General features: G+C 36.9%; 3 protein-coding genes across 6 annotated transcripts; 1 reads left to right on the top strand and 2 right to left on the bottom strand.

Annotated features, from left to right (window-relative positions):
* Nucleotides 1–153: 153 nt before the first annotated feature.
* LOC113350814 lies at nucleotides 154–1627 on the bottom strand. The gene is made up of 3 exons (XM_026594929.1): nucleotides 1051–1627; nucleotides 833–952; nucleotides 154–662 (listed from the first exon to the last, which is right to left on the bottom strand). The coding sequence occupies exons 1-3, from the start codon at nucleotides 1625–1627 to the stop codon at nucleotides 154–156; spliced, it is 1206 nt and encodes a 401-aa protein (XP_026450714.1).
* Nucleotides 1628–26091: 24464 nt separating this feature from the next.
* On the top strand, nucleotides 26092–32879 carry LOC113300726 (ribosomal RNA small subunit methyltransferase F-like). Of its 3 annotated transcripts, none has more exons than XR_003335911.1 (11): nucleotides 26092–26271; nucleotides 26390–26537; nucleotides 26664–26754; nucleotides 27581–27783; nucleotides 27879–28124; nucleotides 28201–28395; nucleotides 30336–30474; nucleotides 30980–31047; nucleotides 31173–31234; nucleotides 31495–31624; nucleotides 32267–32879. XR_003335911.1 is itself a non-coding variant. In XM_026549861.1 (11 exons), exons 1-10 carry the CDS (start codon nucleotides 26147–26149, stop codon nucleotides 31618–31620), a joined length of 1386 nt encoding a protein of 461 aa, XP_026405646.1. In that variant the 5' UTR covers nucleotides 26092–26146; the 3' UTR covers nucleotides 31621–31624; nucleotides 32267–32879. The 3 variants fall into 3 exon arrangements, 1 of the variants encoding a protein (XP_026405646.1); XR_003335909.1 differs by having other exon boundaries at nucleotides 31487–31624; XM_026549861.1 differs by having other exon boundaries at nucleotides 27581–27756; nucleotides 30336–30476; nucleotides 31487–31624.
* A 9982-nt stretch (nucleotides 32880–42861) lies between these two features.
* Nucleotides 42862–45604, bottom strand: LOC113300700 (glycerol-3-phosphate acyltransferase 1-like). 2 transcript variants are annotated; one of them, XM_026549860.1, is made up of 3 exons: nucleotides 45359–45496; nucleotides 44883–45236; nucleotides 42862–44067 (listed from the first exon to the last, which is right to left on the bottom strand). In XM_026549860.1, the coding sequence occupies exons 2-3, from the start codon at nucleotides 45102–45104 to the stop codon at nucleotides 43150–43152; spliced, it is 1140 nt and encodes a 379-aa protein (XP_026405645.1). In that variant the 5' UTR covers nucleotides 45105–45236; nucleotides 45359–45496; the 3' UTR covers nucleotides 42862–43149. The 2 variants fall into 2 exon arrangements, with proteins under 2 accessions (XP_026405645.1, XP_026405644.1); XM_026549859.1 differs by having other exon boundaries at nucleotides 44883–45604.
* Between the last annotated feature and the right edge of the window lie 26485 nt (nucleotides 45605–72089).

Below are 72089 nucleotides of genomic sequence, written 5' to 3'. Positions count from 1 at the left end.
GCATCCACTGAAGTAGTAGAAGTAGATGGGAAAGCTAGATGGGGAGGTAAATAACCATAGAGGGCTTGAAATGGGGACATTTTGAGACCCCTGTGGAAACTGGTGTTGTACCACCACTCTGCAAGGGACAACCAATTGCTCCAGCTTCTTGGTTTATGACCTGCTACTTAAATAGTTTTCCGTACAAGCATTCACCCTCTCAGTCTGACCATCAGTTTGAGGGTGATAAGCAGAGCTTAAATTCAAACATGTGCCCAAAGCCTTGAATAAGTCAGTCCAAAACTTGCTTGTAAAGACCTTGTCTCTATCTGACACAATTGAGGCAGGCAAACCATGCATCTTGAAAATTTGATTGAAAAAAACTTGTGCCACAGAGGAAGTAGTGTATGGGTGTTGCAGGGCAATAAAATGAGCATATTTAGTAAGCCTGTCAACCACAAATAGGATGACATTCTTCTTGTTGCTTGGTGGCAGACCATCAATGAAGTCCATTGTTATATGTTGCCAAGCATAATCTGGTACAGGGAGAGGTTGGAGAAGGCCAGCAGAATTTGTGGTGTCACTTTTGTTTCTTTGACATGTATCACAATGAGACACAAATAGTAAGACATCCTTTTGAGGCCTTGCCAGTAAAAATGTGCTTTTGCTCTGGCATATGTATCCTGTATACCAGAATGTCCTCCCACAACAGAATTATGTAGAGAATCTAATAGTGCTTGCCTTATGTTGCCACTAGTACCAATATATAGTTTGTTGTTGTACCTTAGTATGCATTCTGTGTAGGTAAAGTGTTCAATACTAGAAGGATTGAGCAGTAGTTTAGAAATGATACCTTGAGCCATCTCATCATCAGTATAGCTGGAAAGTACTTCATGAGCCCATGCTGGTGTAGAGGCAGCCAATAAATTACACTGAGCTGAATCAGGAGATCTTCTGGAAAGGGAATCTGCCACTACACTGCCATGACAATGGCTAGAAACTCCTTTTCATATGTGGATAATGCACTAGCTCTTGGACCTAGTGGTTTTCTAAAGTAAGAAATGGGCTTGCCTTCTTGGAGTAATACAACTCCAATACATGAAGCACTAGCATCACTTTCAACCACAAAAGTTTTAGTAGAGTCTGGTAATGCCAATACTGGAGTTGTTGACATGGCTATCTTAAGTTGCTCAAAAGCTGATGTTGTTGTTGAGGTCCAGAGAAAAGAGTTATTCTTTAGAAGATCAGTAAGTGGTTTACTGATTGCTCCATAATTCCTGACAAACTTCCTATAGTAGCCTGTAAGCTCAAGGAATCCCCTTAATTCTTTGAGAGTGGAGGGTGTTGTCCAAGTTTGCATACAAGCAATTTTACTTGGATCAACACAAACACCTGCAACTGTAATAATATGTCCCAAGTATTCCAATGAAGGCTGGCCAAAACAGCATATAGAGAGCTTATCATACAGTTGATGTTGTCTTAACAGGGAGAATGTAAACCTGAGATGCTCCAAGTGCTCAGTCATGCTCTTGCTGTAGATGAGAATATCATCAAAAAATACCAGTATGAATTTCCTTATTGCAGGTTGAAAGATCTCATTCATTAATGCTTGAAAAGTGGCTGGTGCATTAGTGAGGCCAAATGACATCACTTTAAATTCATATCGCCCTTGATGTGTTCTGAATGCAGTTTTAAAAATGTCTGAGAGATGCACTCTGATTTGATGATATCCAGCTCTTAAGTCAATTATGGTGAAGATAATGGCTCCATTCAATTCATCCAATAATTCTTCAATAATTGGAATGGGAAACTTGTTGTTAGAGCATAGCTCGGTCAACCTCGCATGCGTTGCTATCTCAAGAATGTTTGTCAATGTTAGTGATCAAAACTACAAGTCTTGATTTCTAGCCTACATAGTTAAGTCTCGGACTAGGATAGAAAAGTGTAGTTGAGCTCAAGGACTTCATGGCGATTCATCATACAACGACGAAGATATATACAAGGAACCGTGGAACTTCATCAACAAAAAGGTATGTGGAGACTTGAACTTATCTATCACTCAAAAGTCTATCTCTTCTATCTCCTACTTTTTATGAGACAAAAGTCGTATGCTATATAGACTAGGTCATACACATTTGACATTTCGAGCTGAGCATTCGTTGCTTATCTTTTATCTCGAAATCGTGTATTGGTAAAGCGTTTCGCTTTGATCAAGTTTATCTTCACCTAGTGACGAAAGTCATGAAAAGTTTCAATCACTTTGAGAATTGCTCTGACGTGAATCGGTCTGTGAATAACGGCTACATGGCGTCCTCTGAGAATGTCTCAATGATTGAAATAAGAGTTTAGATTACATAACCATGTATTCCTTTAACCGAACTTTTCGAACTTTGTTGATCAAGAGAAATCGGGAGGATTGTGGAATTGGCTTGCCAAGTCTGCGAACCCAGTCCGCAGACTCAGTCCGCGAACTGCCGGAAGTTCTCGACCGAGAATTTCTGCTGGATTTTCCAAAACTCGTTTGTATGCTAAGTCCGCGAACTGGCGGAAGTTCTTTCCGAGAATTTCTGCTGAGTTTGGAAAACTCAACCGATTAACTTAAGTCCGCGAACTTGTTTGTGAACTTAAGAGGTTATGATCTAAAGATGTGCTTAGAACATGAAACATTAAATTACTAAGGAATGCTTTATGCAAACCGTGGCTATAATGTTCATGAGTCGATTCAACCGAATCGAATCATCTTTGTTTCAATTGTGTATTTTGTAGTTACATAAGATCTCATAGCAATTGAACAACTCTTTAACTAATTCATTTGAGTCAATTGAACTAGTTATGGTAAAGAAGAACAAGGTTAATATGAAATGCTCATATGTTAACCTTTTGGGTTACTATGTTGAACCAACATACACGTACACGTTTGGGCATGGTTTTCACGAACCCAGTAAACGTCTACCCAAGTGTTTGTGACAAGCTAAGTTTTCGATCTAACGGTTGAGAAATATTAGCTTGAATCTAAATCAAGTTTTCATCTAACGGTGAACAAGGATTGCTTTGTACCTAAGGAGAAACCCTGATTTGAAGGCTATATAAAGGAGACATCTAGCATTGTGCAAAAATAATCCCCACACGTATGTGTGCTACTAGTGCGCCCGCTAGAGTCGATCTCCATTAACCTTTGATTTTCTTCTCTAAAATCAGGTTAACGACTTAAAGACTTCATTGGGATTTTGAAGCCAGACCGATACTACTTTATCGTAGTTGTGTGATCTGATCTTGCATCTTCTATCGTACGAGTATAATCGATTGATTGGCTTGAGATCGTGAGAGTTCTCCGATAGGCAAGATAAAGAAATCACAAACATCTTCGTCTCACTGTTTGTGATTCCTCGACAATCCGCTTGTGTAATCAGGAAGGATTGTAGAGAGGTGATTGATTAATCTAGGCTATTCTTCGGGAATATAAGACCGTATTATCAATTGGTTCCTATTCACCTTGATTTTATATCAAAAGACGGAACAAAACCTAGGGTTTATCTGTGGGAGACAGATTTATCCTTTGATAGACTTTTCTATGTGAGACAGATCTGTTTATTATCAAGTCTGTGATTTTGGGTTGCAGCAACTTTTGGTTGTGGGTGAGATCAGCTAAGGGAATCAAGTGCGCAGTATCCTTCTGGGATCAAAGGCGTAGGAGTACAACTGTACCTTGGATCGGTGGGAGACTGATTGGGATTCAACTATAGTCCAGTCCGAAGTTAGTTTGCAGTAGGCTAGTGTCTGTAGCGGCTTAATACAGTGTGTATTCAATATGGACTAGGTCCCAAGGTTTTTCTGGATTTGCGGTTTTCTCGTTAACAAAATTTCTGGTGTCTGTGTTATTTTTTTTCCGCATTATATTTTATATAATTGAAATAATACAGGTTGTGCATTCGTGATCATCAATTGGAAATCCAACCTTTGGTTGTTGATTGATATTGATTGATCCTTGGACATTGGTCTTTGGTACCGTCCAAGTATTCCTTGTATTTGATAAAGACTCGTTATTGTTTTTAGCTTGAGTAAAAATCAAATCAAGAGAGAGATATTAACTCCTTGATATACTTTTATCTAGATTGAGTCTGACTGTCTAGTTGATTCTCTAGCAAAGTATTTCGGAGTTAGTCTATACATATTGCTAAGTGAAATATTGGGTGGTGTTGTTAGACCCCCGCTTTTTCAATTGGTATCAGAGCAGGCAAACACGTTCAAGACCTAACACGTATGTGTTTGTAGCGATCTGACTCTATGGACAGAGGTGCTATCTCTATTAACGTACCACCGGTCCTCGATGGTTCCAATTACTTATGGTGGAAAATTTATATGCGAGCTTTTCTTCAATCGCGTGATTTTCAATCATGGGTATATGTGGTGAATAGTTATGATGCGCCCGTTGTTGCAGCTGGAGACGGAACTGTTCCCAAGAATATTGGTGAATATAATGCTGCCGAGATTCTTGCTGCAAAACAGAATTCTGAATGGTTAAATGCTATCATACATGCCATTGCCCCAAGTCTTCAACACCATGTGTCTAATTGCACTAGGTCTAAAGATGCTTGGGATATCTTAGAAACCGTATTTGAAGGAAACTCCGGTGAAAAGGAAGCTAGGCTTCAAAACCTTAATTCCGATTGTGAAGAAACATTTGATGAGTTTAATCACAAAGCGTATGAAATTGTTAATGCCTCTTTTGCATTGGGTAAGACTATTCCTGAAAAGGACATTGTGATGAAAATTCTCAGATCGCTGCCATCTAGATACGAGTCTAAGAATCATGCCATCGTTGAGGGGAATAACCTTAATAATCTTTCCAGAAACACCTTGGTTGGGAAGCTAAATATCTTTGACCATGAGCATACATCCAAAGTCGGTAAGGATGTTGCCTTTAAAGAACAGAAGAGCACTAAATTACTTGCCAAAGGTAAAAGTGTTCATGTCTCTGAGGATGATCAGTCTGAGAATGATTTTTCAGATGAAGACCTTGACAAGTCGGTCTCCTTGATCACAAGACAGTTTAGGGATCTTCTGTTGAAGAGAAGTAAACGATTTTAAGAGACAAACCTAGGTCATCAGACAAACCTCACGGTCGCGTACCTCCTAAAAACAGGGATGCTGACAAGGCTGATGACGAGGACATGCCTCAGTGCTTTAAGTGTAAGGGTTTTGTCCATTTTGCTAACGAATGCCCAAATCGTAGAAAATACACTGGGAACAAAGGTCCAGCTGTAACACTTGATGAAATGTCTGAAACCTATGATTCCGATGAAGATAGGAAATCAAGTGTAGGTCTCCTTGGTGAAAACATCGATTTTGATACTTGTAGCAATACATATATCAACCTCAATGGGTTCGGAGAAGAAGGAAACCCAATCAAGCTGGAAGATTCTCTAACTGGAAACCCTGTCAGTAATGTTTCACGATCTACTGTATGTCTAGCTGCTTGCAAATCTCAGATGCCTGAATACTATCCAAGTTTGACGTGGTCGTTTTTTTCGATGAAGGGACACGAACTATCAAGGTGTTACAAGTACAAGCACCAAATAAGGCACGCCAGCAAACTTCAACGAAGAGCAGATCGATTAGCAAGGAAGCTGAAACTTGTTGAGAAGACCGCCGAGGTATGTAGGATCTTATCTTCGTCTAAGAAGTTGGTTTCCAGGGATAGAGTAAGACCATTTGAAAAGAAAGTATGGTCGAATCTTTTTGATAGACAGAAGTCTGAAGATTCCTCCCTTGAGGAAAAAGATGGACAAATCGTTGTTCATCGCAACACAACTTGATTGTGTTGTTGGGAAAATCTTGTCTCATGTGCCTGATCGAAAATAGACAATATTGAGTGCTGATTCAGGCTTCAGTAAAGTTTTTCCTTCTTTTCTTAGATTTGTTATTTTCTGTCTATCAAATAAAATAAAGGATTATTATCGACAATTCTACTCTTTATAGGGTTTTAGAGTTGGGCGTATACGAACCTGTCAATAGGTTTCGAACCCTACATTCATTTTTCCTTTTTGACATCCTATATAAGATTGCTTGTTGAGTTAGGTGATTCAATCACACAAATCCAGTTGTTTATAACTGTTCTCAAAGCACCATGTCAGATGGAAAGGATGTCAACATGAAAAATCTCCTGTTTCTAAGTCCTTTAAAAGAAAAAGAAGGAATACAAGAAATACCAGGGTTGTGCCTTCTAACTCTCAGAAGTTTTCCTATGTTCTTGATGAGTTGAAGGAAGTAAGAAAGGAGATTCGTGAAATAAAGGCTTTTGTGTCAAAGTCCTTAGAAATTCAGAGAGACTTGGTACGACATAATCAGCCAAGACAGTTCGTTGATATAAACTCCTATCTTCTTGAACCGTATGTTCCAATGGATGTTGACAACAAGGAGTTCGGGAATGATTCTGAATTTCTCAAAGGTATTGTCCCCTAGGATGTCTTCTTTTTGGATTAGCTGGAAGAATAACTAGTGCTTTGAATAGCGATGATTGTGACTACACATAGTTATTTTTGTTTTCATCTTCTTATGTTATTTTTTAGGTTTATTGGTATTAAATTCTAAAAATATTTGGAGGATGATGTTTATTGCAGTATTGATCTTTATGATTTTGTGATATTGCAATTTGTTTATGGGATATGTATTGTTTACATCCGTGAACTTGAAGGTCCCATATTGCAGTCAAAAGTAAAGTTGTTCATGAATCGGTATCGTATTGATGAAAGGACGAATGGACTTTTGACATATACAAAAGTTATGCCTATGTAGTCATGTATTTGATGGAAAATAGGATAAAATATTTTGTTCAACAAGGATAAAGTCTATTATGTTGTTATGATGGAAAATATAATATATCCTTGTATGTTATCCACGATATTGATCTTCATTGATCCATTTTATTATGTTTTACCGTGAAGGCTCCATTGTGTGTCTTATGTTGAGAACCTTACAACTAAGTCGATTTACCTTGGCTTTGTTGGTTGTTCCATAAGATGCTATATGTCGAGCATTAGGAACTAAATTAATCAACTAGTTTGGTTATTTAGTTAGTACTCCATAAGTTTTCTTTCTTATGTTGAGTACATGTACGGTTAAGGTTGTCATATTCTATGATGAACTTAGTCGGGGTTCCATAAGTTCTTTTATGTTGAGCCCAAAATAATTAAATTGATTACTACGGTTTGGTTATTTGTATTCCAATTAGATTAATTATAGGTTCTCATGTAATTAATCTATTTGAGTTTTCATATATTCCACAAGTTCTTGTGTTGAGTATATGAAAGACTACACTATCATGTTCTTTAGTTAATGTAGTCATATATTCCGTAAGGTTTTCCTTATGTTGAGTATTTAAACGGTTAAGTTAGTCATCTCCGTATGATTACATTAGTCGTAGCTCCGTGAGTTTACTTATGTTGAGCACTTTCAATTAAATTGATCACTTTTGGGGTTTGATTTAGTTGCGTATTCCAATTAAATTAATCATGGGTTTACTTGTGGTTAATTTGGTTGAGCTTTGGATATATAAAATCATTCCTATGGTTTTTGGTGTCCAATAAAAAATCCTTCTTTTCTTTCGAAATTAAGGTCGCTCTTGTTGTTCTCTCGGGAATGACATCAAATGGGGGAGAGTTCTTTTGAACTTGTGCTTAATGGTAATATCTTGTGGGGAGTGCATCTGTGGAATTTATAGGGGTTATCTTGTATCTTAAAACTCCTTGATGAATGTTGTAAGCTTCGGCTATTAGATTGCATCTAAATTAAGTTGGTATGTATTTTTCTTTTGGTCATGAAATGTCTCTTGTGAAAATTTCATTATGATCCCATTCTTGTACCTTTGCCGATTTTATTGACAAAAAGGGGGAGAAATATTGTAGTTCACACTACAAATACATATGGTTTTCGGATCATTGTGTAAGGGGGAGTGGTTTCCATGATCGAGATGGAGTATTGACTAAGGGAGATTGATACATATCACCGTAGTATTATTGTTAAATTCGTGATAAAATTGGACTTTGATGTTATATGAAAATACTATGACACTGTATAATAATGATCGAGAATCTCGATTTCTCTCATTGTTATAGCAACGGATCTTCAACAACGATGGTGCTAAACTTACAACCCTTGGGATCATTGGAGTACTTGGAAGGACGAAGATTTCAAGGAACGTTGAAGATTAGACTATGAAATAGGAGCCACTAAAGTTTATCTTTTTTGTATTCCATATGTATTAATAGTTTTGTCACTAAAATTGACAAAGGGTAGATTGTTAGAGCATAGCTCAGTCAACCTCGCATGCATTGCTATCTCAAGCATGTTTGTCAATGTTAGTGATCAAAACTATAAGTCTTGATTTCTAGCCTACATAGCTAAGTCTCAGACTAGGATAGAAAAGTGTAGTTGAGCTCAAGGACTTCATGGCGATTCATCATACAACGATGAAGATCTATACAAGGAACCGTGGAACTTCATCAACAAAAAGGTATGTGGAGACTTGAATTTATCTATCACTCAAAAGTCTATCTCCTACTTCTTATGAGACAAATGTCGGATGCTATATAGACTAGATCATACTCATTTGACATTTCGAGCTGAGCATTCATTGCTTATCTTTTATCTCGAAATCGTGTGTTGGTAAAGCGTTTCGCTTTGATCAAGTTTATCTTCACCTAGTGACGAAAGTCATGAAAAGTTTCAATCACTTTGAGAATCGCTCTGACGTGAAACGGTCTATGAATAACGGCTATATAGCGTTCTATGAGAATGTGTCAATGATTGAAATAAGAGTTTAGATTACATAACCATGTATAACCGAAGTTTTCGAACTTTGTTGATCAAGAGAAATCGGGAGGATTGTGGAATTGGCTTGCCAAGTCCGCGAACCCAGTCCGCAGACTCAGTCCGTGAACTGTCGGAAGTTCTCGACCGAGAATTTCTGCTGGATTTTCCAAAACTCGTTTGCGTGCTAAGTCCGCGACCTCAGTCCGCGAACTGGCAGAAGTTCTCTTTCCGAGAATTTCTGCTGGTTTTGGAAAACTCAACTGATTAACTTAAGTCCGCGAACTTGTTTGTGAACTTAAGAGGTTATGATCTAAAGATGTGCTCTGAACATGAAACATTAAATTACTAAGAAATGCTTTATGCAAATCGTGGCTATAATGTTCATGAGCCGATTCAATCGAATCATCTTTGTTTCAATTGTGTCTTGTGTAGTTACATAAGATCTCATAACAATTGAAAAACTCTTTAACTAGTTCATTTGAGTCAATTGAACTAGTTACGGTGAAGAATAACAAGGTTAATATGAAATCCTCATATGGTTAACCTTTTGGGTTACTATATTGAACCAACATATACATACACGTTTAGGCATGGTTTTCACGAACCCAGTAAACGTCTACCCAAGTGTGTGTGACAAGCTAAGTTTTCGATCTAACGGTTGAGAAATATTAGCTTGAATCTAAATCAGGTTTTCATCTAACGGTGAATAAGGATTGTTTTGTACCTAAGGCAAAACTCTGATTTGAAGGCTATATAAAGGAGACATCTAGCGCCCGCTAGAGTCGATCTCCATTAACCTTTGATTTTCTTCTCTAAAATCAGGTTAACGACTTAAAGACTTCATTGGGATTGTGAATCCAGACCGATACTACTTTATCGTAGTTGTGTGATCTGATCTTTCATCTGTTATCATACGAGTACAATCGATTGATTGGCTTGAGATTGTGAGAGTTCTCCGATAGGCAAGATAAAGAAGTCACAAACATCTTCGTTTCACTGTTTGTGATTCCTCGACAATCCGCTTGTGTAGTCAGGAAGGATTGTAGAGAGGTGATTGATTAACCTAGGTTGTTCTTCGGGAATATAAGACCGGATTATCAATTGTTCCTGTTCACCTTGATTTTATATCAAAAGACGGAACAAAACCTAGGGTTTATCTGTGGGAGACAGATTTATCCTTTGATAGACTTTCTATGTGAGATAGATCTGTTTATTATCAAGTCTGTGATTTTGGGTTGCAGCAACTCTTGGTTGTGGGTGAGATCAGCTAAGGGAATCAAGTGTGCAATATCCTGCTGGGATCAAAGGCGTAGGAGTACAACTGTACCTTGGATCGGTGGGAGACTGATTGGGGTTCAACTATAGTCCAGTCCGAAGTTAGTTTGCAGTAGGCTAGTGTCTGTAGCGGCTTAATACAGTGTGTATTCAATCTGGACTAGGTCTCGGGGTTTTTCTGCATTTGCGGTTTCCTCGTTAACAAAATTTCTGGTGTCTGTGTTATTTCTTTTCCGCATTATATTTTATATAATTGAAATAATACAGGTTGTGCATTCGTGATCATCAATTGGAAATCCAACCTTTGGTTGTTGATTGATATTGATTGATCCTTGGACATTGGTCTTTGGTACCGTCCAAGTATTCCTTGTATTTGATAAAGACTCGCTATTATTTTTAGCTTGAGTAAAAATCAAATCAAGAGAGACATATTAATTCCTTGAGATAATTTTATCTAGATTGAGTCTGAATGTCTAGTTGATTCTCTAGCAAAGTATTTAGGAGTTAGTCCACACAGATTGCTAAGCGAAATATTGGGTGGTTTGTTAGACGCCCCGCTTTTTCACTTGTCCTTGACTGTAATGTTGTTAAGTTTTCGATAGTCAACACAAAATCTCCATGTGTTGTCTTTCTTCTTAACTAGAAGAATAGATGATGCAAAGGACTATTGCTTCGATGGATTATGCCAGACTGTAACATCTCCTGAACCAGTTGTTCCACCACACCTTTCTGAATGTAGGGGCACTTGTAAGCTCTAAGGTTTATAGGTGTTGAATTGGGTTGCAATGGAATTTTATGGTCCAAGTTTCTTTGTGGAGGTAATTGAGTTGGCTCTTGGAAAATGTCATCAAATTCATGTAATAAGGGTAAGAGAATATCAGGAGTTGTAGGTGGTGAAGTGGGTGTAGAAATAGAAAACAAGTGCCCTACTAAGCCATGAGAAGAGCTAGAAATAAATTTCTTGATAGGTTCACCACTCATCTGAAGTAAAGAAGTTTGTTGTCCCACACCCTGTAAGGTGATTTTCTTACCTTTATACTTGAATGAAATGCTTAATTTTGAAAAATTAAAGAGAACATCACCTAATGTCTTGAGCCAGTCTGCACCTAAGACAATATCACAGCCTCCCAATGGTAAAAGTCTTAGATTCTCAACAAAATTATGTCCCTGCATGCTCCATTGTAGTTGTGAACAAATTCCATTGCTGAGTGTGTGCTCTCCATTTGCAACAGTGACCTTCATTGGAGTAGTGGGATCATTGCTACACTGGAGGGAAGCAGCTAATGCACTATCAATAAAACTTGTGGTGCTGCCTGAATCAATGAGTATGGAGACCTTGTAATTATGAAGTACACCAGAGATTCTAATAGTATCATCAGTGGCATGGCCAGTCAAAGCATGTAATGAAATTTCCATATCAGGCTGAACTGGTGAATCTAAAGCTTCTTCAAAGATGTCTTCTTCCTCCTCAGTATCTTGTGATTCAGAATTGTCAACCTGAAGCATAAAAATCTTCTGCTTGCCTTTACAAAAATGACCCTGCCTGTACACCTCATCACAATTGTAACATAAACCTTGAGCTCTTCTTTTATTCATCTCTTCCTGTGTCAGTTTCTTTATTGCTGGGGTGGTGGGTGATTGTTAAAGGAAGATTTAGGGGTCATAGGGGCAGACTTAGGAGAAGTAGGAGCTGTCCTAGGAGAGAAATTGTTAAATTGGTATGGTTTGGCTGAGCTGAAAGGTGAATTAAAAGGTTTAGTATAAGATTTAGGGAGGTGGGTGACTGAACTGAGTTTTTGCTCTTGTAATCTGGCTAAGGAAAAAGCAGCAGCTAATGTTTGTGGGTGAAACATAGAAACAGACTTCCCTATCTCTTCCTTTAGGCCACTGAGAAAACTCATTACAAAATAAGTTTATGTAAGTGTAGGATTCATATCTAGCATTAAGGCTTTAAGTGATTCAAATTCCTCATAGTATTCATCAACTGTGGTGGTTCGAACCAATTTATTGAAACTTCCTACAAAGTTTTCTTCTATGGGGTTCTCAAATCGAGCACACAAGTGTCTAGCTAATTCATCCCATGTAATACGTGGTCGATTCACCTGAAAATTGAGAAACCATTTTTATGCCTTTCCCTCTAAATAAATTGCAGCAATATCAACCTTCTTATGTTCCTCAATATCATTCAATTGAAAATATCTTTCACTCTTTTGTAACCAACCTCTAGGATTAACACCATCAAAATGTGGAAAATCAAGCTTAGGAAGACGATGAGTATTACCTGAATGAAATCGAAAATGATTAGGATGGTTTGAACCTTCAGGATCTTGCGTATGAGGATCACCTAAATCTTCTGAGCGATGACTATTCGGAGGTCGAGCTAATAAGGTGATAAGATTTCGATTGTTTTCTTGTAAAGCCTCCTTGAAGCTGGATTTCAATGTATCGATCTGAGAAGTAAGATATGTGGAAAGGGATTGGAACTCCGAGCGGAGTTGATTGATAGCAGCGGTATTAACATTCGTTTTATCAGAAACCTCCTTGAGAGTCATTGGAAAAAAAATTGGGTGGATTGAACGGCTCTAATGCCAGTTGTTGTATCCCTACAATAATTTGAACAAACAGAAGATAGAATTTGGTGATAAACACCTCCTAAATTAACATATTCAGGACAAAATCTGTGTCAGAGGCGCAGCAAAATAACATTTCATAAAAACAATATTCAGGTAATGAATAGAGATAACTCTTCTTACACATTTAAGCAACAAATAAATGAACCCTAAACAGACTCAATCGGTGACAGACGCGTGGCAAGCCATCAACGGTCCACAATTCACCCAATTACATCCTGTCTGAATTATTAAGGCACACATTGAATATTAAGGGCAGACCACAGAGTGGTTTATTCAAGAGGGATGCAGCAGAAAGACTCTCAAAATTAGGAGAGTCTTGAAAAAGGAAAATAGCTTTGTGTAGCTTCCAAGTTATTGTTCACTATAAATAAAGAGTTCATGAGTGCTACACGTTTTCATCCCCTTTGAAAAATTTGTGTAAGTTTCATAAGGATGTTTTCCATGTCTTTTGTTCTTCGTGAACAAGAGTGAGATAAAAGTCTTTGTATTGGGGATCACAAAGCCGAGTTGGATTTAATCTTCGTGATTGATTATACAACTTGTAATCTAGGTTTTTCACCTCTTGTCTATTCTAAGGTTTCTCTTCTGATATAAAACCATTCAATAGTTGTTGATCATAAACCATACGTTTTGATATTTTTCAGTTTCGATCGTATACCACCAACACTTGTTAGTCGAAATCGGAAGCTAGAAAGAAAACTTTGATTAAGGTATCTCGTAAAAATCCTTAAGAAGTTTTAAACAAGATATCTCTAGATTTATTCTATTTGTTATTGTTGTAGAATTATTAGGGTTTTCTTAACTTGGAAATTGATCTTTGGAATCGCCCAAGTTCACTTACGAAAATCAGGTTCACGGACTCCTTGTGTGTACGCATACTGATTGTAAGTTAAAACCTTAATCTACAAGTTTGTTTTGATATTACTTTTCCCTAGTAATTATTTTTCTCAAAACAAACACAAGATTTCCAAAACCTTGATTTACATCTAAAAGGAAATCGATTCGGTATTTTGTGAAAACAAAAGATTGAAAAATATCAACTGTGTTGTTGTATCTTTTAAACAGAGCCTTGGGTTCTTCTAGAAGATTTACGAGAAGAATTCCTAAGGAGAATCGGTGTTCTGCTAGGAGTTCTATATATGCTTGAATACAGCTGAAGGAGGTATTACATCTAGTCCAAATAGGTAGTAGGAAATTGGTGTAACAACTTATAATCAGTGTGTATTTATTCTGGACTAGGTCCCGGGGTTAATCTGCGTTTGCGGTTTCCTCGTTAACAAAAACTTCTGGTGTCTGTGTTATTTCTTTTCCGCATTATATTTGTTTATATAATTAAAATATCACAGGTTGTACGTAAGTTCAATCAATTGTGAATCCGACCTTTGGGTTGTTGATTAAATTGATTGGCACTTGGATGTTGGTTTTTTATACCGTCCAAGTTATTTCTTATATTCAATTGGACTCGCAAATTCCTATTTGTTTGATTGCGGATTGAATTGAGAAATTGAGATATAACTTTTTGATATACTTTTCTTAAGATTGAGTTTGACTGTCTAATTGATTCTCTTGAAAGTATATTGGTGTTATTCTATACAGATTGCCAAACGAATTATTGGGTCTGGTTGTTAGACCCCCGCTTTTTCAATTGGTATCAGAGCAGGAAAACACGCTAAGACCTCATAAGTCTGTGTTTGTAGCAATCTGATTCTATGGACAGAAGAGCTATCTCTATACACGTACCGCCAGCCTTCGATGGCACGGACTATTTATGGTGGAAAATTGCCATGCGTGCTTTTATTCAAGCGCGAGATTTTGAATCATGGGTTCGTATTGTTAATGGTTATAATCCTCCATTAGTTATAGTATACGGTGTAACTGTTGCAAAGGATATTGGTGATTACGATGATCTTGAGATTCTTGATGCAAAGCAAAATTCTGATGGATTAAATGATATCATCCATGCCATTACCCCAGATCTTCAGCACCACGTGAGTACGTGTAATAAGTCTAAATATGCTTGGGATATCTTAGAAACCGTATTCGAAGGGAATGCCGCAGAGAAAGAAGCAAGGCTTCAAAATCTAACTTCTGACTGGGAAAACCTTCGCATGTCTGATGATGAAACCTTTGATGAGTTTAACCAAAGACTTTCTCAAATAGTTAACTCCTCATATTCATTAGGAAGAACTATTTCGGAGAAAGTTATTGCGTGCAAAATTTTCAGGTCTCTACCATCAAGATACGAGTCTACGAAACATGCCATTGAAGAAGCAAACGATCTTTCTACACTCTCCATAAATTCTCTTGTTGGAAAGTTAAAGATCTTTGATAATGAACACCGGTCTGGAAAAGAAGTGATTTCTTTTAAAGCTGCAAACAATTCTGAATCCTCTAAGGATAAATATGGTTCGCCAGATGCTAAAGATGTTACTCCACGACAATTTAGAAAAATATTGAGAGACAGGAAAAAGAGTTTTTCTAAAGGTGCAACATCTCCTAATGATGATGTACAATGCTTTAACTGTCGTGGTTTCGGGCACCTTTCTTCAGTATGTCCTAGCTGGAGTCGTAGACAATCGGCATACGCAGCAACTTTGCCTACTCTTGGTGATGGACCTGAATATTATGATCACTAAGAGTACGCAGGCGAGGTTGTATTAGCTTTTGAAAAAATTCTTTCGGATAGAGATTATCTCAACGAAATACGAAATCTTAAAGAAGAAATTGCCGAAAGTCGAGATCGGAAAATTATTCTTCAAGTAAAACTAAATAACTTGGAGAACATTGAGATGAACTTGTTATTTGATTCGGAACGAGAAGATCTCAAAGTTCAATGTGAATCATCCAAGAATGATCTAATTATTGCGCTTGAAAAGGTCAACAGGTTGGAAGAAGAAAACTCGAGCTTAAAAGAGAGTTTGTCCAGAAATAGCAGCTCAGATAAATTAACCTCAATATTGGGAGCATGTAGAATTCATCGTGATACACGAGGATTGGGCTATAAAGGATTAGACGCCCCTGGTATTTGCAAAGATGTAAAATTTGTCAGAGCTAAATATTCTTCTCAACCAAAACCTTCCACGGTTAACAAAAATGAAGTATCTCTACCAACTCCCGAAAAGAGGAAATTTTGTCAAGCTCCAAAGCAAGCACATATACATTCAGGTAATACTAAGCATAACTTTTTCCATTCTACAAAACATTGCTTTTATTGTGGAAAACCAGGTCACTTGCAAAGGAATTTCAAATATCTTAAACGAGATAAAACCATATCTGATTCTGTTAAGATGACAAGATCTGATGTTCCAAATTTGAGAAAAACTGAGTCTCATAATTTCAGTTCTTCTAGTATTCCCTCAAAGAGGTTTCATAATTATATTGGGGATAAAAAGAAATGCGTTGCTCCAAAAGCTACTCAGAAATGGGTACCAAAGAAGATCAATAAAGCAACGAGTACTATTAAGAAGGATCTCCCAGACAAGAGTTCGACAAGGGATAACATCTTAAAAAGGTATGGAACAGTTATTCAAAGTTTCAAGGAAGTTGTTAAATTCCTAGATTCCATGCATGACTTTGTTTCGAATACCTGTGGTGATCAAGATTTTGTTCACCTCAACACAACCTGATTGTGTTGGAAGTGCATCCTCACCAAGAAGCCCTTGTAAATGTGGTGAGGATTGCAAAAGAATTGGGGCACACATATTACGTTGGGTAATTTTTGAATATGTGGAACAATTTATTGTTTCGAGCTGAGTTTATCTCGCTTATCTATTTCTCGAAATATGTGTTGGTAAGCTTTCGCTTTGGCCAAGTTCATCTTTACTAGTGACGAAAGTCATATTAGTTTCAATCACTTGAAAATCGCTTTGACGAAAAATAGTTTGTGAACAACAACTATATAACGTCCTCTAAGAATGTTTCAATGATTGAAATGAAAGTTTAGAATATAACCTTGAACGGATATAAACATTGTGTGATAACTCATACGTGTGTAAGTCCTTATTCCTTGAACCAAAGTATGCGTACTTTGCTGCTCAGGAAAACCGGAACTGAAGTCCGCGTACTGTCGGAAGTTCACATCCCGTGAATTTTTGCCGGAGTTTGTGAAATGAAAACAAACTTATTCCGGGTACTTAAGTCCGCGTACCAGTATGCGTACTTAAGTAGGTTATTTTCTAAAAAACAGTTTAATTCGTGAACTAAGAAATTTATATTTTAAGAAATGCAATCTTTGCAAATCGTGGCTATAATATTCATGAATTGATTCGAGTGAATCAAAACTGTTTTTGTTTCGATTGTATCTTGTATACTTATATAAGATCTAAGCAATTGAAAAACTCTGTAACTAGTTTCATTTGAGTCATTTGAACTAGTTATGGTTAAGATGAATACGGCTAAATACCACACGTATGATTCTTAATTACCTAACTTGATTTGTGATTAAAATTCTTAAGCATAACAGGTTAGAAGCAATAATCAAAATCATTGGATGTTGGTTTTTATTGTAAAAAAATCTTTTTCATACTCTTATGGTAACCATTCTTGGTGTAAATCCTTATGAAAAAGGATATTCTTCCTTCTAAGCATATCAATTCTTGTTTATACAAGTTTGTATCTTAGAAAAGATGATCACAATACTTGATCTTCATGATTACATATTGTGTATCGTTACCGTGAGATAGTTCTATTTTTAGTAACACGATCTCATGAGAAACTTTTGATGATTGGACCTTAGCTCGTATCTCCTTTTAGGATTTCTAAAATCCAATTTATAAATCCTTCTCCCTGGAGAAAGGTCACTCTTGTTGTTCTTTCGGGAATGACTTTTTATGGGGGAGAGTTCTTAATTGAACTTGTGCTTAATTTCCAAATCTTTGTGGGGAGAAGCGGTTGTGGAACATATAGGGGTTAACTTGTATCTTAAAAAACTCTTTGATGAAGTCACTAAGTTTCGACTCTGTGATATCATCTAAAGTAAAGTTGATATGTTCTCATTTGGTCATGAAGTACCTCTATGAAAATTTCACTAGGATCCCACTAGTTTTCGTACCTTTGCCAATTTTATTGACAAAAAGGGGGAGAATTAATGTGTAGTTCACACTACAAATACATATGGTTTACGGATCATTATGTAAGGGGGAGTGGTTTTCATTGTGAGATGAAGTATTGACTAAGGGGGAGTGATACATATCATCGTAGTATTATTGTCAAAGTTGTGAACTTTGATGCTGCGTGATAATACTATTGTGGATCTTCAACAAGTATATGATGAACACACGCATAGTTGAAGAACCAAGGAAATTAAGCATGTCGGATTTTGGAGATGTAATGTTTTTAACAAGTACAATCCATATGTAAAATGGTTTTGTCACTAAAATTGACAAAGGGGGAGATTGTTAGAGCATTGCTCGGTTGAACCCACTTGCTTTGGTATGTCAAGTTAGTTATCAATTTTAGTTGCCAAAAAGCATTCTTGATTTAGTATACTAAAGATAGTTTCAGACTAGATTAAGTCTAAGAAGTAGAATCGAAGCTATCCTTGATGGATGAAGTTTGAAGACTACAAGAAGACATCAACAAGGACTTCATCAACAAAGGTATGTGGTAATTGATTTAATTTGGATTCTTGTTCATTTCTACCTTTCTAAATCTATCGAAACAAATGTTCACTCTATGGAACAATTCCTACGACGGTAAATGTACATTTATGTATATATACTCGAGGTTATTTGATCCACGACTTTTGTGACAATAACCTTTATCCCTGGAAAGGTTCTCATGTTATAGTGAATGATATAGTGAATGAGCTTACGAATTCAACGATCCAAGAATCACTCAATTCCGAGTTATAACGATGAAGTTATGAGTGATTATTAAAGTAACAATTATAAGTGTGATGTAATTGTTACAGTTCGTTAGTAGGAAAAAATCCATGAACTGTTTGTAACGGTTCACGGACTTGAGCCCAATTACGTGACTAGAATCCATTTTTGGTCATGTAATTGATGTTTCCTTATCTAGTCAAGATAGCTATTACTCCAAACATATTTGATTACCATATTAAAGTGTTTGTGATTCCTTCCTAAGTTAATGTGATTATTCACATAAATACAATATTTGTTAATTAATTATTTATTTAATTATTTTGGCAAGAGTTGTAACTTAGGAAAGACTCCCGAAATTAGGAGAATCTTGAAAAAGAAAAATAGCTTTCCGTAGCTTCCAAGTTATTGTTCACTATAAATAAAGAGTTCATGAGTGCTACACGTTTTCATCCCCTTTGGAAAATTTGTGTAAGCTTCATAAGGTTGTTTTCCATGTCTTATGTTCTTCGTGAACAAGAGTGAGATAAAAGTCTTTGTATTGGGGATCACAAAGCCGAGTTGGATTTAATCTTCGTGATTGATTATACAACTTGTAATCTAGGTTTTTCACCTCTTGTCTATTCTAAGGTTTTCTCTTCTGATATAAAATCATTCAAGAGTTGTTGATCATAAACCCTAAGTTTTGATAGATTTCAGTTTCCAATCGTATACCAACACTTGTTAGTCGAAATCAAAAGCTAGAAAGAAAACTTCGATTAAGGTATCTCGTAAAAATCCTTAAGAAGTTTTAAAACAAGATATCTCTAGATTTATTCTAGTTGTTCTTGTTGTAGAATTATTAGGGTTTTCTTAACTTGGAAATTGATCTTTGGAATCGCCCAAGTTCACTTACGAAAATCAGGTTCACGGACTCCTTGTGTGTACGCATACTGATTGTAAGTTAAAACCCTAATCTACAAGTTTGTTTTGATATTACTTTTACCTAGTAATTGTTTTTATCAAAACAAACACAAGATTTCCAAAACCTTGATTTACATCTAAAGGGAAATCGATTCGGTATTTTATGAAAACAAAAGATCGAAAAATATCAACCGTGTTGTTGTATCTTATAAAGAGAGCCTTGGGTTCTGCTAGAAGATTTACGAAAAGAATTCCTAAGGAGAATCGGTGTTCTGCTAGGAGTTCTATAAGTGCTTAAATACAGCTGAAAGAGGTATTACATCTAGTCCGAATAGGTAGTAGGAAATTGGTGTAACAACTTATAATCAGTGGGTGTTTATTCTGGACTAGGTCCCGGGGTTAATCTGCATTTTCGGTTTCCTCGTTAACAAAATTTTTGGTGTCTGTGTTATTTCTTTTCCGCATTATATTTGTTCATACAATTGAAATATCACAGGTTGTACGTAAGTTCAATCAATTGTGAATCTGACCTTTGGGTTGTTTATTAAATTGATTGGCACTTGGATGTTGGTTTTTGATACCATCCAAGTTATTTCTTATATTCAATCGGACTCGCAAATTCCTATTTGTTTGATTGCAGATTGAATTGAGAAATTGAGATATAACTCTTTGATATACTTTTCTTAAGATTGAGTCTGACCGTCTAGTTGATTCTCTTGAAAGTATATTGGAGTTAGTCCATACAGATTGCCAAACGAATTATTGGGTGTGGTTGTTAGACCCCCGCTTTTTCATTGGATACAACAGTCTTTATCTTCAGCACAATCCTTTATTCATGTCAATGAGAGATCAAGAACCAAATTCAGGCACTACAAAGGTTTTAGGCAAGGTGATTCATGTCACCATTTCTATTTATATATGTTGCTCAAATTTTACAAATTTTACTGAAGATATATAAGAACTAAATGTGATGGCAGGATTCTAACTTACATCTGATACAAGAATATCTCATCTTATATATGCAACTGAGGAAGCAGCGGGGATCTTCCTCCTCATCCTACAAATTTATGAAGCTATTATAGGGATCATAGTTAATTTGGAGAAAGGCCTAATCGTAAGTATTTGTGCTGACCATAAGATTCAAGAGATAACAAGCATTCTCCATGGCAAAGTGGATAAACTACCTCTTAATATTTAGGATTGCCATTTGAAGCTATAACAGAATAGTCTTCAATGTGAGAGGTAATAATGGAAAAGTTTTACAAAAAGTTTACCAAATGGGAAAGAAGATTTCTTACTAAGGCTCGTAAGATAGTCCTAAGGAACACTGTACTTGCTCGTTTGCCAGTTTACTTAAATCGCTTATGTAAATGCCAACATTAATTAAGAAGGGAGGGTTAGAATAGTGAGAGTTTATATAAGGCATTACTACGGAGAAGAAGAATATTTTCTCAGTAGCTTGGGAAAGCTTGTGCAAACCAAATGAGCAAGGAGGGTTAAAAATTATAAATTTAAGACTTAGCAACAAGATATTGCTTGTAAAATGGATCTAGAGATATGCAGTGGAGAAAAAAATGGAGGAATATAATAAAGAGAAGAAATTGGGAGAAATATCTGGCTAATACTACCTTCTGCTAATGTAGGTGTTATGGTTAAATAGGAATTCAAGAGTTATGACAAAAAAGAAGAAGAGTAAGATATGCGCATATGATCATTGATGAGGCAAAAACGCTAGTTTTTAACAGGATACAGTTCAGAATTGGTTTACGAGCAAATTTATAACTGGGAAAATATATTAATGTATAATTAGGATTTGAGATTGTAATTTGGGATATTTCTTGTTCTCATTCTCTTTTCACTTGATAAAATCTTATCTTTACCCTAAAAACAAACGCGCAAATTTATTGAGTAGCTTTGGGGTGACTGGTCGATCTAGTATTATAGTAGCATGTGATGATCACTTGGAAATTTTGGGTTGCATGTCATACTCTGGCCACCATGAAAAATTCTGGAGTACATCGTAGAATTTTATCTAGAACGCACAATTTGAGTGCCACAATATTCTTAACTCCAAATGTTTCTAGTACTAAGCAATTATTTTGGGGACGACCAGGTAACGATTGAGATTTTGGGCTATGTGACAAAATTTTGGGCACAAGTGATAAATGTTGTACGATATAGATTTCTGGAATACGAGATAGATCGATCTTGCCTCACATTGGCAGATTTTGGTTATAATGTCGGATTTCGCTTCATTTAGAAAATTAGAGATCGCAATATTAGATTTAAGACCATGGTGGAAAACTTATGATCATAAGGGTTATAAAAGTACGGATCATGGACTCACAAGTCAAATTTGAATTGAGAATAACAAATTGCAAATCAATTAGTTAATTATATGTCACATGATAGATCTAAGGTATGAGGATACTATAAAATTGTTCTAGCACCTTCACAAAGATATGATTATACGTTTCCAATTGTCAGTTATTGGTAGACTATATTTTTCCGTCTACGTATTTGTCCCAAGTTTAAATAAAACTAGTCTGAAGAGATTTTCTCACTGCAATGACCAACCATACACCATTTTCAGGAATTACCATTTTCTGAGAGAACTACAATTTTATCTATGAAAACGGGTCGTAGGAGAGAGATGAAGGTCAAAAATTGGGTAAAAAAAGTTGTTCGACCATTCATGTGGAAAAATCTTGGATATCCTTCTCAGTAAAATCTTTGATATCCTTCTTAGAAAAATTGAAGTTAACCTGTTTGGATAGCACACCAAAGTATCCTTTTGACTTCTATAAGTCAAAAAGTCAGAAGCCAGTTTGGCTGTCAAATTTCAAAACGACTTCTAGAAGTCGAAAAGTTAACTTTTTATCAAGCAAAATAGTTTTGCTTCTGAAATTCGAAGTCAGAAGCAGAAGTCATAAGCAAAACTACTTTATTTCAGAAAAAACTTAACTTTTCGACTTTTAGAAATCATTTTGAAATCTGACAGCCAAACTAACTTCTCACTTTTCAACTTCTAGAAATCGAAAAGCTATTTGTGATGTGCTATCCAAACAGAGTCATAAATCGGAGAGTAACATAAACAGATCTGCCCAAGGTCCTAACAGGCTAAGGCCTAGTCCTACGCACATGCCAAAAAAAGTTGTTTGGCATACCAGGTGGCATGGAAAACCAATTGCGCCACTATGAGAAAACAACAGAGCGACCGAGTTTCTAGCGAGCGTTATTTATAACAACGCTGGCGATATTATGAGTATCGCTGGCGTCATACATCCCATCGCTGGATATAAATAGTATCGATGGCGATATTAAGATTATCGACCACTAGATATTTTGCAGCGGCTATTTCCCCTACTGGTTCTTATATATACGCCCTTGTATTTCTCCAAGTTACTCACACCTACTTCTATCTATATTTCACCAATTTCTCTATCTTTATTCTCATTTTAAATTTCATAATCATCAATGGCGAGATCCAATGAAGAGAGGAATGGTATTATTAATTGGTTTAGATTACAACAAGAAATGCATCGAAGGAGGTTGCAAGAACTTGATGATGAGGAAGCTAAAGATAATAAACTAATCGACACTTTGATGCTTGTGCATACAGGCCAAATACCTAGAGTTCCATAACCACAAGAAGTATTCTCAAGAAGGTATACGTATCGAGGGAGGGAATTTTACCATCAGAACCTGATGCACGATTATTTTCTTCCCAATTGTGTGTACTCTGATCAAATTTTCAAGGTCGATTTTGTATGCCCCGTCATCTGGTGATAAAGACTATTGAAAAGCTTTGTCGAGTAGAACCTCAATTTAATTATCAGTTTGGTACACTCAATATTAGAGGTCATAGTCATGAACAAAAAGTTACTTCGGCTTTAAGGATTATAGGTTATGGCACTCCAGCGGATGCGAACGATGAGTACCTTCGTATGGGTAAGACAACTTCATTCATTTATCTTTAATTGTTTTGTGAAGTAATGATTAATCATTTTGGTCCAACATATTTATGAAAACCAACCGAGGAAGATGTTAGACAAATATTGAGGGAGAATAAGGAAAGGGGATTCTCAGGAATGCTAGGTAGTCTCGATTTTATGCATTGGGTATGGCAAGGATGCCCTGTTTATTGGGCCGGTCAAAATAAGGGTCATTATCCAAAACCAACAGTTATCCTTGAAGTTGCCGCTTCTTATGATTGTTGGATATGACACGCTTTTTTTTGGTCTTCCGGGTTCACAAAATGATATCAATGTTTTCTACAAGTCGCCTCTGTTTGAAGATTTGAAGCATGTAATTTGTCCCCAAGTCTGTTTCATGATCAACGACCATTGGTACACTCATGGATATTATCTCGCGGATGGTATGTACCCAAAATGGTCCACCTTGGTTCAATGCTACCGTCAGCCTCCTGCCGGTGCATTGGGTCGTTCATACCGGCATTTTAACGATGCCAAAATGGCATTGAGGAAGGATGTGGAACGCGTTTTTGGAATTTTGAAGAGGAAATTCGCTATCATTTGTGGCCTATATCGTGGGTTAAGTCCTCGTGAAATGCACAAGACTATGCTCACTTGCATAATTCTTCATAACATGGTAATTCAGGAAAACCGTCGTGATTCAGAGTGGGCTAACTATGAGGATGAAGATTTGAGGCCGGAAATTCAACCAGAAAGAGGCGTCCCTGCAAGACATCATGCTTAAATGACTAATTATATTCATAACCGAAATTTGTATGACAGTTTAAGAGATGATCTGAGATTGAATCTTTGGGCAGAGCATGGAAGACAACGAGTTATGTAGTTTATTAAGTTATGTATTTTAATTTAAGTTAATGAACAATAGACTTATTTAAGTTAATAAGCAACAACATTTCAAATTAATCAACTTTTCATTTCAAACTATCATTAAGTAGAATGCAGCAACAACATATCAAATTAAAATACAATACTTCAAATTAAAACTTAAATTAATACAACAATCATCTAGAGGAACTATTACATCAAATTCATCATTACTTCCATCCTCAATATCATCCCCACTGTTAGTAAATCCATCTTGTTGTTCAATTTGTGCTTGAATCCTGTCAAATTCGATTTGACACACATGTTTTTGCTGGCGTTCATAATTGAAGTGTTAGCTTGAAGAATGTTATGCTTGTCATAGTCAAACCTAAATTTTTCTCGAGAAAGACGACTTTTTTTACTCACCCTGTTTTGAAATTTCCTATTAACTGCTCTTTGCTTCTCGACGGTCTTTTGGTGTTCCATAAACTCTGCCATGTTAAATCCACCGGAACTCCCTCCTTCTTGAGCTAATTTTCTAGCTAGTCTTGCATTGTTCCCCCCTGGAAGTTTTCTCTTACCATCATCATAATTATTAAAAACTAAGTTACCATTTGGGTTTCTTGCATTATCTGGTGAAGAATTTGATGGAGCTGGTGAAAATGGTGAAGAATTTGGTGTTGAGGGAGAAGAATTATATGGTGACTTTTCAGGTACTTGTTGATTAGTTGCTAATAAATCTGGATTATATTTGTTTAACACCTTCAAAATATGATAACAACTTTCGTAAGCAAACTGTTTACCATGTTTTCGCTGCCAATCTGTACGAACCTATCTTTCAAAATCAACATCCACCTGACTACTCTCCTTGCCTCCTCTCTTGGCTTGCATTATCAATGCAACATAAGCGACTACTTCCCTGTTGATTACAATGAAGTGTTCTGCCAAACCTTTTGCATCACGACCATTGATGTTCATGGTTTGTTCTTCATATTTACGAAGTATATTTTCCCACATGGTGTTACGATGTTGTTGTGCACCATCGATACAATCTTGGGTAAAAAATATATGATTACGACAAATGCATTCATCTTCTATCATGTTGTATTTTGCACCACAGACTTTGGTTTTTTAGCTTTGCCTTTGCCTTGACTTTGAGATTGTGAATCCACATTACAAGAAATAAAGAATTGTAAAGAAGGCGTGATTGTTGTAGATTTGAAGAAGAAGATTGAGAGATTGAGAAATTCTAGAGAGATTTAGAAATCTGGTGTGAGTTGAAACGAAATTGAAATTAAGCATTTATAGAGGGGGAAAATGGTAGCCGTTGGATGAAGATCTGATAAGCGATGATCAGATCTACGAGCGATAGCTTGACTAGCGTTGGTGCTTTAAAGACCAGCGAGCGTTATTATGACCATCGAGCGGTGGACACTCTATCGCTCGCGGGAAACTCCATCGTGTATGCCTATATGTTATTCCTGACATATAGGCATATGAGTTTGGCAGTCTGTCATATGCATAGGAATAGGCCTAACCCTTACTCCCTCCGTACCTATATTATATAGGCGGAATTTTGAATTTTCTTTGTACCACTAGATAGGCGGAGTCCTATTTTCAAGATGAATTTTTTCACCAATACCTTTATTTATTGTACATAGAAAATTGTGTTAGTAATAAGACAAAGGATAAAACAAGAAAAAACATAAAAAATGATGAAATCAAGATGATTTTCTTAATCTAAGAGAATTTGTCCCTATGCCTATATATGTGGTACGGAGGGAGTATTTTATACTTGTGGACGGGGCATAGAGGTAAAACACCAGTAGTGCCCCGTTACTCGGTCCCTTTGAATCAGTGCATGACCATTCAAATCCCCATTCGTCAGATTCTCTTCTTCTAGGGTTTGATCAACAACGTCGTCATGGAAGAAGAAATCGTTCCAACTCTTCCTTTGCCGGAAGCCTTTCTCAATTTCCTGAACGAAAATGGTTTAGATTCTTCAATCTATTCTTCTACAACTACAAATACCACTCCGCGTTATATCAGGTACCTCTCTAATTTCAACTCTCACTATCAGTAATAAACATAGAATCGATTCTTTCTTACAGAAGATAGAACTTCAATGGTTTTGTTTCCTACTTATCTTGTCTGTGATGTTTGAAAGAGTAAAACCAAGTGAAGGTGAAGCTCATATTCCAGAACTTGAAGCTGAAATCAATTGTAAACTTGATAAAGTTGATTGGTTGCCCAATTTCTATTCTATACCACCACATATTCAAATTGCTTCGACCAATTCTTATCGACAAGGAAATGTGAGTGATTGTACTAGTAGCTTCATGTTTTTGCTATTGATAATGTGTGTAAATGGCTGAATACTTCTTCGAAAATAACTATGTTTAGAATCACTATGTAGCTAACACTTTTGTTTGTTCATTCAGGTGTATGGAATGGATGCAGTATCTGGAGCTGCTGTTTTAGCTTTGAATGTTGTGCCGGGTGATCATGTGCTTGATCTTTGTGCTGCCCCAGGTTATTTGCTCACTTAGTACTGATTTATCATGTATGCATTCGTTATACAACAATAGTTATTGGCGTGGGATCCTCAAGGTGGTAATTCAAAAACAAGAGTGGTTTGCAAATTTGAACAGCCATTTCCTCTGTTCAGCAAGTTGGAAAAATCCAAGTTCCCTTTTTTTTTGTGGATGGAGAAATGCAAGAATGTAACATTTGGTTACTAAGCAATTTACGTGCATGCTGAAAATGTGCCATCCAGGCACACTCCCTTAATTTTCCAAATGCTACAAATAAGAGTCAAAAAATGGTATATATTATGTGAAGGGAAAACCTATATCTTTTGACCTCAGTCTCAAGAATAAATGTCTAAATGAGAAATGTAAGTTGTTCAATTCTGTTGCTGCAATTCCTACACCTTAAGAGATAATAAACGCATCTAAGGTCATGAATTCGGGATATATGTAGAGTCAGCCCTGTGCCCTTAAGCACAGAAAAAGCAGAATGGAGGAATCTAATAACTAACGTGAAAATTGGGAATAGAGCCTGAAGAAAACTAAGCTGTTGTGATTCAAAATGAAAACTCTGTTTGAACGTTGATGTTAGCATCTTTTTTTGAGCTAAAAAGAATGTCAATCTGGGGTCTCTAACCCATAATAATACAGGAAAAAGGGGAAAAACTCATGATGTGGTTGGTTGATCCTTATATAAGGTTTCTATGCAAATATTTGCAACCGCAATACTGTTTTTCTATGGAAAAACCTTTGTTATAGTTTCCAATATGCTTGACATTTATGTATGTGCTTCCAAGCATGTTACTTATCATATTTCTCTTTTGTTTCAGGTGCTAAGTTATGTATGCTCGCAGATCTTCTTGGTTCCAGTGGTTCCTTAACCGGTGTTGACATTGCAAAACATCGTTTAGCAGCCTGTCGCACAATGCTACAGAAATATTCACTGAGTGATCATTGTCGTCTCTTTGTTGCTGATGGGACATCATTTTCTCTCGTTCCATTGAGGGTTAGTGAATCTGGGAACAAGTCTTTGGTAATTCGACATTGAAACTTCCAAAATCTTGTTACCTTCATCAGATTGTTTTGTATAATCACTTCATGCATTTTAGGCATTTATGTTTTACACAGAAATCTACGGATACACTTTTGTGTGAGGATACAATGGATACATATAAAGAGTGGACGTCGAAGAGATCCTGGAAAGAAAGGAAAAGAGCTCAAAAAGAGAGGAATGGGATTACATCGCATTTAGCAGCCTGTCGCACAATGCTACAGAAATATTCACTGAGTGATCATTGTCGTCTCTTTGTTGCTGATGGGACATCATTTTCTCTCGTTCCATTGAGGGTTAGTGAATCTGGGAACAAGTCTTTGGTAATTCGACATTGAAACTTCCAAAATCTTGTTACCTTCATCAGATTGTTTTGTATAATCACTTCATGCATTTTAGGCATTTATGTTTTACACAGAAATCTATGGATACACTTTTGTGTCGAATTACCAAAGATTAGTTCAGATAGTTCCAAAGTCTCATGAACCTGAACTAATCTTCTATGGTCGACAATCAGGAGTAGTTGGACTTAGTAAAAGGGAAATATTGCAAGCTGCGTCTGGCAACGATCTCTCAGACACTGGTTATGATAAGGTATACTGCTTTTGAACTCCTTACTGTAAACCGATTATAAATAGTTGCATTTGGGTAATTGTTTTAAGGGTAGTTTTATACTTTGCTTCCCAGATTTTGTCCAAACATAAGGTTTTAGTCTAACATTAGTCCAGCTAGGTGTTTAGTACCTGGACCAAACATTGACCCCTAGTTGACTTCGTTGTATTTTAACACTTTGTTGATACTTAAATATAACAAAATGAAAAAAAAAAGTATGAGATATGGGAGAGAAAAAGAAAAAGACAATCAAACTTCTTTCTAGTTAAAACTCTTCTTACAATGCTATTAGCAAAATTCTTTCCCAGTTGGACCTGTTTATATAATTCGATCAGCAAAACTAGTATAATGTAAGATAGGCTCAAAGCTCACATTCATTAAGCGAACAAACACCAAGACTAAGCACATTAGTACTAACCTAACTCTCGTTTTGGACTCTTCCATGTGTACAACATTAACATACACCAATAATAAGTCTTTTTTTACATCAGAATCTAAAGAACTGAATAAGCATTTGAAGGGCACGGCACAATTAAGGAAATGTATTCTTTTAGGGTTTGACATTGCAACAAAGTATCAATATTCAAGCCCCAAATACAAAGATATTGTCGACGAGATTAAATTTAAAACTTAAAAACCCTGAAATACCTGTAGAAAGTAAGCTGGAGGAGGAGGAGAATAGGATCTTGATGACGAGTGGTTGTCGTTGAAGGTATATTGGTGATTGCCTTTCTTTCTAAAAAAAATAAAAAATGTCCTAAACGAAGGCGTTTGGTCCAGGTACTAAACTCCTAGCTGGACTAATGTTAGACTAAACCATACTCCTAGCTGGACTAATGTTAGACTAAACCATATGTTTGGACGAGACTTGGATACCAAAGAACAAATGAAGTAACCTTCTTTTAGGTGGGAATGTTCAGTTTCACTCTACCTTTAGTTTTGAGCTATGTGAACTCCTATTCTGTATTTTATGGATACATGTAGAATGTATGGAAGTATTCACAAAACACTACTCATCTAAATACCCGGTTTTGCATGTTGATCAAATTTATAATCAATCTTCACATTATGATCAAAAACAACAATGACCAGAGAGCAATAACATTTAGTATAGTTCACTGAGAAAACAGGTCTAGCGGATTGAATCAGGACACTATGGATGGAAACTTTGAAGCAACGAGTTATTTGTGAGGGTAATAGGGGGAGTGACTGGTTAGAGCGCCAAATAGATATCATTTGTTTCCTCTGTTTTTCTCATTATAGTAATGCAGCCTAGACGCGAAGTATCTGGAACAATAGGGTCTGCGTTATGTCTTGCAACTTGCTTCCCTTTGTGTGTACTAGGTAGATGGGAAAGGGCACGAAGTTACCTACCAAATGTGGGTGGAGAAAGGGTCATAAAGATGTTTACCAAATCTGGGTCCATGATGTTACCCTAATTGACTCTCAGTGAAGAGTTCTTACGGTAAGATATCAAGACTCAGGAACAGTCTCTAGAGATGCAGCTCAAATGGGCTATTACTAGTGGTTATCCTGGTGCTATTCCTGGACAGAAATTGGACGCTTTTTCCTATAAAACTACTTCCCAAGTATCATGCCATGAGGCCGATACCACTGGTATAGTGGTATTACTTCTGCTTGTGCGTGTCAAATGGGTAGTTGTTTATTACTTTTTTGGTAGATAAACAGTAAATGGAAGCCATAAGAGTCACACACCACAAAGATAAGTCCGCTTAGGCCTTTTTATCTACACATTGCCTGTTTAAAGAGAGGGAACTTCTTTATCTTCTGTAAGTTAATACTGTATTTGATCAGTTAAGTTTGAGCTTAGTCCTTCATCTGTTTCATCCAGTTGGTCTCTATAATAGACAGACTTCTGTAATTTTATTAATTATTTGATGAATGATCGGAAACTGTGTCAGGTTCTGGTGGATGCAGAGTGTACTCATGATGGATCAATTAAGCACATTCAGAAGTTTGATCAGTGGGGTTGGAAAACTCTTCAACATGGAGTGCTAGATGCGGAAAGAACTGACACCTTGGCTAATCTTCACGCAACTAGTGCATCTCTATAATAACCTTAACACTTATTCTTTCAAAAGATGTTATTAGGTTTATTTTAATCGCAAGTTTCGTTTTTTTTGTTTCTTCTAGACGTTGAAATTCGTTTTTCTTGCTTATGCCCGAAACCTGTCTTAGTTTTTCAAAATCACTATTTAAAAGAGCATGCAGCCCTGCTACACACTAAGACACCATATAAGCTGGCAGTGAATTGTCTTACTTATATTCTCAAAGCATTTTTATTAAAATGGCGAAGCTCCATTTACAAAAAATTTCAATTAACCATATTTAGAGGTTGCAGCATTGTCTCCTTGAGTTGTGAAAGTTTCTATGGTTCATCTTGCATTTCATATAATAGTTTTGCCAATTAGATCTAGAGTTATAAGAAAAGGTAGTATCATGTTATAAAAGCTTGAACATTGTTGGGTTCCTATATTACCAAGCTGATATTTGCTTCAAAATTTCTTTCACTAACATTGTTTCTGGTTTCTTTTCTACCACGCAGTTGCAACTTCTTATTAATGGTTTCAGATTATTAAAAGTTGGTGGCATGCTTGTTTACAGCACTTGCAGGTGCAGTCACTTTTCTTCTAGGGCACCTTTTACTAAATTGTGTTGCTTCTTCCTTTGTGGAAATTGATAGTAAATCTTATTACTTTTCTTAATTAACTCTCTACATGCACTCGTTCCTCGAGCAGTTTGACAGTGGCTCAAAATGAGGATATAGTGGAGCAATTTTTATCTGCTCATCCTTCTGCTGGTAAGTTGCGGTTACTTACACTACCAATTAAAACAAGAAAAAAAATTATTATCTCATTGCTAAGATCACATGGTGTCATTTCTCTTTGTTCTTCTTCATGAAGACACAACCCAACACATTTAACTGACACCTATGCAGTATGTCCCCCATGTTCCACCCAAATAACTCAGCTATTAATGTTAATTACTATTTCATTACTTTTATCAACTCCATGCTTACTACAATCTACACTAATGACCCTGGATCTATCAGAATTGCAGGAGATTGATGCTGCAAAGAACTGGTCATGTAAGAGCGGAAAGGTACCAAAGACCTTGCGGTTTGATCCTTTGACTTCCAACACCAGTGGACTTTTTGTTGCTAGTTTCACAAAATTGGGAGTGTAACTAGGTCAGTTCTTGTATATTCAGTCACTCAGCAGTGAAGTTGTTTAAATTAATACAATTGTTTTGGGTCGCTGGTCACTCATCCTTGAAGAAAATGGTCATCATTTATCTGCCAGATTACTTGGTTTTCACATGAGCGCAATGATTTTCTTAACCAACATCAATTTCTGATACATTTTTTGTTAATGATTTTTAAAGCTGTGGTCTTCGCATCAATCATAAAAAGTTGCACCATTCATGAAAATCTAACTAAACAAGTGATATGCTGATACTGGAGACCTTGTCTTCTTTGCTTTTCGACATTTATCTTACGGGTTACAAGATTTTTAAGTGTTATCTAAATAAAAACATTGCGTTCAGTCATGGATCTGACTTCTTTACTTTGAATTCTTCTATAGTTTTTTACTTTTTTTCATTGGTCGCCTGAGTGTCTTTCTCGGTGTGTTTCTTTGTTGTTCATGTCTTTTTTCAAATTATCATGTCTTCACTATCACCCAAAACCTGTTAGCAGCCGCCTGCTAAAAGATTGAATTATAGTATGTCATGTCTGCATGCTTTTGCCATGGCGAATAGCATTTTTTGTTTTTGAAATAACTGTAACCAACCTCTGATGATGCTTGATCAGATTTTTAATTCCTTTCTACAGATTCGGAAATTCTCTTATAAAAATCCAAGTTCCACTGCATTATATTGGCACCTGGTGATGAATGACTCAACACCATTCGAAATTAAACTAGAAGCGGTATTTGGTAATGCAGGAATGGTGAAAATTTGCCACTACTGTATAGACCAAGTAGAGGTGCCTTGATGGCAAGGGCTTCATGTTGATCCAACATGTCCTGGTTTGCGTACAATTACAGCAGAGCTTCTTGTTGCGCCACTGGAGGAAGAGGAGAAAGCCTCTGCATCCATTTTCACACTCACTGGTTCACAGAAATCCTGAATATTTAAGACGTCTCAAGTGATGATTGTCCAAGTACGTTCTAATCGGAGTCACCAGGTGTCTTAAGTGATGAAATCCTAGTCAGTGTCACCAGGTGTCAACTAAACATTTCCTTCTCAGTGCTACATTTGTGAGGTGAAGGTAACCTCCTACATTTGTGCCGGTCCTCTCAAGTTATGCATTTATCTTTCCTTTCGGTTAGGTTCTAATCAATTGGATAAGCCAGTACCTTTGCAGAACTTGGATTTTCTTGGTCGAAAATGTACCCTTGTTTTGGGGAAAGGTGATGCACTTAATAATAATTATTGTGGTCTAATTTGAGGATTCTTGTAGTTTGTGTACAAACATTAGGGATTGGGACAGGTAGCTGTTAGTAGAAAATACTTCAACCTAAGTAAAAAAGAAGGAAGAGAACTGATTCTTTATAATTATAAGTTTCAGCCGTTTCTGTTGATAGGAGTACTGAACTCCAAAATTAGGTACTCATTTACTCGTTTAGCTGACATCTTAACTGCTATGATGAATTCCATACCAAATATGAATCGCTGTCTCGTTTAAGGTACAACATAAACAGACAAATGAAGTTACAAGTGATGGACATTTGCGATTTTACTGGTAGTGTTTGTAATATCATTTGTATGTAAGTTTTTTTTTTTTATAAGAAAAAGAGTCTAGGCAACTATAAAGTTTGCCCACTCACGGTTGCATCTAGGATGATGCCTGTGCTGACTCGAGCGTCAGGTTCATCCCTCAAAAGGACATTAATGTTATTACAGTGATCCAAATCATAGGAGTTTGTAGGAATCTGTAAAGCATGCAAAATAGTAATTAAATTTGTTCCTCTCCAGGTAGAATCAGAGAAGAGGAGGGACTGTCTGGCCAATCTGGCCAGATTAGTGGCTGCTCTGTTCTGTTGAACTGTCACTTTGGATAGCTTCCCGAACACAAAATTAACTTGATGATTGTTGTGATAACTGTCTTGTTGTTTTGGACTTCCTCTTGTGAAACGTTGTTGTACTTCCTCCTGGTAATACTCTTGTATGCCTTGAATTGTTACTTCAGATTCAGCAGCGAAGTTGATGTGGGCTTGCTGCATGGTTTTTCCCCAGGTCAGTGCTAGTTGAGCTCCTCTGCTGGCTCGCTCTGTTCTGCTGATTCCATTGGAATAGTCTTTGAAGTTTCTGATGCCCACACATTTACCTGTGAAAGACATGCAATAAGAGAGTAGTTAGTATAAGATTGGGCATCACTAGTAGCTTGGTAAAGATCTGCAGGATCAATGTGTAGGCTAATAATGATTCCAAATTTATCAGAAGTGTGATTGTGAGGACTGTAGTTTCCAGAAGGAGAATTTGAGCTGTTTTTCCGATAGTATAGATTATTCAGGATGTGCCCTGGCTTATGGTGGATCCTGGTATGGCTACAGAGGTGTTGAGTAATATCCATAGCAGTAGCACACGCTGTTGGAGTGAGTTTTCTGAAAACCCAGTCGCATCTGGCTTTCCATATGAACCAACATGTAGTGGCAAATGTTTCATTCCAGCTAGCCATGTTGTTGTCAGCTTGGAACCAGTTGTTTAGCCAATCATGGAAATTATTGTACTGAGTGAAGAGATTATGGTTTTGGCCAAACAGTTTTCTCCAAACATCAGAAGCAGCAGGGCAGGAGAGAAGAACATGAGTTATATCTTCAGCACCATTTTTGCAATAAGTGCATAAAGGATCAATGTAACTCAAAATGCTAGCTGTCTTAGCATTAGTTGGTAGGATGCCATGGGCACATTTCCAGATGAAGAGCTGAATGGCAGGGTTTGTATCAAGACCCCAGATTTGAGTCCAAGGGGCAGTTGGAGTATCTGAGGTATATTTAACTTGGATCTTCTTATCATAAAGTGATTTGACTGAAAATTTGTTGTTGTTGGTGAGGGACCATCTGATTTCATCCTGTTCATCCATGAAGTGAGGTGTTTGAATAATCAGGTTTTGAATATCAGGTGAGAACCATTGGTTAATAATGTTGATATCCCAATCCCCATGGGTATTGAAGAGCTGATTAACAGATATGAGATTCTCTAGGCAGAGGCTTGGTTTTTGAAGTCTCCCTGGGAGGTTTGTGACCCATCTGTCTTCCCAAATATGTATGTTCACTCCATTTCCCACCTTCCAAATGTAATATTGTTGGAGAAGAGATATGCCTTCCACAATTCCTTTCCAGATCCAAGAGTTTGTGGCCTTTGGTTTGGTATCTAATCTTATGATTTCAGTGTTGGGATAGTGGGATGCCTTCATAGTACTGCTCCATAGGGAGTCTGGCTCTGAGACAAGTCTCAAAGCAATTTTAGTAAGCATAGCCATATTGAATATTTCCATGTTTTTGAATCCCAGACCTCCTAATTCTTTGGGTTTGTTTATTGCATCCCAAGCAAAGTAATAGACTCCTTTGGATTTGTCTTGTTCTTTATTCCAAAAAAAGTCTCTTTGAATGGCATTGATCTCATTGCAAATGGTTTTTGGAATTTTGAAGCAGTTCATCTGATATATACTAGTTGTGGAAGTGACAGATTGAATCATTGTCATTTTTCCAGCAGTAGAGAGAGTGGTTTTCCATCCAGCAAATCTGAATTTAAGCTTGTCTACACAAGGCTTGAAAGCTTGGATCTTGCTTTTTGTGGTGAACAGAAGGGAACCTAGATACTTGTCTGTTGGATTAATACTTTGAACCTTCAAAGTATTACTGATGTTATCAGCAATGTCCAGGGCAGTGTTCTTGCTGAAGAAGATACCAGATTTTGAGAAGTTTATCAACTGTCCAGAGGATTGACCAAATTCCTTAAAAATCTGAATGAGATTATTGCATTCCTGAAGATTAGCTTTGCAGAATATCATGCAGTCATCAGCAAAGAGCAGGTGATTGATAGCCGGTGCATCCTTGCAAATCTGGATACCATGAATTTGTTGATGAGTTTCAGCATGGGTTAGATACCTGGATAGGGCTTCCATACAGAATAAGAATAGATATGGGGATAAGGGGTCCCCTTGTCTTAGCCCCCTAGAGGGTTTGAAGAATTTTCCTGGAGATCCATTGACCAGCACAACCATACTTGTAGTGAAAATGCATTGAGATATCATGTTGCACCAATGAGAGATGAATCCCATCTGAGATAAAACCTGAAGGAGAAAGTCCCAATTGACTCTATCAAATTCCTTTGCCATATCAATTTTAATGCCCATTGTGCCATTGTTTCCTTTTTTTCCTCTTCTAGTATTCATGTGGTGAATAATTTCATGAGCTATGGCTATGTTGTCAGATATTTGCCTTCCATGGATGAAAGCAGATTAAAAAGGAGATATTAATTTTGGTAGAAGAGGTTTTAGTCTTTGGGCAATGAGTTTTGAGATGATTTTGTAAGTAGTGTTACACAGGGATATTGATATGAATTGAGCTGGTGTAATAGGTTTTTCAGTTTTGGGAATGAGGGATATGAAGGTGGAGTTCATTTCTTTGAGGATATGCCCAGTTGTGAAGAAGCTTTGAACCATGCGGATGATGTCTTCTCCCACAATGTCCCAGTTGGCTTGAAAAAAGTTTGGGGGGAAGCCATTAGGACCTGGAGCTTTGTCACTAGTCATGCTGAAGAGAATGTTTTTGATTTCCAAGGGTTCAGGTGTTCAGATAAGGTTCTGATTCTCTTGGGTAGTAATTGTGGTGGGTATGAGCTTTATAATGAAGGGGTTGATATTGATGGGTTCTTCAGTGGCCATATTGGAAAAATGATTGGTGAAAGTTTAGGTAATTTCAGCAGTATCATGGATCTAAGTACCATCTTCTTGTTGGATAGAATCAATCCTATTCCTCCTATATATTTTCTTAGCAGCAATGTGGAAGTATCCTGTATTTTTATCTCCAAGCTTGATATGTAAGTCTCTGCTCTTGGTCTTCCAGAAAGATTCTTGCACATGTTGCCAATGTGCCACCTGAATTCTTGCTTCTTTTAGCTCTGCTCCTCTAGATGAAGTAACTGATTTTTTGTTATCCAATCCAGATGTTTGATGCAATCTTCTAAATTAGTTTTGATGTTGCCATAGAATTCCTTATTCCACTTCTTTAGCTTGACTTTGATGTCTCTTAATTTCCTTGCTATTTTTATGGCTAAAGATCCTTTATGAGTTATCTTCCAGCAGTCGGCTATAATGCTTTTGCAGTCTTCATGATCAAGCCAGGGACCAAAGAATCTGAAGGGGATTTTACCATGTCTCCAGCTAGGATTGGTATTGAGAATGATTGGGTTATGATCAGAGCCTAAGGAAGTGAGGTTTGAGATGGTGGTATTTGGGTGGTTGTCTAGCCAAGCTTCATTAGCTAGGCCTCTATCAAGTCTTTGCTTTGTAAGCTGAGTACCAGATCTCTTGTTAGTCCAAGTGAAAGGGCATTCAGTGTAGCTTAGATCAAAGAGATTTGCCTCTTCTATCTTGTTTAGGAAAATATCAGCTTCAGCTTGATTGATGGGATGCTGGCTAAATTTTTCATGATCATGAATGACAAAGTTGTAATCTCCCATAATCAACCAAGGTAAGGAGTTAGCAGCAAAGGTTTTTTCAATCATACTCCAGGAGTGTAATTTATCATTAGTAGTAAACGGACTCCCATAGTAACCAGTAAATAGCCAAGGTTCACCATGTAAAGGTTTAATGATGGCATTGATATGATGGTCAGAGAAATCCTCAATGGTGACATCAAGGTTGGTTTTCCAAGCAAGAACTAGTCCTCCAGCTGTTTTAGCTTTGCCCTTTGGTTCTACAAACCAGAAATTAATGACTCCTATATTTCCTAGGAGTTTTTTTAGATTTCTATCTTGTTGTTTGATCTCAGATAAGAAGATTACTTCTGGATTATGTTTATTTAGCATGCTGTCTAGGTATCTAATAGTGTCAGCTTGTCCTAATCTTTGGCAATTCCAAGCTATGACAGAGCAAAATTTCCAAAAATAAGATATAATAGGATATGAGAAAATGATGATTTTGTAACCTAGGAATGGGTAAGATATCCTAGCAAAGTAATTGACAGTTAACCAAAGGTCAATCCTCATAGTTAAGATGTTGCGAGTGTAATTATATAACTGGATTATGATGTGAGTTACCTGGTTGTTTGTAGGCAAATTATCTCCTTCCAGATTGCTAGTAGTATTGCTTGATAATTGTTCCTCATCCATTGTTTGCTGGATGTTGTACCTCTTAGATGAGTGGTATGCATTCCACTGCATTGTTTGGTCCTCTGGCTCATACAGTTTACGTTTAGGATCCACAAGGTGGGGGTGTTGATCAGCATCGACAGCTTTTAATTTTAGCTCATTTCTTCTCCTCTCCCATAGTAATCTTTTTTCTCTGGAGTGATCCTCCATCATCTGCTGTTGGATGGCAGCTAAGGTGGGGATGTTTTGGGATCCACTGTTGTTAATTGGTTGGTAAGGTACAGTGGTTGGGAAGATGGTTGTAGGATCCAGGGTTTCCTTAGGCTCAGTGGGATTGGCAACATTGTTAAATCTCTTTCTTGCTGCAGTCTTAATGTTGGATTTCTTCTTCCCCTGAGAGTCTTTGTTTTTGTAGCTCTCCATCAGCTTCTTATGTCTTTTTGACAAGCTAAGGCATCAGGGTTTGAGGTTGGAATTTCTCCAGTGATTGGTTTATCCATCCCAGCTTGAAAAATCAAATGTTGTGGTGGACCATCAAGTTCTTCACAGTGGTTTCTGAGAAGAGTAGTCTGTTGTGCTTTCCTCATTTTGATAGCAAATTCTTCAGCTCCAGTTTTATCAGTGTAATAATGAAGTAATGGTGGTCTGTTTGGGCTAGTTGGGGGAGTGATGGTTTTGTTGGATGATATGGGAGAATTGGGTGTGGATGGGAACTTGTTTAGAGGGATGGAAGTGTATTGTTTGACTGGAGTTCTTTGGGAGTTGTCTTCTTCTTCAATGCATAATGGTCTAGGGTGATCAAGAGTTCTGCAGATTTTGCAGAAAGCAATACCAGTGAGAGCATAAGCTAGCTCTAGCCAGTGACATGTAGATTCATCTTCATAAGCATCAATGCCATATTTTATAGGTTCGGTAACACCCACAGTGATTTGTACTTCTAGATTCTTCTCATCCTCATCTCTTCCATAAGGTTTCTTAGATCCTTGGTGAATACCAGATGGAGCAATCATGTTTTTTATGTTTGGGATAATGTGAGTTGGGATTCTCTTAACCAAAGCCCAAATGCAGACTTTATAGAAATTGGCTTCATCAATGAAGTCTGGTCCTGAGGATGGGACGTCATTTAAAACAATGAGCTTGAAAAATTCCTCTTGTTCCTCCTTTTCTGAAAATTTTGCAGTCTTCAATGCTAGTCAGCCTGATTTGGTAATAATTTCTTCATTTCTTCCAGAGAGAGACTTCAGCATTCCTTTGTAATTCCCAGTTGGTATTGATGAATCTTGTTATTTCTCTTGTTTCATAGGATATGTTGCTGCAGAATCTTCCAATGAAAACCCATTTCCAATCAACCTTCTTCTTTGGTAGAGTGTTATCTTTGTTGATAAAGACTTTGGGGAAGAGGTCTGCTGGCATTTTTAGTGAGGAGTTCATTTGTTTCACTAGGTTGTTTATATTTTATGTATTCTTAGTTCCTGAAGAGGAGGCCATGGGAGTATGGGTGTTGGATTTTTTATGAGGGAAGTTGTGAAAGGAGTAGAGGTGAAGGGGGATTTCAAGGCTTAGATTTGGATTGTCTTTTTGTTTCACTTTAATTTGAAATTTGAAATGTATGTTGTCAGTCTACTTAAAGTACATACTATTTGTTTGTTATAGTTGTTTAGGGGTTGTATGAGAGTGCCAAGATAAGTTAGAGCTGTGGTGCTCAGACCAGGCATAAGACCAAGGATAAGACCATGGTTTCCAGCTAAGAGATTCCTTCACATGGATGAGTTTGAAGCTGCCTTGGACTACTAGCAATCTGAAGGAGCAGAACCTGTAAGCATGAGCAAAGCCAAGACAATATCCATAATACTTGATGATCGAAATTTGCATATACCAGTACCTATAGGAGTTGATCCATGTGATAACTGTGTATTCTATGTTCTGATAGTGATATAGGCTTTGTACTTTATCTTGAGAGATCATGATTATTTTGATAGTGAATGTGTATTCTAAGGTAGATGTGTACTCTACGCTGGTATAGTGACTTGTGTGTTGTGGTTTGGTTAACATCCACCTAGTAATTTTTTTGGTTAGTTGAGGGAGTGGGTGGTTGTGTTTGATGATGTGTCGGTTTTGATAGGAGGTTAACCTTTGGTACATAATGCAGACGATTGGAAGACATATGTACTTTAAGATTCTTGTAATTTTGGACTGCAGTGTGGCATTAACAAAATATGTGAGGGTTATGTGGGTTTCCTGATGTATGACAGTGATGTGTGCATAACTGTTACGTATATAATCAGAAACTTTTTTGTCTCTCATTGAGTGGGTTCTACTAGTGGGATTCAAAGTGAAAGCGATGATAATAGAAATATGTACCATGTCATGTACCTTGCTTAACTCAGTAGCTGGGTTAACACCATACATGTAATGTGTGTGTCTACAAACCTTTGTCTTGAGCATTGAGTGTGGTTCGTTGGAGGAGTGGTACATGTAATGTGCGCATTTGCTAACCTTTATTTTGAGTATATAGTGTGATCCGGTTTTGATAATGCTGGCACTGAAATTTGGTAGTTGGGGTAGATTCCAAAATTCATTAATGGAATCAGATATGAGAGTGAACTTGAGAGAGTGATTGTGAATATTTTCTTCTTCTAATTTTCTCGGGTTCCCATATACAGACCCAATAGGATTTTCAAATTCATTTGAAGGTGGTGGGTCATAAAATGGATTCAAATCCGGACTGAAGATAGAACGATTTGAATATTTTCTTTTCGAATCGTTGCCAGGTGTCTGCAGTCGCCCACGCATGACCAATAAGCGGAGATTGCGTTTGATAGGTCTTTGCATGCATAGCGTAGGCACGATCTTTTTTAAAATCTGAAATTTCTGATCTCGAAAAAGGTACACGGGTGGATAGGATGTATCAACTTTTGATCTTCTCATCCAGTATTTCTTAGAGGAAATTAACAGTTCTATTTTCCAATTCCATAACTCTGTACCTTCCTTCATCCAATATCGCAGTACCCAATTTAGCAGTACCCAATTTAGACCCCAGCAATTATCCCTATGACGAAGCGAGAGTATACTGAGAATTTGTGTCAGACTGAACAGCCGGCTATGTCGACTAATCAGGGGGCTAGTAATGAGGCAAGATGCAAGAGGACCAAGCATAGCATGCATGAGAAGCAGGTAATGATGTTTGATAGACTTGTGGTAGTTTTTGATTTTTGGGTATTGATATTTATATTTTTACTTGTATTTTGGTTTATCGTTGAATTCAGTGTTGAAGTTGATCTGGAAATCTCTAATTTCCGGTATTTGCAAATAGTGGAGGTAAGCAGTGATGAGGATGCAGAGTTGGAAGATCAAGCAGATGTTGAATGCAGAGAGGGTGACCAGAGAGAGAAGCCTATTGTGCATGATCGATCCAAATCTCAGGTGTTTAGTTCCCAGTTTCCTCAACTTCAAGCAGCCAAGGAGGGGTGGGTAATTTGGGCTGTTCACCCTGACAAAGGTCAAATCGTGGTTAAAGAAGGCATTAACCTTGTAGGGGAGGAGCGCATTGTGAGTGGTGGTGCCATCCAGGGATTCTTCTCTGCACCAGTTCCTGATACACACAAGCTCAAGATACGAGAGAATGAGCGTCTTGGCCGTCCACAAGACACTGTGGTCTTCCCCAATTTGCTTATGCTTGCTCCCAAGATGCGTCGGTTGGCGGAATCTGCAGTTGACCTTGCCTTGTTCGGTCCCGGAGAGGTAACTGCTTCTGCTGATATGCCTGATGAGGTGGTTTTGCCTGTGCCTATTCCCAGGGGAAATTTCTCTGCGACAAGGCGAAGTCTACCCCGTAGCAAGACTGGGTTGGTAGTGAAGCTGCATCAGGAGATAATTTTTGTGGTAGCCTTGTCCTTCCAGATGGAGTGAGTGGATTTGTGTGAAGGTTTGGCTTGCCGTTTTTTGAAGTTGATGGTTTTGTACGAACATTTAGCAGTACTGTTGTTGTGTTTGTTTAATTTGGGCATGTATCTGGTAGTGTTTTGGTTGCTGTTTATATGACTAAAGGTATTTTGATTAGTGATGGTTATTTTATCATAGTTGTAAATAAGGTTTATTTTGATGTGTGTGGTAGGATTCTGATTTTGAATGGTTCTAATCTGATATTGGGTACTGAGTTGGGTATTGTGGTTTGAAGTTACCTCAAAGGATGTGTTGGTTCGTATTTGGATAGAGGCATGGGATTGATTTAGAATAGGAATATCTTTATCATGGCTGACATTTGAGTTTTGCCAACTAATAACAGTTATCTCGTTGGAATCAAGAGAGTAGAGAGTTATAGCATTATTTGAATGTAAGATAGCATAGGGAAGAAAAACTTTCAAGCTTACCAGAATCTAGAAGAATTTGGGTAACAGTCTTGTCATCATACTCGCTCCATTGAGAAGACAAGCTTTCAAGCTTAGATTTGCAGAGCTTTAAGTATTTCCATGGCCAATTTGAGGCGAGAGCTGACTGAGTATCCATAGTTTGTAGAATGTTGAGAACTTCCAGCAGACATGTTTCAATAAGTGAAGACCTTATCTGCATCAGTGAAAGGATATTGGGTGGTTTATGGAATTCAGGGTGTTCTAGGAGGTGTAGAGATTTCAGAGTTTGATAATTTTGCTGAGTGCAGTCTATTCTAGGGGATTTAGAATTGTGAATGGTGAGGGGTTTGAGAGATTTGTTTGTGATATCAGCTTGTGTCAAGATTTTGAAACGTTCCCATCATGTCATTGTGCTAGTAGCAGTAAAATAATTGAGAGATTTGTGAGTTTGAGGCGACTTGATTTCAGGTGATTCTTTGGTGATTGTGAAGCTGTGATTGTCAATTGAGTGATTTTGATCACTGCAGTTGCATTGATAGTTTGGATTGAGTGATTTGAGAATCATTTGAAGCACCAGCTAGTACATCCGGCTAACTTCAGGCTAAAAATGACCGTTATTGGACCGTTAGGAGATAAGACAAAGAGAGATCAGGGAAGAAAGCCGGAACAAGAGGAGAAATCATGTTAGGAGAGAGGGCGGAGCTTCATTTTCCGGCTCTGCAAGTATTTTCTTGAAAATGCGAAAATGTGGCTTGAAATGTGAGGTTTAACGATAGAAATTTACAACTTTCAGATATTTTTAGATGATCTACATAACTTTCTTTTCCCTTTCTTCAAACTACAATAGAGTTGGACTAAAATTCCCAAAAACAAAAGGAAAAGTGACAAGAAAAACAGGAGAGAAACAAGAAAGCCAAAAGTGGTCATATACTATATTCATATCCATGGTTACTCTTTTTATATTCAGCTTACACTGTACTTCCCATCTCACACCACCCACACTCAAATGCAAACACATGTTGGAGCGAAGCTATTGATATCACCATTGCTACTCCGAACAAATACCATCATTGCCAGCCAGAATTCTATATTTTTCCCTGCGTGTGAGATTGGTACATTCAAACCCTAATGCCTGTCCAATCATTTTCTGTGCGAGATTGGCGATTTCATAGCTAGACCTTCCCGAAGTCCCGCACTTGGGAGCCCTCAATATCTTTTCCAAGAACTCGAGATGATAATGAGGGCTAGGATTCATTAAGAAGAAGAAGGAATCCAACGCCTTGTATCCCCTCACGGTAGTTCCATAAAACATGCTGCCTTTGGCTGATACAGCTACTGGCACAATAGATTCTGCAATTTCTGAGAATAAGGGACTGAATCGCAACAGGTAAGGTTCCCTACACGTAGTTCCCTCTGGGCAAACCACCAAATCACTCTTCGTAAGTAATTTCCTCATCAAATCTCCATCTTTAACACGGTCACGGCTTAACCGGACAGTTCTTATGGGTGCTAAAATCTCAGAGATCTTGCTAAGACTGTAAGTAACAGCCATAACATTTCGTTTCAATGTGGATGACAGAATCACGGGATCAATTAACGTTCGATGTGAACACACATACAGTGTGTTTAATGCACCAAATTGGCCAGGGTCGCAAGACCCGCAGATGCACCGTGAGTATGGAGCATGCTTTTCGCTGGTATGTGATTCTGAAGGGAGTTTAGCACGGATTTTCATACCAGTAGTTGCTGCAACCATTAAACCGTAATTGTATGGCATTATTCTTCCGATCAAAAACCGAGAAACAGCCAGAAAAACTCCCAACGGTAGCCATAGAAAAACAGCCAGGGAATCCAACGGTGTAGGCCGTGCAACAAGACGCCCGTCATGAAAGATCAAGGGTTTAGGATAATCCTTTCTTTGTAAGCATGTTGTTGTTGATGAGTCAGCTGGAAGAATGTATTGTTCCTGTCAAAAACATAAAAGCCAGTACAGAGTTTAACCACATCTCAGAAGCCAGAAACAAGGGCATTGACTTTGTTTTGTACTGGAGAGTTAGTTGTGGTGAATTAAGTATGGATACAACTATATACCACACTATCACATCCATTACCGGGATTGAGAACCAACTTGCAAAATTAAGTTTTCTAGAGATATCACGAGATATGAATTAAATGTGCTCTTAAATAAAATGCAGTTGCAAAGTCAGAACTTCATGACATCAAGAGTTGGGTCTATACCTGTGGAGTATTGAATTGGGATTTTTAATTACTGTGGATTTTTGTATTTCAATGTTTTCACAACATTCCTCCATGTTTGCAATGCATGCATGTGAGAAGGGAATGTCCAAAACTACAAATCACCCTAAATCTATGCTAAACTATTGCTTTCCAATTATTTGGATCTAAATGAAAGTAGAGAGTCGAAAAATAAAATAAAATGTAGCTAAAACTACGATATATATATATATATATATATATACATGATGAGACATGTTTTCAGTTGGCAATTCCATAAATAGTACTAAAGTAGCTTAAAATCAACACATCAAAGAAAAACAAAATATCCTACCCAGTGGACATATTTGACTCTTTTGATTCAGCAATTTAACTAGTCATTTTCCATGAACAAATTTTAATTCATCTGTTAATTTTGATTACTTAAAACTAACAAAAACAATAATTGTAAAAAAATATCAAAAAAAGAAAAAAAAAACAAAAAAACCGGAGGGCCTAAAACATAAATGAAATATCAATGAAAAGGAAAAGAAAAAGGAACAATACCTGACAGAAAAACACAGATGAATCAGTTTCAGGCTCATTACCAAGCCATAAATCGATCTTCTTATCGTCTCCAAGAATTTTGCTAATGGTTTCATATTGGGAATCCCCAGTCACGAGCCCCGGTGAAGCCACTAATCCAAGGCTAAACCCACCCAAGGTCTTCAATTCAGTACCAATGACAAAATCCGAACTCAAATATTCACGAAGAAATGGATCAATCATTATCCTAGGAAGTGAACTTGAAACATACTTCTTTCCCCCACAACTTGAAAACACTTTATAAGTATTTTCTTGAATATTTTCCAAGAAAAATCGAGGAAGAACAGCTTTTGCAACTGATTTTACGTCCGAAACCTTAAGACCCACCAAGGAAATGAAGATCATAAGGTGAACAGAAGCATCTTCCAAGCAAATACTTTCCAAGAACCAAAGGAGAGGTGATATCAAGAGTAGAATAAGAGCTCTTAATGGACTACCTGCTTCTAGAGCTACAAGCATAAAATATGGAAAAGTGGATTTGAATATTAACAGAGTTCCTTCTAATTTGGTTATTACACTTGGATTCATTACTACCTTATAATATTTTTACAAGAGTATGAAGAATGTGATCGAAGTTAACTTAGTGATGGTATCTGTGAAAGCAAGAGCTAGACATGTGAGATATTTATAGCACTGAGATAGAGAGAAGGAAGAAGCCTTTGTTTTGCATTAGTAATTACTTTTGCAGGGATTTCTGTTTAGTGTTTTAAAGTTTTACTAGAACATACTGTACGAGTTTAGCATTAATTATAATGGAGCAAAGTAATTTATTACTGCTAATTTTACTCACATAAATGGTGTATACCATATACAATGTGTGAGGTGCATGTGTAACAGTTTGTGAGAGTTTTTCTAGTTATTGGAGGAAATTTTGTGTGATTGGATCTGAAATTAGATGTGAATAGTGAGTACTAGCTGGATGAATCAATCAGTTTTGGTTGTGCCTTAAACGTGATCTGTGAGTGATGTATATTTAGCCATGTACTGCTTCAGTTACGTTTTACTATGTTCTGCTGAAAATAACGTACGTAGAAATGTCAGGTCATGCATATGGCCAGATTAACAAGTTGATAGCCACCAACTTGGCAGAGTCATTCTCAGAAACTAAAGTTGTTTCCATAATTTGAGTGTCTTATTAATTTCAAACCGTACATACTTTCACAGAGGGACTGGGATGATCTAGACTCCAGAGTCAAGACGGAGTCATTGACCATATACATAAGATCAATTAACATATATCCTGTCCCATTAATTAGCTATGCTTTTCATATTATTGATCAATCCTCCAACGGCTTTTCCTTTTGATTTAATTTGAATCAGATCCATTGATCATCTTAACAGTTAGAAGCCCGGAAATCAACAGTGTTTCTTGATAATTGCATGATGGAGCTTTATGACACAAAAAAAACCATGATTTATAAAGGGATACCACCATTAGCGGGTGATACCAATTCAGGATCCGACTGTCAGATATGTTAAAATTTATTTGTCCTATATGGATTGGTATCACCCCAAATAATACTGGTGTCCCCTTTATAAATCGTGAAAAAAACTTCCAAAGCGATTATTTCTAAAAGGTATTTCACAAAGCACTGCCAAAAAATATTGCATTCCTAAAAATAAAAATGAGATGTACGTGATTTGATCATTCACACCATAAAGCGATTATTCTTGAAAATAGACACGGTGGTTGCATTCACTGGTACCTAATATCCATATGTATTGATGTCAAAGTAAGTGTGAATGAACTTTAAAATCAAGGAAAAGTATATACACATTATTGGAGCTGATTTAATGAGATCGTGGAAGGTGATTTCGGAATAGTAACGTTACTGCTTAGTGACTTGCTTAGCAACATTCTTTTGGAGCCGGTAATCTGTCAAATTTGTCCCACAATGAAACCCGAAATCAGATCGATAAAGGAGTATCAAAATAGAAATTGATACGACTCTGGCTGATGTGAGAGGGAATTAATAGAGAGAGCCTCGATATTATCATCCTGTTACTTACCACTTGTTGGGTGCAATAATCAAAAACAAGGAAAAAATCAAATAAGTAAAAATTATTGATACTTAGCTCCTTTATAATGGAAGTGATCGATTTGACGAAACGGCCGATCTCCCCAAATCTCCGCAACAGGAAAAACTTTGGAAAAAACAGAGTGAGTCACGTGTTCAACACGTTGCCCTTAAGACATTAGCGCCCGGCTACACTCAAGAGTGATGCTATAGCCCTCACAGGACGGATATCTCCAGGATAAAACACCCTACTACACCTACTACTAGCATATGTAGTAGATGCTCAACTTGAGCTTGGCAACTCCGAAAAAACCGTTAAGGAAAATCGCGAACTCTTAAAAAACGCTATAAAATATTTTCCCTTTGGGATCCCTCTAAATATAGAGCAACCTCTTTCCCATAGATTTTACAAAAGTAGTGAATTTCTTTATATAATGGAATCAAACAATTTAAGAAGAAAAACTCCCCGATGTGGGACTAAAAGGTTTATATAGTTTCTTAAAACTACTAAAAATTGGAAACTCCACGATGTGGGACTAAAAAGTTTCATTCACAAAATAAAACAATAAATTATAATTTTTTATTAAAACTTTAAAAAATCAACAAAATCAACAAAATCAACAAAGTTTTAAAGTTTTAAAGTTTTAAACTTTAAAAAATCAACAAAATCAACGATGCCAAAAACTTGTTAGGCCTATGAAAGGGTATAAAAATTATCCCCGGCAGCGGCGCCAAAAACTTGGCAGGCCCGGAGAGGTGTATAGAAATAAAGCGATAAAAACGGGGGCCTACAGTAATACCGCAAGTGCACGGTCGTCGGTTGTAGCTCGTGCAAGTACGGGTCGATCCACAGAGACTGGGTGTGTTTTGGAGTTTCTAGCTATTTTGGGTTCTAAATTTGCTAATGGGCTTTGAATACCAAAGGGGTCTTGAATATCAATGGGCTTTGAATACCCTTTGGAACTGTTGGGCTGAACTGAGCTTGGGCTCAGAAATGTGGACTATGGGCTTTAGGTCTTAAACAACTGGGCTTTGGTTAAGCCTGAATTGGATTGGGCTCAGCTTTTGAAGTGAGTTTTGGGCTCAGTTGGTTTTTGCCTTTGCTTGGCTGCAGGAAGCAGCAGCAACAACAGCAACAGCAGCTGCAGGAGGGCAACAGCAACAGCAGCTACAGGAGAAAGAAGTGGCAGCAACAGCTGCAGCAGTGCAAAGAAAGAAGACTGCAGCACAAAAGAAACAGCAACAGCAACTGCAGCAGAACAAGTGACAGAGAAGGCAATGTAGCAGCAGAAGTGGCAGAGCACAACAGCACAAGGCCAAGAAGAAGGAAAAGCAGTTAACAGGAAAAGGAGTAGCAGCAGGGGAAGCAAATAGTATAAGGCAGCAGTGCAATGCAGCAAGGCAAAGGCAAGTGCACAGCAAGGCCAAGGAAGGCAGCAGCAACAGAGTTGCAGCAAGCCAAGTGCAGTAACAAGAAAAGAAGTAGCACAAGCAAGGAATAAAATGCAAACAAAATGAACATGGAAGTAAAACAGTGACAGAAACAAAGAACAAAGCAACTACAAGCATAAAACAGTGCAAGATGAACCAAGGCCTAAGCCAAGGGCAGGGGTGATAAAGAAACTGAAATGAAGCAAGGCTAAGCTAAGGCAAGATTATAGGCAAACAAATAGAATGGGAAGAAAACTAGCTTGCTATGAGCACTAGTTTCTCCCAATGCTCAATCACAGTACAACCTAAGCATACAACAAGAATGGCAAGAAAATCAGCTTGCTATGAGCACTGATTTCTTGCCATTGCACAATTAGTTCAAAGCTTCACAGATGTATCTAGCCTAGCATTCCTTCAAATTAACAGTGACAAAGAAATGAGGATAACATGTAAACAAGAACATCACACATTAACAGTAAACAACACTAACAGGAATTGAAAACAAGAAATTGAAACATATACATTTAACATGAGCACACTAACAGGAAAATAACACTTTTAACATATGCAGTGAAACTAAAATGGAACATTAACATGAAAACCTTAACAGAACATAATGAACATGAAATTAAATTGAGCTGAAATTGAACATTTAACAGGACATGAAAATTAACAGAACTTAGCAGTTCTGGATGCAGGCTAATCCCAACATAGTTATTACAACACACACATAAGGCTATTTATAGTCACAGACCCAAATTTCTCAAAATTATAAAATTAGGGTTTATAGAAAAATCCCCAAATTCCAACAGTGAAATTAGCTCACCTAATCGTCAAATTGACGTCGACCCATCCTTTCTCTGACTCTCATGTATCACTCCATGCCTTCAATTTCACTCTAGCTCGACCTAATTTACCAATTTTGCACGCCTAGGGTTTCTGAAAGAGAACGTGCAAAAATTGAGAAATTAGATGGACTAGGGAGATGGGAGTAGATGGTATTGGTTGTTGGGTGATGGGGTGATGATGGTGGAGGAGTGGTGGTGGCAGTGGAGTTGGTGGTGATGATGGTGGTGCGGCAGTTGCAGGGTGATGGCTCTGCAGAGGGGGTTGGTGGAGAAGAAAGGGTTCGATGGTTTGGGAGAGAAGGGTGTTTGGTTAGGTGGATGGGTTCGGTCGCTAGGGTGTTAGGCAGGTTCATCGAGTTCGATGTTTCGTGAGATGGGACGCGAGATGCGAAGCTGGTAGGTGAATCAGACGGTGATGCGGAGTGAAGCTTGTAGCGACCGTCAGATTATATGATACAACAAAATCAACGATGCCAGATGGAGTTAGGTGTTGTAGTGTTAGGCGGAGATATCAAACTTTGATGAACAGCAAGGGAGCGACCGTTGGATTCAACTACCATCTAATCTGAAGGCTTGGAATTTCAGCGCTGTGGTGCTCGGCAGAGACTTCAGATTTTGATGCTCTATGAAGGAGCGACCGTCGGATGCTTCTGAGAAATGATCTGATGGCTGAGAACGGAGGCGCTTTTGTGTGTAGAAAATGAGGTTGTGCGCACCATTCTTCGCGGCTTCCTTGCGTAATTTCTCCCGGCTTTTCACTACTTTTCTGCTCTTTTCGCTCCGCGACTCATCCGAACTTTATTTATTACCTAAAAATGCAAAATTAATTAATAAAAATATTTATTCTTGAAAACAATGAAAATACAGAATATGGGATAAAATGTAGAATTACTGCACAAAAGATGAGTTAAATGCCAACAAAAAGGGATAAATATATACAATATTTGGCACTCATCAAATACCCCCAAACCTGAATTTTACTTGTCCTCAAGTAAAACAAAACTAAGGAAATCCTAACTATACCACTGTCGCTGGTCTCTCGAATGCATTTAGCGTATGCACTAAGCCTTTTAAACCACTAAGTGTCCCTAGTGGACGAGTGAAGTCTCCTGAAGGTTTACCAGAGGTGTGCCTACAAAACCTAAGGACAAAATATAAGCTCATATTCCATCAAATGTGACATGTGCAAAACAGTTTAAGCTCACAGCAAATGGAGATGTCAATCTAGCTATCGAAGGCACAATCCTAGCACTGATAACAAAAAAAGACATGTGATAAGAGTGTAAAGTGTATCTACACATGTGTAAAGAAAGATCTGAAGTTATGACTACTAATCACCAAGAGATAGTTTCTCAGGCTAAGAACTGAGGTCGAAATCTAGCTAGCTGTCCGGACTTTACGAGAATTGTGAATGAGTTGGAGGTATTTCACAATTGCTCGCGTTGTACATCAATGGCATACACCCTCCTTGCTTATTACAATGAAACAACAAAAGATGACTATTTACATGACTCTTATTTACATTGACTATTCTCTTTTATTTTTGGAACAAGAGATGATGGAATTGATAAATACTTGATTTTTTTGGTATTTTTCTTCTTTTTTTTTTTTTTTTTTCTGAATATACATCGATTTTTTTTTTTTTTTTTTTTTTTTTTTTTTTTTAAACTGATACACTATTGATACATAACAATAAAGAACAAAAGATTACATGACACTTTGCAAGAGGTAGCCCTTTTTGATGCACCCAGTTAAATTCGATGGTTGTCTTTCTTAATGTAACCTCCATCTTCTATCCCAACCAACCAAAGAACAAACTAGTCAAGTTTCGTTCAGTATTCTAAAGTGATTGGCAATCGTAACTTCCTATCCAACACCTTGAAGATCGAGGCCATACATGTATTGGTAGATCGTGCGCGTGCAAATTTCTTATCACTATGTGAATTGTGCTAGAATCAGGGTGCCTAAATATCTAGACTAAGACTCCTAATAAAAATACATATTTGCACAAGAGTCAACATTTCAAGGTAAATGAGCTCCATTTTTATGATTTTTTTCAATTTTTCAATTTTTTTTGAATTTTGATTTTTCAATTTTTTTTTTTTTTTTTGGAATTTTTCAATTTTTTCAAAAAGAAGGAGTTCGTTTTTAATTATAGCAAATTATCATGGTATCTACTCTATACCCCCAAACCTAAACTAAACATTGTCCTCAATGTTTCAAAATATGAAAAGAATTAAAATGCAACATATGGAAAGGGACATGCTGAGTAGAGTAAAAGGAGAGAGAATACCCGATTTCGGCGAAAGCATAATTAAAACTCCGTTTATTCAAGGCAAAAATCCAACATATTTCAGCCGAGATCATATTGGATTAGAAAAATATATACAAAATGAACAAAATGGTTTTTAAAATTTATCTACTGGATTATATACAAAAAATTCACCATACACTAACAATCTAAAGAGTTGAGGATCAACCCAAAAGAAAAAGTGTAGAGACAAAGAAAGTTTCAAAACACTAAAATTGGACTTAAATGGGAATGAGAGTGAAAAACCGAATGAATTACCCCTAAACCTAAATTGTTCAACAGGTTTACTTTTAAGCACAAAATCTAACAATTTTAAGGGTTCAGGATTCAAAAGGTCTAACTCATAATGGACTGTTTTCGGGATGGGCAAACATGCAATTTCCAACTGTGGCTCTTTAAATGTATTATATTTTGAAGCAAAATAGTCCAAGAGGACTTGGGAAGCACACAGTTCCAATCCTAGATTAGGAATTTTCAGAAAAGTTGGTTTGACAATATGGGTACAAACCAAATCTAGGTTGGGTGGAAGGCCATCAGATTGTGACTTAGGTAGAAGAATAGGCATATTATTATCAATCAAATCAAAATCTTCTAACTCATCTACACATGTCACATCATGCTCACAATCATCAATCAAATTGCCAAGATCACAATCAGAATTATCAACATCATCAACAGATTTATTCTCATGTATCGGCACATCAGGGGAAACATCACATGGAATACTAGAAGAAATATCATGCATTAAGGTCGGGGCAGAGAAGCCTAATGTATTTGAACCCAAAGGTTCCATAACATTTTCAGTATAGACATGTTCTTCTAACATAACATCATAATCATCATCATCATCATGATAGGCATTTTGCAATCTAGGATAATTTTCAATCCTAAGGTCGGAGCTATTACAAGAATAAAACTCTAATTCATGAGGGTGATTCATAACATGTGGTGTTGTTCCTGTTTCCCTAACGGATTCCCATTGATGGGTTTTTTCTGCAATCTCGGCTAAAAAATTCCATGCATCATCCACAGATTTATCAATAAACTCACCATTACACATAGACTCAACCATGGTTCGAGATTTAAAGTCTAGTCCCTCATAGAGGATGACGACAAGTCTCCACTTCTCAATTCCATGGTGCGGACATTCACTCAACAAATCATTAAAACGTTCAAAATAGTGAAAAACAGTTTCCTCATCCAATTGGACAAAACAATTGATACTTTGACGAATAGCGATGGTCCTATGATGTGGAAAAAAATTTTGGAAAAATTGATTAGTGAGTTGTTCCCAAGTGGTGATTGATTGTGGTCTCAAACCGTAAAACCATGTTTTGGCCCTTTCCTTTAAAGAAAATGTAAACAAACGCAATTTCAGAGAGTCTTCGGACAAATGATCAGGTTGCATAGTCCGACAAATTTGTTCAAACTCTCTTACATGAGTATAGGGGTTCTCAGAATCGAACCCTCGAAATATAGGAAGTATTTGTATCATGCTTGCATTTATTTTAAAAGGGTTATTGGTTTGAGGTAAGACAATACATGATAATGGAATTTGTATTGATGGGTACATGTATTCATGGAGAGCACGAGGTTGGTCCATTTTGAAATGACACAAAGCCCACTATTTGGTTTTAAATGGGAAAATTTTAAAAATTTGGTTTATGGGAAAATTTTGGTTTTGATGGGCTATAAAAGAAAAGTTTGGTTTAAAATGGGAGAAAAATTTAATTTTTTTTTTTTTTTTTTTTTTTAAATAAAAAGAAGAAAATAAAATTTGGTTTTTGAAATGGGAGCAAGCCCACTGTGCAAGCCTCTGATGAAATGAAGGCTGCGGCCTACGAAAATCCAAGTTTTAATTTTGAAAGTTTAATTTGGCCCAGTTGGTTAAGGCCCGAAGTTTGTTTTAAAACTTTGGTTTCGAGGTCCACTCTTGAGTGGAAGCAAGTCCACAATCAGTTATAAGCTCAGCTGGGTTTAAACCCAGAGTCCAAAATATAAGTCCAATGGAAAAATTTAAACAAGCCCACACAAAATAAATACAAGCCCACAAATTAAACAACAAGCCCACAAATAAATTATTACAAACCCAAAATAGAAAAATAAATAGCCCAAAAAATTGGGTTAATTATTACAAGCCCACAATTAAAAAATTGGAAGCCCACAGGTTGGGTTCTCTCAATGAATGGGTTTAGGCTTACCTTTTTAGCACAGCCCAGCTGCTCTGATATTGTTGCAAAAACCCAGTTGGGTTTTGGTTCTTTTCCTTGGTGGCGTCCCAGCAGAGGAAAAACAGGTTCAGAATCAGCAGGTCCAACAGCAAATGAAATGAAGCAGATGCAGATGCAAATGCTATGCAATGAAATACAAAATAGCTAAAAAAACACAGATAAAACACAGCACCAATCCCCGGCAACGGCGCCAAAAACTTGTTAGGCCTATGAAAGGGTATAAAAATTATCCCCGGCAGCGGCGCCAAAAACTTGGCAGGTCCGGAAAGGTGTGTAAATGAAGCGTGATAAAAACGGGGGCCTACAGTAATACCGCAAGTGCACGGTCGTCGGTTGTAGCTCGTGCAAGTACGGGTCGATCCACAGAGACTGGGTGTGTTTTGGAGTTTCTAGCTATTTGGGTTCCTACATTGTTGTTGGGCTTTGAAGCCTTTTGGCTTCAATTGGGCTTAATGGGTTTGATAACAATAAAATGAACTGAGCTTGGGCTCAGTTGGTCTTTGAAGTGCAAATGGGCTTTGGCCTTAAACTTAGGCTTTTGATTTTAGAAACTGGGCTTGGTTACTGAGGACTGGGCCTTAGGCTTCACTGAAGTGAATTGGGCTCAGTTGGACTGTGGACTCAGTTGGCCTTGGATCTTTAGCTAAGCCTTTGGGGAGGAAGCAGCAGTGTTAAGACTGCACAGCAGAAGGGCAGCAGCACAAGTGAAGCAAACAATGCAAAGCAGCAGAAGTGAAGCAAACAATGCAGTAAAAGAAAACAGCAACAGCAGCTGCAGGGCAGATAGTAATGCAGCAGAGAAAGAGGTGCAGGGCAAGTGCAACACCAGTAGTAGCAGCAACAGCAGGGAAGGCAGCAGCACAAGTGCTGCACAGCAGCTGCAGATGAGTTGCAGCAGCAGCTGCACAAGCAGTGCACAGGAAAGCAAAGGCTGCAGCAACAGCTGCTGCAGCAGACAACAGCAGAGGCAGCAGTGTAGCAGAAACAGACAAGGCAGTGCAGAAAATGCAGCAAGCAAAAACAACACAGGGCAAAAACAAGAAACAAAACAAATGAAAACTAAACAGCAACAAAACAATGAACAAAAGCAAAACAAAACAAGAATGAACCAAGGCCTAAGGCCAAGGGCAGGGGTATGGTGAAGCTGAAAGTGATAACAATGCAAGTAGTAGTAGTGGCTCTAGGCATACCAATGGAATGGGAGGAGAATTAGCTTGCTATGAGAACTAATTCCTCCCATTGCTCAATCACAACAATGCAATAGAGTAAAGCATACAAATGGAGTGGGAAGAAAACTAGCTTGCTCATTGTCACTAGTGAGCACTAGTTTCTCCCCACTGCTCAATCAAAACAGTGTACTGAAAGCTCTAACCTAGCACACCATCACTTCTTGACAATGAATTGAAACACAGTTGAACAAACAAGGAACAAACATCACAACTGAAATTGAAATAACTGAAATTAAACCTTAACAGACATCACAAGGAACAAACATCACAACATGTAAACTACTAAACAGGGAATTAACACAGGGAAAGAAACCACAATTAAACAGAAATGAACATGAATAGAAATGAACAGAAATGAAATTGAAAATTATCATATTAACAGAACTTGAAAGTTCTGGATGTTGGCTATTCCAAACATAGTTATTACAACACACACATAAGGCTATTTATAGTCACAGACCCAAATTTCTCAAAATTATAAAATTAGGGTTTATAGAAAAATCCCCAAATTCCAACAGTGAAATTAGCTCACCTAATCGTCAAATTGACGTCGACCCATCCTTTCTCTGACTCTCCTGTATCACTCCATGCCTTCAATTTCACTCTAGCTCGACCTAATTTACCAATTTTGCACGCCTAGGGTTTCTGAAAGAGAACGTGCAAAAATTGAGAAATTAGATGGACTAGGGAGATGGGAGTAGATGGTATTGGTTGTTGGGTGATGGGGTGATGATGGTGGAGGAGTGGTGGTGGCAGTGGAGTTGGTGGTGATGATGGTGGTGCGGCAGTTGCAGGGTGATGGCTCTGCAGAGGGGGTTGGTGGAGAAGAAAGGGTTCGATGGTTTGGGAGAGAAGGGTGTTTGGTTAGGTAGATGGGTTCGGTCGCTAGGGTGTTAGGCAGGTTCATCGAGTTCGATGTTTCGTGAGATGGGACGCGAGATGCGAAGCTGGTAGGTGAATCAGACGGTGATGCGGAGTGAAGCTTGTAGCGACCGTCAGATTATATGATACAACAAAATCAACGATGCCAGATGGAGTTAGGTGTTGTAGTGTTAGGCGGAGATATCAAACTTTGATGCACAGCAAGGGAGCGACCGTTGGATTCAACTACCATCTAATCTGAAGGCTTGGAATTTCAGCGCTGTGGTGCTCGGCAGAGACTTCAGATTTTGATGCTCTATGCAGGAGCGACCGTCGGATGCTTCTGAGAAATGATCTGATGGCTGAGAACGGAGGCGCTTTTGTGTGTAGAAAATGAGGTTGTGCGCACCATTCTTCGCGGCTTCCTTGCGTAATTTCTCCCGGCTTTTCACTACTTTTCTGCTCTTTTCGCTCCGCGACTTATCCGAACTTTATTTATTACCTAAAAATGCAAAATTAATTAATAAAAATATTTATTCTTGAAAACAATGAAAATACATAATATGGGATAAAATATAGAATTAATGCATAAAAGATGAGTTAAATTGCCAACAAAAAGGGATAAATATATACAATATTTGGCACTCATCATTAATCGTTTTCCAACAATCCCCACATGAATGAAAACTCAATAAAACATGAAAACACAAATAGATCTTGGTAAATCAACATCCCAACCTCACGATCCAAACAGACTGATCGTGCAAGTGTCATACTAGTCATTTCTACGTCCTCTCCCTCACACAAAAGTGTGTTGACCCCAGGGTCATACTATGGATTGCATAAATCATTATAGTATTGAGAGCTTTCATCTTTAGTTCTCACATGGTGAGACTATAGGTATCTTCACCAAAGTGAAAAAGCATGAACTAGTGAACCCTTAGTGACCTTTAGGTCCTAAGTTCCAGTAATACCAAAACCAATCAACGAAAATCACAAGAAAAGCGCAGGAAATACCATTTTAGGAAGAAGTGTCCATGAGGTCTTGAACCTTTGCTTAGTGAGATATTACCGGAATTACTTGCTAGAGAGACAGTGAACTATGTCTTGAACTGCTAGCATTTGTGTAATTCGTGATAACAACCACGGGTTATATCTCCAAGATTGCTGCCAACTCGTGCCGTTTTGTCCAATTTGGCCCTGGCATATCTGTTTCTCATAATGCTCTATAGAATCAAATCTCATTTCTCATAGGAAAGCGACCCACTTCTCATCAGATAGGTGAGTTTCCATAAAGAGTGTTACTGCTACACCCCCACTTCAATCTTAAATTGAAACTATAGAACTCATTAAGACTTCTTCAAAGTCATCCTTCATGGCATCACTATCAACGTCTACACCATAGGGAAGGGACAAGAATAAATTCTCTGATAGTGTTTACCTTACCCAACAATTAGTTGTCTCATTCGAAACCTTGATCTTGGGATCTCCAGTCAGCAAGGTTGAGTATCCTTCATGGCAAGTTTAATTTATGAGCTTAAGCCCTTCCCCCTCGATGCATTTCTAACTATATTTTGGGATAAACCTTTCGTCAAATTGCGCGATATTCTCCTGACTTTAATCCAATCAATGGAAAAACGCCGATGAGATTAGTTATTTTCAGCTTTAGCTATTATATCTTGGCTAACACAAAGTATAAATATAGCTGGCACTGCCTAAGCCAGAGAGGAATGTCTTCTAAAAAACATCTTAGGCACTCGGCCCCCTCCGCGTTGCTTTATCTAACTCATACTCTCAGATTCCAGAATGAATTGAGCAATATCTTTTGTTTGTAAATCTTCCAAAAACAAAACCCTGATGCTAGAGTGAAACATATCCTCGTAGACTTAGACTCCTCTGAGTCAACTATCCAGTTTACTCACAAAGTCCCTCAAGGACAGCAAGATACCTTGATAAATCAAATAAAAGGTATAGAGTAGTTAGGTACCATAATACTCTACTCAGTGCATCGAATGCTATTGCTCTGGACTACAATTATATCTACTTAACTTACTCACAATATAGGCAATGTCTAGACTCTTACAGTTCATTAAATTCATTCATCATACATCCTAAACTCTTGAGTATTCAAGTTAAGATACTCCATTACCCTTTTTTCTTGAGTCTACAGAATAATCGTACGGAGTACAAGCAGGCTTACAATCACACTGATTGTATCTCTTAAGCACAAATTCAAAATAATGAGAATGACAAAGACTACATATGTTAGATTATTTTCTAATCCTCATCCCTAAGATTACATCAACAGGGCCTAAGTCTTTCAAGTCAACGTTCTCATTCAGCGCATGTTTTTAGTGGAATTAATCACATCTATGTTTGTATCAAGTATAAGCATATCATCAACATACAAGCATACAATCACACAGGTATCCTTAACAAGTTACTTGTAAATATACTTGTCAGATTCATTAACTTAAATCCACTACACATTATCATATGATCAAATTTTCCATGTCACTGTTTACGTGCTTATTTTATAAACCATACAAAATTTTGTTCAACTTACAAACTTTGTCATCATAACCTTTCACTACAAAGTCCTCAGGTTGGTCTATGTAAATTTCTTTATCTAATTCACGATTTTAGAAAAGCTGTCTTAACATCCATCTGATGTATCTCTAATTTGTTTATGACAGCAATAACAATTAGCATCTCAACGGAAGTAAATCTCGTCACATGTGAATAAGAATCAAGGAAATATACACCTTCTTTTAGTTTATAGCCTTTAGCTACCAACTTAGCCTAATATTTTTCTACAGTTCCATATACCTAATGTTTCCTCTTAAAGACTCATTTACATCTCATGGTCTTATTCTCTGGAGGTAAACTATAAACCTCCCAAGTCAGGTTCCGACGGACTGAGTCCATTTCACTAAATGAAGCTTCTTACCAGAATGGGGTTTCAGTAGATATCAAGGCTTCTTTACAAGTCCAGGGCTTAGACTAAGCTAGGCATGTTATGAAGTCGGCTTCATAAGAAGTCTCAAGTCTAATTGTTTTACTTCTCTTAGGCTCAACCTTAACTTATCTTCCTTTAAGATAAGTTCTGACTATTTGAAAATAAATCTAGGGGATCAACAACACATCTCTAATGAGGTACAGGTTTAAGAATAAACATGTTCAAAGAACTCAGCATCCCTAGATTATGTAATAGTATTCACAACAAAGTCAAAAAAATCACACCAAAGTCTGAAAAATCAGAACACACAACCAAAAATCTATATGTAGAAGTATACTCAGCATACCTTATATGAAGACACAATCACATTTTTGGTTTCTATCTACTTCTTTTAGGAAGACGAATGGAAAACTTAGTCAAACACCCCCACACTTCGACATTCATAAGAAGGTCATCTACCTATCCATAAATCATATGGAGTTTTATCTGATCCTTAAGGGTACTCTATTCAGGATATACTAGTTAACATGACTGCCTCCCCCACAAGGCCGCAGGTAATCCTGAACTAATCAACATGACAATTATCATCTTCTTAAGGATACATTGTTATGTTCAAGGCTTCTAATTGGTTTTGAACTTCAAGTTTATACATCTTAAGGCTTCTAAGGCATCATCCTTATCCCTAAGCAAGTATACAAGACAGTACCTCGTACAATCATCTACGGAAGTTATAAACCATCTTTTACCACAGTGATTTTGGTTGAACTCATGTCATCTACCTAACTGAATTAATTCTAAAGGCTTAGAATTACTCTGAACATTTGTGCTAAAAGGTTTTAAAGCATATTTGATTCTTCACAGATTTCACTTTTGTGTTCAAAGTCCAAACTAAATTTGGGTACGCAGCCTATGCTATCCAGTTAAGCATTGACTTATAAGTTTACGGTTACAAGCTTACCACATAAAACAATCAATCACATAAAGAAAGCACAAGAATCAACTATGTTCACATCAGTTTTTTCCGTTAAGCTTATATAGACCCAAAGTCCTATAACTCTTGCTTAAAAAATAACTGCCTTGTTACAACAAGTTTTCCAGATTCAATTAAGATCTTAAATCTTTTTCCATCTACAATAGAACAAGATACAAGATTCTTGCATATGCTTGGAACATGAAAACTTCATTCAATGTGAGAGTATTACAGATATGAGCTTCTGCTCGACCTTTTCCTTTTATGCAACCTCTATTGCAGATGAGTTACTCAAAAGAGTTTCTCGACATCCCCTATCCTCTGATAGGAGGTGAACAGGTCTCTGTTTCAACAAACATTCTTGGTGGCTCCAGAGTCCACCTTCTGGTCTCTCACATTGGTTGTTAAAATAACTTCCGACATCATGTCAATAAACTCGTTCTAATTTGTTTCAACTAAATTAGCATTAACTTTCTACTTATTAAGGTTTTATGTTGTCTACACTTTACTACCGTATGACCCTGAATTTTACAAACATAACAATCACCCTTAATTAAAGTAACGCCGGATTCAGTTTTACGAAACATACCTTTCTTATGAAGACTACGGTTAGAGTTGTGTTTGATATTCCCGCCTTTGTCAGCTTTGTAAGACTTGTGTTCATCCACATGCGCCTGGTAGCCATTTTCCTTTTCAATTTCATGTCACAATCTTCGTTTATACTCTGACCACGGACACGGTAATTTCCCAATCACCTAATACACCACATCTCACAAACCTTAGTTCCGAAATGGAAGATAAAATATGAGTTTTGAAGATAATATCTAGATTTACAAACTTCGTTTGAACCACCATATCAAAAAACTCATGATTATCCCATAAAAAATACTTTAGTTAACAACAAAAGTTTGCCCGTCATAATTTTTCAGGAACATTTGTCTGTTTTGTAAAATATCAAAAAAATACTTTTACAACTCCAAAAATTCTGAAATTTTACGTGGATAACTATCAGGATGTCTACTACGTTGTGTCAAAAGGGTTCATCGAAATTCATTCTAGGTTAAGAGATAATCTCGAAACTCTACAGCTGACCAAAAAATTATTTTTGTTTTTCACTCCACAATTAACATCCATGATTCACAAACCAACCAACCATTTTCGATTATTACAAATTATAATGTCTTAAGATTGTTGGGTGCAATAATCAAAAACAAGGAAAAAAATCAAATAAGCAAAAGTTATTGATACTTAGCTCCTTTATAATGGAAGTGATCGATTTGATGAAACGGCCGAGCTCCCCAAATCTCCGCAACAGCAACAAGGCAAAACCTTGGAAAAAACAGAGTGAGTCACGTGTTCAACACGTTGCCCTTAAGACATTAGCGCCCGGCTACACTCAAGAGTGATGCTATAACCCTCACAGGACGGATATCTCCAGGATAAAACACCCTACTACACCTACTACTAGCATATGTAGTAGATGCTCAACTTGAGCTTGGCAACTCCGAAAAAACCGTTAAGGAAAATCGCGAACTCTTAAAAAACGCTGTAAAATATTTTCCCTTTGGGGTCCCTCTAAAATATAGAGCAACCCCTTTCCCATAGATTTTACAAAAGTAGTGAATTTATTTATATAATGGAATCAAACAATTTAAGAAGAAAAACTCCCCGATATGGGACTAAAAAGTTTATATAGTTTCTTAAAACTACTAAAAATTAGAAACTCCACGATGTGGGACTAAAAAGTTTCATTCACAAAATAAAACAATAAATTATAATTTTTTATTATAACTTTAAAAAATTATTTTTTTATTAATCGTTTTCCAACACCACTGACCCATTAATAATTTCCATTTATCATCATCATCAAAACGAAAGACATACTTCATCAATATTTTCCAATGACAGAAAACACTGTATTAGTAATGGAAGTGATGACATTGGCTCGGAAAGACCCAAGCTAAGAACGATTTTTTGCGCACCACTGTTTTTTTTTGGGACCATTGTTTTTTTTTTTGAAAGGTATTTGAAGTAAAACTAAGTCACCCCTTATCTAAATATTTATATAAATACCAATTATCCTATTTATTAATTTTGTTTGATGGTTAGTTAGTGTAACTAATCATTGATTAAGGTTAAATCAATAGATGATTTTTTTTTAAAAGAGGTAGAATTATTGAGTGATTAAAGTAGTAGAAGAAGAAGAAGATGATGGAGAAAAAAATTATTTTGAGATGGGTGAATATGGAGAAAAAACATCCTTTGGGTACTGAGGTATACTTGTAACTTAGTTAATGTTGCTATAAATGGCCCAAAATATCTTCAAAATGAAAACTATAACAAAAAATTTCGACTAGGTCAACATAGTTCGGTTATATTATATGAAGAACATGTAACCGAACTTTCTGCAAATGCAGTTCGGTTAATAAATCCAAAATACACAGGTAACCGAACATGAACTTTAATGGAGTTTTTGTTTTTTCGCTAGCTGATGAAAAATCAAATGTAACCGAACTACTATGCTTGAGTTTACATAGTTTTGTTCGGTTCGGTCGACTCGATCACGTTGTAACCGAACTTTAAACGACAGAGTTTGGTAGGTTCGCAAAATCTTTACGAACCATTCATTCAGCCGAACCATTAGTTTTTCTATGTACTTAATATCTATAGGTTCGGCATGATCGCAACGTTTATAAAACATTGCCGAACTCTTCGTTCGGTTAGCAGAAAAAATTACGACTTAACCGAACTCATTATATAAGTTTTCAGAGTAAAGTTCAGTTAGGAATTTATTTTTACGATTTAACCAAACTCAACATTTGGATATACACAGAAGAGTTCGGTTTTGAAAAAAAATTGCGACTCAACCGGACTCAGGCGTTCGGTTAGGAACAAAAAAAAAATCTTAGCCGAAGTGTTCTTTGTGTTCTTCATCTTTAAAAGTTCGGTTGTAAAATTAGGTTTTTTTCAAAATTAGCCTAACCGAACTTACCACTGTAACCTCCATATTCAACCTATTTTGATGACTACTGCTCAGAATTTCAATCAAAAACGAATTAGAAGTAATGGGTTTGTGGAAAAATATTTATGGACGGGTTTGTTTACAAAAGCTTGATTAATCGGCGATGAAAATTCAATGAATCGACAACGATGAAAATGTGATGATTTTGATTAGATTTGTATATGATCAGGTTTAGATGATCATAAATTGATGAAGAAGAGAAGAAGAAAAATTATAGAATAGAGGAAGAAGAAATTGTAGATTAGTTATAATTTTAATTAGGTTAAAGAATAAACTAGTCATCTCCATCTTTTAGGACACCCCTTATAAGTATAGGGAAGGTGGCCTAATCAAATCATGGTCCCAAAAAAAACAATGGTGTCCAAAAAAATCGTTCCAGGCGAAGGCCAGAAGGCCCAGAATCAATGCATCGGTCAATACCTCGCCTCATTAATTTCGAACGGCAACTGGACCATCGAAAACATATTTGCTTAGTTCACTTCTTAAATCATCTATTTACTATTTTCCGTGTAACGCCTTAGGGCAAGCCCAGAGCAATTGCTCACCTGGCATTGATGCAAAGAACGCGGAGATGGAGGCATCAAGCAGCATTTTTGAAGTCGAAGAAACCTTCAAAATGAACCCCCGAAGAGAAAGGGCAAAGTTTGCAAAAACAGATAAGATTATAGACCAGCTATTAGGAATGGCGTTGACGTCAGTCCTCAATGAGCTCGAAAAGATGGATCTTCTTTATCAAAACTCTACTAAAAGGTAGTAAAATCTTTTTTCACTTAGACCGTGGAGTCGTGGACCACTATCCAAAGTTAACATTCAACAGAACCAACTACGACTCTTTTTGCTGTTGTGTAAAACATGCCAATTTATCACTTTTAGCTTTAGGCTCTAAGTTCACTATTCAACAGATCTTTAGATGGATCTTATTCCAGTTGCATATGGTTTATGATGGAACGCCTCCAATTAATAACAACGGGACACCACGTTTCCAAATTACATGCTCCGAGCATATCCATTACCAATGGGACATAAACCAAGTTTTGCTTGATTGGATACAATCGAGCATTGAGATTCCGATATCAATTAGATATAGACCCATCACATATAGTTGGGTTAGCTCTTACGGAAAATGGGTCATTTGTCCAAATATTTTTAAATCACGGTTCAAATGGACGAGTAAAAAATAGTTTGGGTGAAATGACTAAAAAAAAAATAGTAAGGATGAAACTGGATACATCCTGTGTAAATTAAAAATAAGAAAAAATATTTGAAAATGGGCACGATGAAACTGGTTACATCTTGCCTATTTTTACATTTTTGTCCATTTAAACAGTATCAAATTCTAACTGTCCATTTCACCCAGGAATTGTTGATTTTGGTCTTTTTAACCAATTTTGTGTAGCTCTTAATTGAAATCTAGATAACAATACCTTTCATTGTACTAACCGAATTATTTATGGACTTTTAGTTCGATAAATTATTATTGTCAAAACTCCTGTCTAAATCAATCCTACGAATACAACATATGAACTTGAACGTAGTTATTGGTGAAATAAAGTATGGTACTCGATCAACTAAAAAATTAACCATAAAATAGTCAAATAGCCCTAAAAAATAATTTCCGAATGAAAAAGACATGTAAAATTTAATCTGTTTAAATACCCAGAAGTTAAAAAGATAATTTTTGTATTATCCATTTTATATATTTCACCCAGATTTTTTTTAAACTGGACCAATAAACCATTGTCTTCTTTAAATGTTCTAGAGAACATGCCTTTTCATCCTCAAACAATTACACGGTAGAAATGGTCTAGGATTGTAGACCAAAGAACAAAAAGAAATATTATGGTATCTCAATTTATTACCGAATTCGTCAACGTAATTTATGCATGACGGCCAGGTCCTTTAATATCGAAAAAAATTGCTAGGAAAATCGTCTTTTGTGATACGGGAAGAAAAGAGTTGTGGTCAAACAAGCCGGTGGAATTGGAGTGGTTATCGTCATTACGAGTGCGAATGGCGAAAATTTAACCGTCTTTACACATTTGTTACTGGATAGGTCTAAAAGCCGCTGATGCAATCAAATCATGTCCATTCTCGGATCCTAATCCAAGGACTAGGATTATGTTCGCTTGAACGGAATTAGATTCAACCATCACCGGTTGTTGCTGCTTTTAGTTCAAGGGTGTTAGAAATCCTCGCGCCTAACTAACCTCGAAAACCGGTTTGCAAGATTGGGATTGTCCGGGCTTTATTAAGCACGGGACCTAGGTTGTCCTAGGCGATGTGGTACTATTTAACACATCCCTCAACGACTAGGGCTACGTTGACGGAGTGACACGGAAGCCACGGACACACACTGGCGGGGATACAGAGTGGTACGGAAGCCACAGACACACGGGCAACGCTGAGAGGAACCTGACTCTGATACCATGTTAGAAATCCTCGAACCTAACTAACCTCGAAAACCGGCTTGCAAAATTAGGATTGCCCAAAACTTATTAAGCACGAGATCTAAGTTGCCCTAAACGATGTGGTATTATTTAACAAAGGGGACCACGTTCAATCACACAAGAGATACTAGAACGTCATCTGATTGTTGAAAAATCAGTATAACAAAAATGAAACTAAGATACAAGAAATGATATTGTTATCTTCATACTACAGATCTAAACTTAATATTTGAAAAACAGACTAACCAGAAATTCCAGTATGCATTCAGTTTCATTCTAGCTATTTTTTGTATATCTTTTTTCTATCTTAATTTAAACCAGGATGTAACCAGTTTCATTCTACCTATTTTCAAATATTACTTTTTATTTTTATTTTTAAGTCAGGATGCATCCAGTTTCATCCTAGTTATTTTTTATTTTATTTTTTAATCTTTTATTTAGGCCAGGATGTAACCAGTTTCATCCTAGCTATTTTCAAATAATGTTTCTTATTTTTAGTTTAAGTTAGGATGTATCTAGTTTCATCATAACTATTTTTTGAATAATTTTCCTACCTTAGGTTAAGCAATGATGCACGTATTTTTATTCTAGCCTTCTTTTTTAATAATAACTTTTTTCTTAGTTTAAGTGAGGATGCACCTAGTTTCATCCAACCATTTTTAGATAAAAATTTTCTATCTTAGTTTAAGCTAGGATGCAACTGGTTTCATCCTACCTTTTTTTTTTTGGAAAAAAAAAACTTTCGAATTTACTTTGAACAATGGATCTTGTTTTGTAAACATTTTAAAACCCTTTCCAAATATAAAAGTTTTGTTAAAATCCGACTTATATTTTGCAAGTTATGATCTTTTGTGTAATTGTTTTTAAATAAAACATTAAGAATAGGGATGTTATTGTCTAGGATTTTTGTTGTCCATTTCACCAATTCCTAATGTTTACATGTCCATTTCCTATCAAAAAAGATGTTTACATGTCCATTAGAATCATGTTTTAGGTATATTTGGGCGATCCAATTTCTCAAAATTAACTTCCTGTAAAATAATATAATTCTCCAGAAGAAAAAAAACTAACAAACAACCTATCTCGAAATATCATTTCGAATAAAAAAAAAGAACGGTGGAAGCAAGAAACGGGATCCTTCAGTTCCAAAGCCAGTGTCTAAATAAGGGAGCTTGACTCATCTATCTCAAAAAGTAAAACCCCAAAGCTACCTTCCAAGTTGGTACATTCAAGGGAACCGAACACAAGGCCATAACCCACATAATAAGTTGTTGCAATGCAATGGGGGTGGATCACGGACTGAACTACTAGTGACACTGACACACTAACTGATAAATAGAATGCTACAACATCTATCATATGGTCTTTCCGGGTATATCAACGTTCAGTACATTGCATTGGTTTCTTTCCTAGCACAATTGTTCGGATCACCAAAATCCTGATTTGCCCCCCACAACATCCATTCACCGAAAACAAAAAATGTCTAACGACCCACCAAATCATTTTATCTATGACTGGAGCTTATGAACCAGAATTCTAAAAGTATTTCCAATAGCGGGTCAAGGTCTTATACATACTCCACAAGGAAAAATTAAGCTAAGGTCTCACTCATGGGTTACCCATAATATCAAGCCCTTAATTAAAAGAAGTTTAAATTTAGGTCCCGAATTATTAAAAGACGTTCATATCCTTATGCATATAATCAAGTCCCTAATTAAATAAAATTCAAATTTAAACCCAAAATTATTAAAATTACAATAATTTCTTAGCATGTGTAATTAGGAGTTACACACGCATTTATCTCGTGTAAATGAAAGTTACATATGCATTTATCTAGTGTAATTGTGAGTTACACATGCATTTGACTTGTATAATCATCGTTAAATCTAGTACCAGTGAGACCAATATTACAAATAAACAATTAGCTTTTATGAAGTTATCGACAACCTGAAATATAACAACAAGCAATCAATTTTTATAAGATTGAATGAACAGCAGTACAGTACACGCAACAATGTATATTCAGTTTCGCATACATCTGGCTAGTGTAACTAGCAGTCACACATGCATCTGACTAGTGTAACTAGAAGTTACACATTCATATTGGAATTCAGCATCAAAAACAACCACTACTTCTGGTTCTAGTTCTATTTCTTCCTTCTTTTTAACAACAGTCGCATTCGATTTCACATTGAATCTAGAAAAATCATCAACATCTTCCTAGTGTAATTGGTAGTTACACGTGCATTTTGCTAGTGTAACTAAGAGTTCACGTGCATTTTCCTCATGTAACTAAGAGTTACAGATGTTCACAGAATGTTTAGAATTGAGAAAAGAATCAAAGTTCTTGGAGTTTAGTTTTTACCTCCCAGAGTTGTGCTGCAGTATCTTGAACAACCTTGCATTCTTATTTGCTTTACCAATTTTAGCACGAAAAGTTACCTGAAAAACAAAATTAAACAACAAAAAGGCTTAGATGAAGTATGAACTTAAACTTATAACTGAACAACCTCATTGTTATTTTTAAGCATCAAAAAAAAGAAAATTATCCAAACTCAGAGAGAAATTCTTTCTACAGAATGGTGGTTTGCTATTAAAACAACAAATAGGCTCACATGAAGGTGACATAAAATCAACAGAGAACTTAGTGACATTGGAGAAACTCAAAGCTACTACCTATCCAACCATTCTGTAATCTGGAGACACTCAAAGCTACTACCTATCCAACCATCATAAGATCAAACATGAAAGTTTTTGCTGCTACCTCTATTACAACACTATATGAAAACAACCCAACTAGAAAACCACTTGTATTGCAAGAACAACCATGGTACTGAATACATTTACTTGTTATTACTGAGCTTCAGACACCATATAACTCCATGTAACATCATGACTAATATAATATATCATCTGTGCAGAGCAAAGAGCAGAAGCCTGACTTTTACCGAAGAATTGTAATTACAATACATGAAAACCAAGGACTATGAAAAAATAAATGACAAGTAGCAGCATCAGCAGCTGATTATGATTACAGAGTACATACAATGGCTTGTGTAAACGGAAGTTAGACATGCATATGGCCTGTGTAACCTTCAGTTACACATCCATATAGCGTGTGTAATAAGAAGTTACACATCCATATGACTTGTGTAATCTGCAGTTACACATCCATATGCCTTGTGTACTCAGAGAATATTCTTCATCAGCGTTAGAAACATGGATATCACACAGAGCTACTTGCGATTCTTAAACAGTAAAATCTACTCAATAACACTTATCAACTGAAAATGCAACATACTAATTTGAAAGGTATATAACTAGCAGCTGCTAGTGTAACTTCTTTTACAGTCTACCAACCAATAAAGGAAGTTCTTAGGCATACCACAATATCTTCCAACTACTCTTTAGCCTCATCGACTGAAGAGCCTTGTATGAAGGACAAAATCGAAGTATACCCTGTAGGATGCAACATATATTCTCACAGCACCAGTTTCATCAATAATCTATCGTTGGAAACAAGAATGTTGGAATAATCAAATGAATAATATGGAAACTCACTAAAGCACTAGTAAATGTTTGCAACTACTTTGGTGTTGATGTCCATCAATCGGCAGTTTGGGTATAGTAAAAAAGACTCGCCCAAAAAAAATCAACTAGAATTAACATCAACTGTTATAGGAGATCCACTTGAGATCACTGTGAAACTCATCAAACAAACACGATGATGATGACAAATTGTAAGAGAGATCAATACCTGAAAGCTTTCTCCTCCTTACCTGCGACATTGCTTTCTCCTCTTTACATATTAACTGCAATCATTAATTAAAGAACTCAACTGCAGCTTTATTCTCTTTACCTACAACATTGCTTCCAATCCACAATAACACCACCACGTCTCCATCTATAACTCATGCAAACATAGCCATTCACATCCAATGCTAGCCTGCATTTACATCTCAGTCACCAAACATATTTCCACTCTTTTCTTCTACGAATTCCATCAACATCACACCTCCTTGTTTCAGCTCCAACAATTTAGTTCAAAAATCAAAGTAAAGATTTCAGTTACAAAACCATATAATTAGCAATATGTAACTAGTTCAGGCATATATGCAACTAATAAACTGAATTACGTATCATTTCGGGTTTACTCAAACTTTTATGCATACAATTAGCATACGTAACTAGCAGTTACACATTCAATTAGCATGTGTAAATGCGAGTTACACATCCAATTGGCATGTGTAACTAGTAGCTACATATGCAATTAGCTTGCGTACCCGTAAAGTATGAAGGCGGTCAAACTTCAAAAGCTGACGGTCCCTACCAAAGTATGCAGTTATGGATATTTTAGTCTGTTGTCCATACATTACTTTCACTATGGACTTTCCATGGACTTAAATTGGTTAACGTAGTTCCAGCAGTTAATTAGTCCTACATTTACTTAAACAAACCATTTCCATTACTTACCTATAGGCAGAGATGGGGGCATCTTGATTTGCTCGCAGTAGTAATAAATTCATCACCTCGATCATCATTCACAACAAGCCGATCATTTCTGTTGTTTCAGGAACAATTGCTTTAAATTCTCAATCACTAACTGAACCTGAATCATTCAAATTGGAGTTATTATATAAGTAACTACTTAGGTTTAATCATATACAATACTACTACTTGTGCAAGGCTACTAATTTGGTATACAACTGCTTGTGTAACTGCAGGGTACTCAAGTAACACACATGTGTAACTCCTAAATATATATGTTATATATAATGTATACATAAATAAAATCCACTCTCCTAGTTGATGAATTATCAGCCAGTCTTGAATTGTTCGATTGCTATAAAAAAATACTGTTTTGAAACAGCGACAAACTTTTCAATGCTTCCCCATATAAATACTTGGTACTCAAATTTTAACATTATTGCAGCTTAGTTAGATCGAACTAGATAACAAAAGAAATCACAAAAGAGAAGAATGTTCATAACATGAACCTAACCCTAACTTTATTGAACCTGTGTTTACCATGTCAGTCGTCGTGTCGAAGCACAAACATGTATACTCTTCTATAATAAAATATTTGACCATAATTATTATGCCAGTGCTCATTCTGTACGGTAAGTAGTAAAATTCAATTTTTGATTTAACAATCTAAGAAACATATCAACATCATTATAAGAAAAAAGGAAAAACATAAGCAGAAGAAAGATAACCATACAAGTAAAATCCTAGATTTCACCAACTAAAAATTGATAATCAGTATAAAAAAGTGGAAATTGTACAACTGTACCTTGTTTTGATGGCCCTCATAAATATCCTTACCAAAAATATTTATATCCCTACTTTTTGAGAAGGAAATTAATTTAATTAATAATTCCAAATTTACCCACAATGTAAATTAGATTTATGGCTTTCCCATCGAAAGAAAATCATTTGTTTCATCTTTTTTCTTCTATGCTCCTCTCCCAACGACAGCCACCGCCACCATCTTCAGTCGTCGCCACCACCATTCCAACATCACTAGTTCCACCATGACCTTATATACTTCCATTAACTCCACCACCACAATCTAAACATTCGATTTAGATTTAACAAGGGATTGAAGATGGTGGCGGTGAATATGGTTTTTGATATGAGTTTTGAGTGTGATATTGTAGATGATATTGGAAAAGAAGATGATGAAGTTCGGTGGTGTTTACGAAGGATTTGAACAAGAAATCAAGGAAGAGTTCCGCTGCTACAGATTTGGAAGAAATTAATGGTGGTTTGAGATCGATTAGGGTTTAACTGGAAGAGGTTTATGAAATTGAAGGATGGGTTTTGGTTCATTTCGAGATTCAGAAGGAATTGATTTTGTTTGTAGAAGTTAGGGTTTTAGATGATTATGGATTTGAAGTGGTTTTGATGCTTGAAGATTCATATGGATTTGATTGTAGTTGTTGGTGGTGATGAAGTTGCAAGACCAGTTGCTGCTGCCATGATGAATGTGATGTGAAATTGAGGTCTTGTTGTGGTGATTGAATGGGAGTTTTGATGGTCTGTCGTTAATGAATTTGATTGGAAATGGTGACTTGAGAATTGGTTGAGTCATGGACAAGAAGGTTACAAAGATGATGGTGGTTGTGATGTTGTGTATGCTGGTAGTGTTTAAGCAGCAAGGAAATAGCTGAGCTGCAGATAAGAGTGTTGTTGGTGATGAACACCGGAGATGTGTGTTGTAAGTGAGAAGTAAATGGATAGACTTCGTTTTTATGGATCAACTACGGTTATTGACCCAATTTTTTATGGATCAACTATGGTTGTTGATTCCATTTATGGGATGAACTCCTGTTGTTGACCCAATTTTTTATGGGATCAACTACTGTTGTTGATCCAATCAACTCCTACTGTTGACAACATTTTCTTGGATCAGTATAATCATGCTTGTAGTTTAAATCATGTAAATTTCTTCCAATGTTGAACTTGTGGTGCAATGGTAGCATGACTGACTCCATGTCAGATGATGCGTGTTCGACTCACGGCAAGTTCACTCCATTTACATGGATCAAGTTTCATTGTTGATCCAATTTAGGGGATCAATAATGGTAGTTGATCCCCTAAATTGGATCAACTTCTACTGTTGATCCTTTTTTTTGTTGGATCAACTACCGTTAATGATCCCCTAAATTGGATCAAATTCTACTGTTGGTTCTATTTTTATCTGAATAAACTACGGTTGTTGATACAAAAATATCTGAACCAGTGGTGGCAGCGGCGGTGGCGGACTAGTGGTGGTGGAGGAATGATGGTGGTGTAATGGTGGTGGTGAAGGAGTGGTAGTGGCGGTTGGAAGGTGGTG

Source organism: Papaver somniferum, chromosome 1 (genome assembly GCF_003573695.1).
Source record: "Papaver somniferum cultivar HN1 chromosome 1, ASM357369v1, whole genome shotgun sequence".
Lineage (NCBI taxonomy): Eukaryota > Viridiplantae > Streptophyta > Magnoliopsida > Ranunculales > Papaveraceae > Papaver > Papaver somniferum.
The sequence above is the reverse complement of the archived record's forward strand: the minus strand, read 5'-3'. Positions and strand labels throughout refer to the sequence as shown.

Bases quoted from the DNA above. Each gene is read 5' to 3' on its own strand.
- LOC113300726 (XM_026549861.1), top strand. From the start codon at position 26,147: ATGGAAGAAGAAATCGTTCCAACTCTTCCTTTGCCGGAAGCCTTTCTC. The intron at 26,755-27,580 runs GTTATTTGCTCA...CTTTTGTTTCAG, and splicing joins TGATCTTTGTGCTGCCCCAG to GTGCTAAGTTATGTATGCTC. The intron at 28,396-30,335 runs GTATACTGCTTT...AAACTGTGTCAG, and splicing joins CAGACACTGGTTATGATAAG to GTTCTGGTGGATGCAGAGTG.
- LOC113300700 (XM_026549859.1), bottom strand. From the start codon at position 45,449: ATGAATCCAAGTGTAATAACCAAATTAGAAGGAACTCTGTTAATATTC. The intron at 44,068-44,882 runs GTATTGTTCCTT...TGTTTTTGACAG, and splicing joins CATCTGTGTTTTTCTGTCAG to GAACAATACATTCTTCCAGC.
- LOC113350814 (XM_026594929.1), bottom strand. From the start codon at position 1,627: ATGTCATTTGGCCTCACTAATGCACCAGCCACTTTTCAAGCATTAATG. The intron at 953-1,050 runs GCAAGCCCATTT...ATGGCAGTGTAG, and splicing joins AGTTGTATTACTCCAAGAAG to TGGCAGATTCCCTTTCCAGA. The intron at 663-832 runs GTATCATTTCTA...TCTGGTATACAG, and splicing joins TGATGATGAGATGGCTCAAG to GATACATATGCCAGAGCAAA.